Source organism: Muscardinus avellanarius, assembly GCF_963383645.1.
Source record: "Muscardinus avellanarius genome assembly, chromosome: 8".
Classification (NCBI taxonomy): Eukaryota; Metazoa; Chordata; class Mammalia; order Rodentia; family Gliridae; genus Muscardinus; species Muscardinus avellanarius.
In genome coordinates, this window is record NC_137794.1 from 2349379 (window position 1) to 2418430 (window position 69052).

The window sequence follows — 69052 nt, forward strand, 5'->3', positions numbered from 1 at the left end:
CCCACCTTGCCTTGCGGAGCATGGATGGAGGTCCGGCTCAAGGACAAGCACGAGCCCCTGCTGGGGTGATCCGAGCCGTAAGCTCCAGGCTGGAGACCTCCGGCTTGCTTCCCAGGACGTCCCCAACACCCAGCGTTTGCAGGGACGGCGCAAAAGGTGCGAGACAAGCTCACGAAGTGTCAGTCATACCTCCAGGGAGCCCAGGTGAGAGCCCGCAGCACCTGCAGGGAGGCCGGGGGCCGCTCCCCGGGTCCCCAGGGCACGGGGTGGGGCAGAAGGCAGGGCTTGTCAGAGAAAACTGCCTGGCATGGGATGGGCAACACGCGGCTCTCCCGGCCCCACCAACTGGGGGGTCCTGAGACCCTGGCAACCTGCCCAGCATCTCTCCTTCCCAGACCCATCGGCCCCCTCCTCTTCTCCAGCCCAGCCAGGAGGAGAGCAGAGGCTGCTTCACCAGTGCAGCGGCCAACGCCGCGCTGCGGATCGGTTCTGGGATCGAGTGCCCGGAGCCTTCCCTCCGACCACGGCCGGGACCGCTCGGACTCCGGAGCCTGGAGCCCCCCCGCCCGCGCGCCCGGGGCTGCCCCCTGTGGACCGGGGCACCGGGTGGCCACGGCGATGCCGGCGCCCAGGCAGCGCGGCCACCTCCCCGACGACCCCGGAGGCTGGCGATCGCCACCTCCGCCCGCACCACCGGACCCGAGGGCGCGACCCCGCCCTGAGCCCACCTGGGGTCTCCGGCCTGGGCTGGGGCGACCCCAGGGAGGGCGCCCAGGTCTCGGCCCCACCTACCTGGGCAGGCAGCCCCGCCGCGCCGCGGACGCTCGCTGGGCCGGGGAGGCGCCCTCCCTCCCTCCATCCCGGGCCGGTGCCCGTGCCCGTGCCCGCCGCGTCGACCGAGCCCCAGCGGGGCAGGAAGTGGGCGGGGGGCGGAGGCGGGCGGGCGCCCTCCCCAGGAACTGAACCCAGGAACATTCTGCCTCCGAGCTATACTCTCAGCCCTACTACTACTACTTATTATTATTATTATTATTATTATTATTATTATTATTACTTAGGGTCCAGCTAAGTTGCAGAGGCCTCACTAAGCAGCTGAGGCTGGCTGCGGATCTGCGATCCTCCTGTCTCAGCCTCCCAAGTACTGGATTACACGCGTGCGCCACCGCGCTCGGCTTCTTTCTTTCTTTCACTGGGTCCCGCTAGGTTGCTGCGTCTCCCTCTGCTGCTTTGGCTGGCCTCGAACCTGCCATCCTCGGTCTCGGCCTCTCAAGTCCTGAGACTGCGTGTTTCTTTTAAATCCGTAAATCCGAGAGCACGCTTCCCCGGCCTATTCGCAAGCACACGGCAGGCCCCAAGAACGCCTGGCTCATAAAGGGTCCTCTGCGGCCCGCGACCCCAAGTCTACCGCCCGGTGCAATCCCTGGGGCGCGCGCAGCCCCGCCCCGCCCCGCCCCGGGACTACAAGTCCCATCGCGCCCCGCGCTGACGCACGTGACGCAGAGCAAGATGGCCGACACGGCGGCCGCGGCCGGGGCCGGCGGCTCCGGAACGGTAAGGGCGGGCGCCTCGGGGCGAAGCCCAGAGCGTTTGGGTATTCTGTAGCGTCCCCCTGCCCTGGGCAGCACGCTCACGCCCAGACACCCGCCCGCCGTGAGCTCCGAGCGAGGGAGGCCTCCCAGGCCTTCCGCGCCCCCCTCTTCCGCACTTGGCGACGGTCCCCTAAGTTGGTGGAGCTGTGTTCTGATTGGCTCGTTTACCGTCGAGGGGTGGGAACCCGGAACAGCTTCTGATTGGTCCGAAGAGGCAATTTTCACTTGGTTATTGGCCCGCTGAAGTTGGGAGGGATTCCCGTTTGAAAACAATTTCCCTTACGTTTCCGTGCGGTTATCCCCGTTCCTCCTCCGCATCACGCGTTATTGTTTTCATTTTCTTTGTTAATGAAATGTAGTTGGTGAATGGTTAATGAGATGGGAGGAACAAGAGAGAGGTTCTTTTTTTTTTTTACAGGAAGACTTATTCAACGCATTGTATGTTTCATATAGATAGATAATCTGCTAAAGCAGAATGTAAAAAAAAAAACAACTACTTTATCCTGTTAGAACGTTTTAGGTCTTTAGGTGAGCAGAAAGGTCGTCTGTGTATATTTATAGCACCCTGGGTGCTCAACTATACTCGCTTAGACAAGATCTTTAAGTCTGAACCCTAAGAATCATAAAGAAGTTCTGCGGGGCGCGGTGGCGCACGCGTGTAATCCCAGTACTTGGGAGGCTGAGACTGGAGGATCACGCAGCTTCGAAGTCAGCCTCAGCTACTTGGGCTCTCAGCAACTTAGACCCTGTTTCCAAATGAAATATAAAATAGGTCTGGGAGTGTAGCACAGAGGTAGAAGGCCCCTGGATTTCACTCCCAGCACCACACACACACACACACACACACACACACACACACACACAAAGAAGTACTTTAGCAAAACTACCTTGGCCTGCTATTGAGGATTTTTTTTTTTTTTCGGTACTGGGGATGGAACCCAGGGGGATTCTACCTCCGAACTATACCCCTACCCCTGTTTTTTATTCTTTATTTTGAAACAGGGTCTCACTGAGTTGCAAAGGGCCTCGGTAAGTAGCTGAGGCTGTCTGCAAACCGTGATCCTCCTGGCTCAGCCTCCCGAATCCTTGGTGACAAGTGTGCGCCTCTATGCCTGGTTCATTGAGGACGTTTGAACTGTGATGCGTGTAACGTCTGTGCTTTCTCCCCCTCCCGACCCCCTGCTGATCACAGCGAGCAGGAAGTAAGCAGTCCACTAACCCTGCGGATAACTACCACCTGGCGCGGAGGAGAACCCTGCAAGTGGTCGTGAGCTCCTTGCTTACAGAGGCAGGGTTTGAGAGTGCAGAGAAGGCGTCTGTGGAGACCCTGACGGAGATGCTGCAGAGCTGTGAGTACCAGGAAGCCCCAGGCATCTAGCTAGCCCAGCGTCAGTTCTGTGCCCTGCCTTTTGTGTTTTGTTTTGGGGGCTAGCAATTGAACCCAGGGGCATTCTACCTCTGAGCCACACCCCCAGACCTGTTTGATTTTGTATTTGGAGACAGGGTCTCGCTAAGTTGCGGAGTGTCTCACTAAGCTGCTGAGGCTGGCTTCAAACCCGCGATCCTCCTGTCTCCGCCTCCCGAGTACTGGGAATTAGAGGCGTGCGCCTCCGCGCCCAGCTAGTGCCCCGCATTTTGGTGATGTTAGAATTCAGGGGGAAATGCAGGCGCTTCGGTTTCCTCTCTGGTCAGTGGAGTCATCTGCACTTCACGGAGTCTCGAGGATGAATGAGCTGTATGTGTAAATACTCAGGTAGAAAGACTGTCAGTTCTTCAAGGTCTTGTTTTCTTTAGCTCTTTATTCTTTTGTTTGTTTTTGTTTGACTTTCTTTCTTTCTTTCTTTTGCGGTGCTGGGGATGGAACCCAGGGGCATTCTACCTCTGAGCTACACCCCCAGCCCTGTTTTTTTTAATTTATTTTGAAACAGGGTCTCACTGAGTTACAAAGGGCCTCACTAAGAAGCTGAGGCTGTCCGTGAACTGCGATCCTCCCGTCTCAGCCTCCCGAATGTGCGCCACCATGTCCAGCTCATGTTTAACTTTTTGAGAAGTGAAAATAAGAACCCAGTGCCCAATATTCCCTCCTAGACATCTCAGAGATCGGGAGGAGTGCCAAGTCGTATTGCGAGCACACAGCCAGGACCCAGCCCACGCTGTCGGATCTTGTGGTCACGCTGGTGGAGATGGGTGAGCATACTCCCCCGTTTCTGCGTCCTCCGTGCAGCGGAGCGAGGAGTCCCCGGAGCCGCGGCTCCGCTCAGTGTCCTTGGATGCCTCTGGCTTCTCCTGCTAGGCTTCAAGCGGGACAGCTATCGGGAGGGGCTCCTGAACCGCTCCGAGAGGCTCCCCTGCTGGGGATGCTGTTGGGGGCAGACAGGGTTGACTTGGGAGTCTCCTCCCGCCGGTGTCCGTGTCCAGTGGTCTGGGCAGTGATTTGCTTTGTCTCTCAGGTTTCAACGTGGACACTCTTCCTGCTTATGCGAAGCGGTCGCAGAGGATGGTCATCACTGCCCGTAAGTGACTTTGGACTGGGAGGCCCAGTAAGTGCTCAGCCGAGGCTTGTGGATGGAGGAGCCGTTGGCTAGGGCAGGGGTCAGACTGGTAGCTGTTTCCTTCTTCTGGTCTTTGGGGCCACCTACAATCTGATCTTTATCTGGGTGAGCAGGGTCAGGGTGCAGCACTCCCTCACCAGCACAAAAGCCTTCTCTGAGCTTAGCCGTGGCCCTTAGAACAGCACATGGGACTGCCTGAAAAACAGGAAGGCCCCCATACTTCCCCAAGGGTCGGTAAGCGGTCACCCAGGCGCCAAATGCCTGGCTTTGTAAATAAAGTTTAGAACACGGCTGTATTTTATTTATTTATTGATTGATTGATTGATTGGTATTGAGGATTGAATTCAGGGGTATTCTACCTCCAAGCTATACCTTCAGCCCTTTTTTATTTTATTTTAGTACTAGGGATTGAACCCAGGGGCACTCTACCTCTTAGATACACCCCCAGCCTTGTTTGTTTGTTTTTTTATTTTATTTTTTTATTTTTTTATTTTTTTGGTGGTACTGGGGATGGAACCCAGGGGCCTTCTACCTCTGGGCTACACTCCCAGACCTGTTTTATATTTTATTTGGAAACAGGGTCTCTTAAGCCAGCTGAAGCTGGCTTCGAACCTGCGAAATCCTCCTGTCTCAGCCTCCCAAGTGCGGGGATTACAAGCGTGCGCCACCACGCCCAGCTCTTATTTGTTTTTTTTTGTTTGTTTGTTTGTTTTGTCTTGTTTTTGCAGGTCTGGGGATGGAACCCAGGGGCATTTGACCTCCAAGCTACACCCCCTGCCCTATTTTTCTTTATTTTGAAACCAGGTCTCACTGAGTTGCAGAGGGCCTCACTAAGTAGCTGAGGCTGTCCGCGAACCACGATCCTCAGGTCTCAGCCTCTGGAATGCTGGGATTATGGGATTACAAGCGTGCGCCACCAAGCCTGGCTTGTTTGTTTTTTGAAACAGTGTCTCACTAGGTTGCTCCCTACATTGCTGAGGCTGTTCTTAAACTTGGATCCTCCTGTCTCAGTCTCCCAAGTACTGGCATTACAGCCATGTACCACCATGCCTGGCTGGCCCCATTTTATTTTGTATTTTGAAATAGGGTCTCTTAAATTGCTGGAGGGCTCACTAAGCTGCTGAGGCTGGCCTCAAACCTGTGATCCTCCTGACTCAGCCTCCCAAGTACTGGGATTCCAGGTGTGCAGCACCACTACCAGCAATGTTTGCTTGTTACCTGTGAGTATTTGGGTGGTATAATGGCTGAGTTTAGTTGTAACAGAAACCGTATGACCTGCAAAATCCAAAATGTTTACTGTGTGTCAGGCGTAGTCAGGCATACCTGTAATCCTAGTACTCCGTAGGCTGAGGCAGGAGGATTGCAAGTTCAAGACCAGCCATTTCCAGTCCCCTCTTGTACTTGTTAATTCCACAGGTACTTCCCAAAGCTCAGTGTATACCTTTGTTGTCAAGGACTCAGTGATGTCCGTGTGTGCGTGCTAGGATTGAACCCAAACTCCTGCTTGCTCAGCACATTCCTACCACTGAGCTATCCCACCAGCCCGTCTGGGTTCTGTGGAAAAAGCATTAGCAGCCCCTCTGACCACTTCCTGCTTCAGCGGGCTCTTCCGGCCAGCGCCTGGGTCCAGCCAGAGGCTGTGCGCAGGTGCTCACAGAAGGGAGGGCGGCCAGCAGGGCCGAGGGAGCGCTGGGGCTGGCCTTGCAAGGTCCCGAGGCCATCACAGGCCGCTTCCTGACGGGGGTGCAGAGTGCCTGCCAGCCAGAAGACGAGTCCAGTGAGAAAGGGAGGCTTTGGACAGAGACCATAATCTTTAGCAACCATGACCGTGGTGCGGAGTAACTAGTTCTGGTTCTGTTGCAGCTCCGGTGACCAATCAGCCAGTGACCCCTAAGGCCCTGACTGCGGGGCAGAACCGCCCCCACCCGCCGCACATCCCCAGCCATTTTCCTGAGTTCCCCGATCCTCACACCTACATCAAAACTCCGGTGAGTGAAGGAGGCGCCTAATTTTTATTTATTTAATTTTTTTTGCTGGTACTGGGGTTCCCAGAAACCCTTCTACCTCCGGGCTACACTCCCAGTACCTATTTTTATACTTTTTTGTTTGGAAACAGGGTCTCTTAAGCCAGCGCGGCTGGCTTCGAACCTGTGTGATCCTCCTGTCTCCGCCACCATGCCCGGCGGCTGAGGGTATATTTTTAAGGTGGAATGTCCCTGGATTCAGCCTCCGGTACCAGAAGGGGAAAAAAAAAAAAAAAAAGATTTCCCCTTCATTTAAAGCCCAGGAAGCTTGTAACTATTGGTGGAAACCTGTGGGTGCCTCCTCTTATGTTTTAAATTTGCTTTACTTCCTGGTGGAATAATCAGAGGCCTGGTTCAAGGAGCAGTCTGAGTACTCACAGCCTGCCGGGTGGAGAGGCCCCTCTAGAGATGTGCAGCGCCCTTCCCGTCATCACAGAACTCACGTTTTCACTCTCATTTGTCAGTTATTCAAAGAATTTTGCCAAAAACTTTTTTATTTAATTTCTGACTTTACTTTGCATCAGGATATCACTAAAAAAAAAAATCTTGCCAGGCGTGGTGGCGCACGCTTGTAATCCCAGCATTCGGGAGGCTGAGACAGGAGCATCATGGTTCAAAGACAGCCTCAGCTACTTAGTGAGGCCCTCTGCAACTCAGTGAGACCTGGTTTCAAAATAAAAAGAATAAAAACTAGGGCTGGGGGTGTAGCTCGGAGGTCAAATGCCCCTGGGCTCCATCCCCAGACCCGCAAAAATAAATAAATAAATAAACAAACAAACAAACGCGGCACTGACTTCACGTTCTGCTTAGATCTCGGTCATTTCTCACTCCATTACCAGCGAGCTCTTAACCAGGAGCAGAACGGCCCCGTTCCTATCATTTCGTTGGCAGCACTTAGGGAACGTCGTAAGCCTGTGTTCCTATTTGTGGTGCTCTGGTTGGACCCAGGCTGTTCCACCGCCAGCTGCACCCCGCCCTGTTTTATTTTGCGTCAGGATCTCACTGGGTTGCAGAAGCTGGCCGTGAGCCTGCGATCCTCCTGTCTCAGCCTCCCAGGTACTGGGATTCCAGATGCGCACCACCCCACCCGGCAGGCTGTATTTCTTGAGAGAATGTCTTGGGTCAGTGTGTCCTTGTGAGAGGGTTGATGTAGAGAGCAGGAGACCTACACATTCACCCTGGCAGCCTCCGGTACTGCAGGGTGTCATACCGACGAGCCGGCGGTGCCCTGGGGACTCCTACACTTCTATTCAGGATGTATCGCTTACCTCCAGACCAACTGTCATGGGAGGGGAACCAGGTCCGGGTCGGCTCGGTTGGAAATATTTGCAGTTTTCTAATGTTTAAGATTAAAAGGAAGGGGCTGGGCATGGTGGCGCACACTTGTAATCCTGGCGCTTGGGAGGCTGAGACAGGAGGATCGCACAGGTTCGAAACCAGCCTCAGCTACTGAGTGAGACCCAGTTTCCAAATAAAATATAAAATAGGTCTGGGAGTATAGTCTGGAGGTAGAAAGCCTCTGGGTTCCATCCCCAGTACCACCAAAAAAAAACTAAAAGGAAGCATCTGTGTGGTCACATCAGCCTCTCCCTACCTTTCACTGTGCCCAACACATCTGCTGGAAGTGAGGCTCACCGTGGGGCACCAGGGGCCGTCGGGTGCGGGAGCGACGCTGGCTCACCCTGGGGCCTTCGCGCTTCTCTCTAGACCTACCGGGAACCTGTGTCGGACTACCAGGTCCTGCGGGAGAAAGCCGCGTCCCAGAGGCGCGACGTGGAGCGCGCGCTCACCCGCTTCATGGCCAAGACCGGCGAGACCCAGAGTCTTTTCAAAGATGACGTCAGCACGTTCCCGCGTGAGCACTGCCCTCCCTGCCCGCCTGCTTTGCCCTCTGACATAGCCACACTCGCCTTCCTCTGGCCGGGTGGGAGTGAGTGAGGGTCTGTGGTCCCCTCAGAGGCAGCTGCGTCTGCGGACTGTTGGCTCCTTTCTCCACGTCCTAAGACCTGCCCCTAATTGATGAGTCCCAAACAGAGATGGCCTCCGCGGGGCTGTGCGAGGCACACTGAGCAGCCTCGAGGTACCAGAGAGGCCAATAGGGAGCGATGGCGCCCCAAGTAGGAGGAGCGCCGGAAGCCATGTGTGGTTGCGCATGCTTGTAATCCCAGTACTTGGGAGGCTGAGACAGGAGGGTCCCGGTTTGCGGCCACCTGCCACGACTTAGTGAGGGCCTCCGCAACTTAGTGAGGTGCTGCTTCAAAATAAAGAATAAGCTGGGCGTGATGGCACAGGCTGGTAAGCCCCACGCTTGGGAGGCTGAGACAGGAGGATCGCACAGGTTCAAAGCCGGCCTCAGTTACTAAAGGCTCTCAGAAACTTAGTGAGACCCTGTTCTAAATAAAATATAAAAGAGGTTTGGAATATAGCCTGGAGGTAGAAAGCCCCTGGGTTCCCCCCCCCCAGTACCACCAAAAAATAAAAAATTAAAAAAAATAAAGAATAAAAAATAGGGCTAGGGTGTAGCTCAGAAGATGCCAGCCGGGCGTGGTGGCGCACGCTTGTCATCCCCGCGCTTGGGAGGCTGAGACAGGAGGATCGCACAGGTTTGAAGCCAGCCTCAGCTACTTAGTGAGGCTCTCATCAACTTAGTGAGACCCTGTTTCCAAATAAAATATAAAATAGGTCTGGGAGTATAGCCCGGAGGTAGAAAGCCTTTGGGTTCCACCCCCAGTACCACCAAAAAAAAAAGAAAGAAAAAAATTTATTGTGTGTGTGTGTGTGTGTGTGTGTGTGTGTGTGTGTGTGTGTAATAGGTAGATACTGGTGATTGAACCCAGAAGGTCTCACTCGCTTCACTAAACTGCTGAGGCTGTCCTTGAACCTGTGATCCTCCAGTCTCAGCCTTTCAAGTGCTAGAATTACGAGTGTGTGCCACCACACCTGGCTTTAATTAATTATTATTATTTTTAAATTAAAAATTTTCCTTTATTCTTAATGCTTTTTGGGAGAACTGAAACTAGTCTTATGTACCAGATCTATTATAGTTCTTGTTGTTTTTTTTAGTGTGTGTGTGTGTGTGTGTGTGTGTGTGTGTGTGTGTGTGTGTGTGTTACTGGGGACGGAACCCAGGGGCATTATACCTCTGAGCTACATCCCCAGCCTGATTTTTTATTCATTATTTTGAAACAGGGTCTCACTGAGTTGCAGAGGGCCTCGCTAAGTAGCTGAGGCTGACTGTGAACTTGGATCCTCCTGTTTCAGCCTCCCGAGTACTGGGATTATAAGTGTGTGCCACTACTCAGCTCAGACATGCAAAGCTCCCAAATTTAGCCTTTGGACTTAAGTCCTTCTGGCTGGAAAGCGCAGTGCCCGCTGCAGCAGCGAGGCTGCAGAGGGCTTACTGGCCTTGGGCATGAGGTCATCAGGTAGTGCTCGTTGGCATTCTCTCTGGCTCCCACGCTCTGATCTAGTTGCACGTGCTGAAAATGGGCTCTGAAGTCTAACGGCTTCGAAGACCACCCTGCCATTTCCTGTGGGCTTGAGGAGGTCACTCGGCCTCTGTTAGCCTCAGGCTCCTCGCCTGTCGCGGGGACGATGCTGGTGCCTATCTGCAGGATGGCACAGGATTAGAGGTGGCACGGGCAAGGCCCGTCGGACACTGGCTGCCGGCTGCTCAGTGCTCGCGCGCGTGCGCCAGCGTTGTTTTCGGGTGCCGCTCGCTGGTTGGCAGCGAGGCTCTGGGGCGCTCAGGGACTCCTGACGGTGGACCTGCCTCTCTTCCAATTCCGCAGTGATTGCTGCCAGGCCTTTCACCATCCCCTACCTGACCGCTCTCCTCCCGTCGGAGCTGGAGGTGCAGCAGATGGAGGAGACGGACTCCTCGGAGCAGGACGAGCAGACGGACACAGAGAACCTCGCTCTCCACCTCAGCGCGGTGGGTCCCCCCCCCCCGCCACGCCCTTTGCCCCGGGAACTGGGCACGACCCGGCCCGCGCTCTGGATGTATGCTAGGGCCTTTCGTGATGGTCCAGGTGTGCCCGGATGTCCGGCTTGAGAGCCGCGTCTGTGTCCTGGGCTTCACTCATTCACCCAGCGGATACTGGGTGAGCACCTCCAGGGCGGACGGGACGCCAGTGGGGAGACGGGAAGCGGGGAGGGGTGGCGTGCGGCCCCGAAAGCGGCAGTCATGACCGGAGGGGCAGGTGGGGTGTCAGGGGAGGTGTGCGGGGGGAGCGCACAGGCGGGGCTGCCCTCAGCCCCAGGGAGGCCTGCGGTGGGACGGCGTGGGCCGTCAGGGTGCAGGTGGATTCGTGTTAAGGACACAGGCGGTGATGTCGGGTGGAGACTTGGGGCCACAGTTGGGTTTGAGGAGCGTTTGAGGAGGCGTCAGCGTGTGGGTGGTGTTTAAACCCTGACAGTGATGAGCTCTTTCCAGATGGGAGTGAGGATTAAAAAGAGGACAGGTGGTACTTGGGAGGCTGCGACAGGAGGATCGCGGGTTCAAGGCCAGCTCAGCAACTTGGCGACACCCTCAGCAAGTTGCAGACCTTGTTTCAAAGTAAAAAGGTTTGGGAAGCCGGGCGTGGTGGCGCACGCTTGTAATCCCAGTGCTTGAGAGGCTGAGACAGGAGGATCGCGCAGGTTCGAAGCCAGCCTCAGCTACGTAGGCTCTCAGCAACTTAGACCATTTCCAAATAAAATATAAAATAGGTCTGGGAGTGTAGCCTGGAGGTAGAAAGCCCCTGGGTTCAGTGTAGGGCCAGAGAGAGAGGAGACACGCACCCGTCAAGCCGTGGGGCTCTCCTGCTCACAGGTGAACGGGAGCAAAGGAAGCAGCCAGGAGGCCGAGAAGGCTCAGCCAGAGGTGGGAGGAGAGCGGGGAGCCCAAGGGGAGAGGGCTTCAAGGAGAGAGTCGCCGTCGCCGCAGGCCTGCGGGTCTGACCACCCGGCCGGCAGCACAGATGTGCTCCCTGGCTTGGTAGGAGTCCTCTCCATCGTGGTGAGAGCAGAGCCTCGTTGAGTCCCCGAGAATGGGAGGAGAGCTGGAGTGAGCGTTACAGGCTTTACTGTCCACTCTAGTAGCCACTGGCCACGTGTGGCCCTTCAGTTAGGTGAAATGAAGCCAAAACCCGTATCTTTTTTTTTTTTTTTTTTTTTTTTTTGGTGGAACTGGGGTTGGGACCCAGGGACACTCTACCTCGTACTATACCTCCAGCCCTGTTTTTATTTTTTTATTTTTTGGGGGTCTGGGGATGGAACCCAGGGGCATTCGACCTCCGAGCTACACCCCTTGTTCTATTTTTTATTCTTTATCTTGAAACAGGGTCTCACTGAGTTGCAGAGGGCCTCACTAAGTAGCTGAGGCTGGCTGTGAACCGTGATCCTCAAGTCTCAGCCTCCGGTCTCAGCCTCCTGAATGCTGGGATTACAAGCGTGAGCCACCACGCCCAGCTGTATTTTTATTTTTTTGAAACGGTCTCACTAGATTGCAAAGAGCCTCACTAAATTGCTGGCTGTGAACCTGCAATCCTGTGTCTCCGCTTCCCGAGTACGGGGATTACAAGCATGTGCCACCACACCCAGCTGCTTCTCACCCATTTGCACCAGCTGCCTCCTGCAGGCAATCCACACGTCCAGCTGAACGCTGCCTCTTTTGTGAAGACTGTCCTAGCTTCTCTCAGGAAATATTTGCAGTGCACCTAATACGTGCCAGGTGCTCGTCCAGCTGCTCGGGACCGAGCAGTGAGCCAAGCAGCACTTGCCCCCCAGGAGCCTTGCCTGGCAGTGTGAGCCCAAAAACACACACGGAGGTGAGCGGGCGTCGCACAGCATGTCCAGACGACAGTGCCACAGCAGGAGCCTCCAGGGCGGGGCGTCCGCCTCAAGTGGGCTGCTCAGGCGGGCCCCCGAAGGCCGGAGGGCGGGCTGCGGGCCGGCCTCGGCAGCTTCAGGAAGAGCTGCGTGAGGTGGTAGTCAGGAAGCTGTGGGGCAGAGGAGGCTGTTTCTCAACTTCTTTGTGGCACTGGAGATTGAACCCAGGGGCATTCTACCTCCAAGCTACATCCCCAGCCCTTTTTTTTTTCTTTTTTTTAATGGAAACAGGATCTCGCTAGATTGGTGAAAGTTTCACTATTTGCTGAGACTGTCCTCAAACCTCTGATCCTCCTGTCTCAGCCTCCCAAGCACTGGGATTATAAGTCTGTGCCGCTATGCCCGGCTCCATTTCTCAACTTCTAAAAGTGTCAGTCTGGTTGCCATGGTGGAGTGGACAGGAGAGGGGTTACTAGGAAGCTGCTGGGTGGCCCAGGTGGCAGGCAGCGGTACATCCCACCGGGTGGCCGCAGCAGAGGTGGGTGTGGGAAGGATGTCCTGTCTTAGCATACTGTATGTGGACTTCTGAGAAAGAAACAGGTCTGCAGTGTCCCCGGCTTGGACCGCTGGAAGGATGGTGTCGCCATCAGCTGCAGAGGACCAGGAAGAGCAGCGGGGCTCAGGGAAGGCGGGCGAGCTGGACGGGCCATGGGACTGGTGCTGTCACCCAGAGCGGGCGGCTTCGTTAGCGCTTGGGCCCAGGCTCAGTCTGGCCTTTGCAGGCTCAAGGAGCTCCTGCCAGAACCTTCTTTGAGAAGTCTCTGGGTCGATCCCCAGCCCCATGTCAAGGAGGCCTGTCCCTGAAGGAGACAGTGGCGATTCCACAAGCTCTGGCAGGGGGAGAAGCCGTGGCCCTGCTCCTGTGGGACCTGGGGACTGAATGGCGGGCCCTTCATCACCCAGCCTGATCCCAGGGCCTGCCCTCAGACCTCTGCCGGTCACCTCCACACCAAGGCACGCCTGGGCTTAGGGTGCCTGTCCGCCAGCTTGTCTATGGGCACTGGGATGGACCAGGGGAATATACTCCAGAGACAACCAGCCCTTTTTCCTTGCTTGCTTGCTCCTTACCCGAGGCCAGCTGTCGCCTGCTAGTTTTGTGCCCTGCCGTCTGCATTGACAGCGCCTCTTCTGGTGGGTCAGGCCTCTTGCCTCCAGTTGGAGTGCCAGTGACCTCCCCGCCTGGCCGCACCCTTGGTGTCGGCAGGGGGCGCCACCCGCCCAGCTCTGGCCACAGGCCTGAGCTTCCAGATGAAGGTTTCTGTGCCTCCTTCACTTGTAGCCTCTGCTCACGTTTAAGATTATGCAGAACACATGGGCGTGGTGGCACGTGCCTGTCCCCCCAGTACTTTGGAGGCTGAGATAGGAGGATCACAGATTTGTGGCCAGCCTCAGCAACTTGGTGAGACCCTGTTTCAAAATAAAAGGATAAGATTAGGCTGGAGGTGTGTGTATCTCTGAGGTAGAATGCCCCCTGGGTTCCTCCCCAGTACCACCCCCCAGTTTGTTTGTTTTTTATGTTAGCTGGGCATGGTAGTGCATATCTGTAATCCTAGTACATTGGAAGTGGAGACAGGAGGATTGTAGGTTCGAGGACAGTCTAAGCAATATAGGGAGACTCAGCACCCTAGTAAGACCCTACTTCAAAGCAAAAAATAAAATAGCACTTGGGGGTGTAGATTAGGGGTAGAATGGTCCTGAGTTCAATTTTCAGTACCACCAAAAAAATAATAATAATAATTTAATGTATTGCCTTTTTTTTTTTCGTGCGCAGTTACTATTTTTGAAAACATTTGATTGGTAACATACTGAATATATATTAACTGAACATTTCTTCAAAATCACATTTTCCGAGCCAGGCGTGGTTGCGCACACTTGTAATCCTAGCATTTGTGATACTGAGACAGGAGGATCACAGTTCAAAGACAGCCTCAGCTCCTACTTAGTGAGGCCCTTTGGAACTCAGTGAGACCCTGTTTCAAAATAAAGAATAAAAAAACAGTGCTGGAGGTGTAGCTTGGAGGTAGAATGCCCCGGGTTCCATCCCCAATACCGCCAAAAAAAAAAAAAAAATCACATTTTCCAGCCAGGTATGGTGGCACGTGCTTATAATCCTAGTACTGGGCAGGCTGAGACAGGAGGATTACAGGCTCAAGGACAGCCTCAGCAAGTAGTGAGACTCTTATCAACCAAGCAAAATCCTACTTCAAGCTGGGCGTGGTGGCACACGCTTGTAATCGCATTCAGGAGGCTGAGACCAGAGGATCGCGGTTCGCGGACAGCCTCAGCTACTTAGTGAGGCCCTCTGCAACTCAGTGAGACCCTGTTTCAAAGTAAAGAATAAAATAGGGCAGGGAGTGTAGCTCAGAGATCGAATGCCCCTGGGTTCCACCCCCAGTACCACAAAAAATCAAAATAGGACTGGGAGGATGGAACTTGGAGGTAGAATGCCCCTGAGCTGTTTCTAGTACCACAAAAGAAAGCAAATGTGGCCCTATCTCCCTGCCCCTGCGGGCCCCCACCGCTCCGCACGCGGTCCCCACGGTCTCGCGTGGCTCAGGACCTGCCGTGTGCTCTGGTGTCCGAGCAGACGGCCTCCTGCCCAGCGTCCGGCGCAGAGCTAAGAGCTCGGAAGCCGGTGGCTCTCGGGCCTCTGGTTTCCCGGCGAGAGCGCCGCCAGTGGCATCTGCCATCACGGGCACAGTCTCTTTCCTTACACTCTCGGTGTTGTGCTTTATTCTGGCTCCTGCTCAAAGGAGGACTCTGGCGCTGAGAAGGAGAACACGTCTGTCCTGCAGCAGAACCCCTCCCTGTCGGGCAGCCGCAACGGGGAGGAGAGCGTCATCGACAACCCCTACCTGCGGCCCGTCAAGAAACCCAAGATCCGCAGGAAGAAGTGAGTGGGAGCCGTGCGGAGAGCCGCTCGGCCGCGGATCTGGTTCTGCTCCTGGGCGGGGAGGAGGCTCCCGGTGGGTTTGGAAGAGCGATTAGGTCCCTTGCGGTTCCGCAGAGCCTGAGAGCCAGGGAGGCCCCCCCAGGAGCAGTCCGCGCCCCGCCAGGCGCTCCATGGCTCTCCTCCTTCCCAGGTCCCTCTCGTGAGCTGAGAAAGAAGCCCGGTGTGTGCAGGGACGCGGATCCCACCCTCCTGGCCGGGGCCACGCTGGAGGGAAGGAGGAGGGTGACCGCTGTGGCTGAGCTGTGCTGCAGGGTGTGGTCGTCACGATTTTAGTTGCAACCATGTATTAAGTTTACCTCTTTTCCCTGGATGCTTAAGGAAGGAATGGCGGTGATAAGGAGGCCTTTGTCCCCGGCTGCGCCTTGTGTGGGGTGTGGCCGCCGCTGCTGACGTCACTTAGTGTCCCAGGACTTGATTCTTTTGAAACCTGGAGCACCAGGGAGGACGGCAGGAAAGGAAGGGTCCTTGGCCGCTTCGCGCGTTGCCTGGTGTGTACTGCAGGATCTGCGCCCCTCGTACTGATTCGCAAGCCGTTAGGGCACCGGTTTTTCTTTCCCTCCTCGCCTGGGCTGCCAGCGCTCCGTGGGCTGCGGAAGGTAACTGTACCTCCTCGCCAAGGGATGGCAGGGGCCAGGGCCCGGAGCAGAGTTAACGTGGAGAGGGGCAGGTCAGGGCGGCTCTGATTCTCTGGCCAGCGTTTGATTAAAGCTTCCCAAAGCCGGGCCCTCCTGAGACATCTGTCACCCATCACCCCTCTGTCCAATGTATGCCTGGAAACGAAGAGCCCCACACCTTCTGGAAAGAAGGACCTCCCCTGACGGGAGCCCAGAACATCTGAGAAGCCTTAGGTTTAAACACTAGCAAAGGGTTTAGCGGGTCTGGGTAGGGTTTAGCGGGCTAGGCGTGGCCTTGGGTTTTGAAAGCTGAGGTTTGTCTGCTGGAAGGCTGGCTGGTTAGAAAGGAGGCCACGGTCCGCCCAGTGGCAGAGGCAGCCGGAGGCCAGGTGAGCGGAGCAGCTCTCCAAGAAGCAGGTCCGCGTCTGGTCAGCTTGTTGCCTTCTGGAAGAGGCTTCCTCCTTGATGCGCCCTACGAACCAAAAAGCACGCTTTTAAGGAAGACGCTACGCCATCTGAAAGTATTCTGCTGGTCTTGGAAAGAAGAGGCTTTAAAACCAAAGCCGAGCCGGGCGTGGTGGTGACAGCTGTAATCCCAGGGCTTGGGAGGCGGAGACAGGAAGATGGCAGGTTCATAGCCAGCCTCTGCAACTTAGTGAGGCCCTCTGCAACTTAGTGAGACCCTGCTTCAAACTGAAGTAGGGCTGGCTGGAAGTGTAGCTTGGAGATAGAATTCCCCTGGGTTCAATCCCCAGTACTACCAACCAAAAAAAAAAAAAATTAAGGAAGAAAAATAGCATTAACACCTGACAGTATCGGGGACAAGTTGCTCCCTGGGTTAGAATTCAAAAGCCTGTAGTTAGCTTAACCCCCACTCATTTCCACAGACATTTTTTTCCTTTTTTTTTTCCTTTTTTTGAGGTGTTGGGTGGAGCCCAGGCCTCGAGCGTTCTAGGCAGGTACCCTAAGACCGAGCCCCTCGCAGCCCAGTCAGCTCACCGCTCCGCTGGTGGACCTGGAAGCCCCTGCCCCTGGGCAGTGTGGCTGAGGCTGTGGTGCCTCCGGCCTCCTGTGGCCTCGCTGTTCTCCGGGGCGTTCGGCCCCTTTACCTGGAAGGAGAAAGCCGCTTGTCGGGAGCTGAAGAGAAAGCGGCAGGGAGAACATGGCGCCCTGGCTGGACCTTGTAGGAGCACTTCAGGTCTGTAGCCACCTGAAACTCCGCGGCCAGAAGCGGACAGGACTTCCGGGGACCCCGGGGCTTGTGACCACGCGTGGCAGCTCTTGGCCCGGTGTGTTGAAATGCAGCCCGCGGCCCAGGCTCGGCCTGGCGCCCGCCTGCCACCCGCCCTTGTGCTGATGTGGGGTGCGGGCTGCAGAAGGGGCGCTGCTGCCGTGCTGTGGTTCTGTTCTGGACGAGACCCTGGGAAACGAGCAGACAGCCGGAGGCATGTCCCCGCTGCCGCTGCTGAGTAGAGGCCGCGTCATTCTCAATGTATACTTAAAGATTTCTATTTTTTTTTTATAATTTGGAGGGTCTTAGAGGGTAAAAGTAGCAAACAGAGCCTGATGAAAATTGTGATATATGAAAGGCCCACAATAAAGATTCCTAATAAAGACTTTGTAAATACAGAACTATAAGCTTTGGGATTTCTTTATGTGTTCAGAAATTATAACTGTGTAAAGCTGTCTACAGATAAGTAGGCTTGCCCCTTCTTTTTTTTTTTTTTTTTGTGTGTGTGTGTGTGGTACTGGGGTTCCTGGAAGCCCTTCTACCTCCAGGCTACAATCCCAGACCTATTTTATATACTTTTTTTTATTTTTGGAAACAGGGTCTCTTAAGCCAGCGTGGCTGGCTTCGAACCTGCGCGATCCTCCTGTCTCCGCCTCCCAAGCGCGGGGATGACAAGCGTGCGCCACCACGCCCGGCTAGGCTTGCCCCTTCTGTTGGACCCAGTGCCTTGAGGACGTTTATATTGACGGGGAGTATGTGAGCCCTCCGTGCCCCTCACCTCTTCCACACTGCCGGTTTTATCTACTCCCCCCACTCCTTTTCCTCACTCTTTGTTCCTGGGGTGGCTGGTTGGGTGGTTGGTGGTTGGCGGTGCTGGGGATTAACACCAAGGCTCATGCAAACGGTGCGCGGACCCTGTGGCTGGCGAATTCCTAGCCAGGCGTGGAGACGCACGCCTGTGATCCCAGGACTTGGAGGCTGAGGCCGGGGGATCGCAGACTGGAAGACAACCTCAGCAAGAAGCGTGGCTCTGACCAACCTAGGAGACCCTGTTTCAGAATAAAAACCAAACGGGAGTGGGAGCAGCGCAGGGTAGAATGTCCCGGGTCCAGTCCTCGGCACCACAAAGGAGAAGGAAAAGCGGGTTCCAGATGTGTCGTTGAGTCTGAAAGTGCGTCAGTATGCATCTCTGATAGATTTTTTTATTTTCACTTTGAAATAATTACAGATTCACAGGATATTACAGGGAAATCTACAGAGAGGTCCTGTACACCAGTCACCCAGGTTCTCCCAGCAGTAGTAGCTCATATAACTAGTGCTGAATCAAGCCAGGACCTTGCCTTGGTACCATCCACAGAGCTCATTCAGACTCCAGTGTTGTGTGTGGTTATGTGTTTGTAATTCTGTGCCCAGATTTTTGTAACCACCACAAAACACAGAATAATTATATCACCACAATTTATCTCTCCCTCTCTCCCTCCCTTCTTCCCTCCCTCCCTCCCTTCCTTCCTTCTTTTCTTTTCTTTTTTTTTTTTTTTTTTTTTGTGGTACTGGGGATGGAACCCGGGGGCATTCTACTTCAGAACTACATCCCCAGCCCTACTTTTTATTCTTTATTTTAACCCAGGGGCATTTGACCTCTGAGCTACACCTCCTGCCCTACTTTTTATTCTTTTTTTATTTTTTGAAACAGGGTCTCACTAAGTTGCGGAGGGCCTCATTAAATAGCTGAGGCTATCCTAGAACCGCGATCCTCCTGTCTCAGCCTCCCGAATGCTGGGATTACAAGCGTGCGCCACCACGCCTGGCTTTTATTCTTTATTTTGAAATAGGGTCTTACTGAGTTGCAGAGGGCCTCACTAAGTAACTGAGGCTGGCTTTGAACCTGAGATCCTCCTGTCTCAGCCTCCCAAATGTTAGGATTACAAGTATGCGTTACCATGCCTGGCTTATTTTTTTATTTTGAAACAGGGTCTCACAAAACTGCAGAGAGCCTAAGTTCCTGAGGCTAGCCATGAACCTGCAATCCTCCTGTCTTAGCCTTCCAAGTACTGGGATTGAGCCACCATACCTGGCTTATCTCCCTCATCATAGCCACATTCCTCTCTCTCCCCCATCCTTAACTCCTAGCAATGTCTACTCTGTTGTCCATCTCTGTAATTTTATTTAAAGAATGTTGTATAGCCCAGGTGTGGTGGTACATGTTTGTAATCCCAGTACTTGGGAGGCTGAGACAGGAAGATAGCAGGTTTACGGCCTGCCTTAGATACTTAGGGCCCTCCACAATTGTTTCAAAAATAAAGAATAAGAAATAGGGCTGGGAGTGTAGCTTGGAGGTAGAATGCCCCTGGGTTCAATTTTCCAGTACTTCAAAATAACAATAATAAGCCGGGCGTGGTGGCACACGCTTGTAATCCCCGTGCTTGGGAGGCTGAGACAGGAGGATTGTGCAGGTTCGAAGCCAGCCTCAGCTACTTAGTGAGCTCTCAGCAACTTAGTGAGACCCTGTTTCCAAATAAAATATAAAAATATGTCTGGGAGTATAGCCCAGAGGTAGAAAGCTTCTGGTTTCCACCCCAAGTACCACAAAAAAAATAACAATAATAGTAATAGTAATGTTTCATAAGGGTAGGTGTGACGGGGACGCTCCTGTAATCCCAGCACTCGGGAGGCTGAGACAGGAGGATCATGGTTCATGAGCAGCTTCAGCAACTGAGGCCCTTCACAACTTATTAAGATCATGTTTCAAAATAAAGAATAAAAGCCGGGTGTGGTGGCGCACACTTGTAATCCCAGCATTTGGGAGGCTGAGACAGGAGGATCCAGGTTCCTGGACAGCCTCAGCTACTTAGTGAGGCCCTCTGCAACTTAGTGAGACCCTGTTTCAAAATAAAGAATAAAAAGTAGGGCTGGAAGTGTAGCTTGGAGGTTGAATGCCCCTGGGTTCCATCTCCAGTACCACAAAAATAAATAAATAGTAAAAAATAGTGCTGGGGTATAACTTGGAGGTAGAATGCCCCGGGTTCCATCCCCAGTACCAAAGAAGCCTAAGGATTGAGAGGTGCATGAAACCACAGCGCCTCATCAGGGAAAAGCCAGTGGCTTCTCTGACCCTGGGGCTCCTGGCAGAGCTGGGCTGAGCGATTGCTGGACTACCTGGAAGTGCCTTCCTGCTGGATTACACGATGTGTCCCGAGTCGGGCGGCACAGAGCGGCTTGGGTCAGGAGTGCGCCCTCTGTGAGAGGGCAGGCTGGCTGGGTGGCATGATGGTATCGAGGCTCCTTCTGCCCTCTGTGAGAGGGCAGGCTGGCTGGGTGGCATGATGGTATCGAGGCTCCTTCTGCCCTCTGTGAGAGGGCAGGCTGGCTGGGTGGCATGATGGTATCGAGGCTCCTTCTGCCTCTTGAATCCTCCGTCACCTGGGGCTGCTCGCATCTACAGAATGGAATGTGGAAGCCACCGTCTGCCACGACATTCTAGTCATGGAAAAAGGGAGACACAGTGTGTGTAAAGGAGAATTCACCTCCTTCCTAAGAGCAAGACCCAAGCCAGGTGTGGTGGCACACTCTTGTAATCCCAGGCTTGAACGGCTGAGACCAGAGGATTGCGGTTCATGGCCAGCCTCAGCTACTTAGGCCCTCCACAACTCAGTGAGACCCTTGTTTCAAAATAAAGAATAAAAAATAGGACTGGCGGGTAGCTCGGAGGTAGAATGCCCCTGGGTTCCATCTCCACTCAGTACCGCAAAACAAAACAAAAAACAGATGCTCTCCCAGTCTGGTCACAAGGCCCCACTAGCTGCAAGGGAAGCAGGAAAGCAGGTCTTTAGCCCAGTGGCTCTGTATCTGGGTAGAATTTGAGAGCTTTGCCACCACGAAAGGAGAAAGGATGGACTTGTGGGGCGATTGGCAATCTGCCATACATGGGGCTTGGTGTGTGTGCCCAGGAAGGCCTGACTGGGACAGGCAGCAAGCCCTTCATGAACGCAGCTCACCTGACTTGGCACCGGCGGCTCTGGCAGCCGGTCCATGGGGCTGTCCGCAGTCAGCTGTTCACCAGGATGGGCGCCCTCTGTGAGGCTGGGCCAGCTCCTGTCTCCCTCCAGCAGTGCCGCTCCTTCTTCAGGGGGGTTAGTTGCCTTTGCTTCTGTGCATGCCCACCTTTCCCTGTCACTCTCCCTCTCGGCCTTGGCTTTGCAGCCTTTTCCCTCCAGCCTGCCCAACAGTGGCGAGTCCCCCAAGGAGCTGGCCCCTCTGCTCCTCCGGCTCTGGCCCTCACCTCCCGGAGGCCCTCAGCGGCCAGAGCGGCTCTGCGAGCTGTCTGGTCACTTTCTTCATCGCCGGGTCAGATGAGATCGCGCCCAAGCTCGGCCTCAGCCTCCCCACCCCGCAGCTTTCCTGCCTGACAGCAGCCTGCCGGGCGCCAGGCCCGCGGCCCCGCGGCCCCCAGCAGCACAGTGTCTTCTCGGCTCTCGGGCTGAGTCATCTTACCCCTCTCTATCCAGAGCCACCACGTTCTGGCCCTCTTCCCCCTCCCCGGCCGGACACAGCCTCCCCTCCATGGCTGGCAATAGAGAGGACCTGCGGGGCCTCAGCAGTGCCTCCTGCCGGCCTCCTCTTCCGACAAGCCCTCAGTTTTTGGCTGTCTCCCTGCGCTGGGACCCGCTGCAAATCCAAACCCCCGGCCCAGCTGGGGAAGTCCTGTGCCAACCCACTGTTTCCTTTGGATAACTCACTTTCCTCTCACTCAACAGCCAGGGATCTAGTGCCCTCTGTGTGTGCCAGGCACCATGCCAACCCATAGGAGACCGCAGTGAACCAGACAGACACGGTGCTCGCCTCCAAGGAGCTCATTCCAGGGGGAGACATACAACGGAAACAAAGTCAGGACGGGTTGTGGGGAACGCTGAGCAGGTGGTGAGCTCCCCAGCCCGAGAGCCCGGCCTCCCGCGCTGCCAGCCCGCAGCCTCTGCAGCTTCCTGCAGCTTCCGCGATCCAGCCGCTTGTTCGGCGCGCCTGGGCGCTCTGTGCGGTGCTGATGGAGTCGGGGCTCCTGCCTCCTCCAAGCTTCCAGTCTCATGGGGACAGCAGCGCACACAGATTTGTTGCAGTTTTTGTTGTTGTTTTTTTGTTTTTGTTTTTGTTTTTGTTTTGCGGTACTGGGGTTAGAACCCAGGGGCATTCTACCTCTGAGCTACACTGGAGCCCTATTTTTTTTTTTATTTTTTTTTTTTGCGGGTCTGTCTGGGAATGGAACCCAGGGGCATTTGACCTCCGAGCTACACCACCTGCCCTATTTTTTATTCTTTATTTTGAAACGGGGTCTCACTGAGTTGCAAAGAGCCTCATTAAGTAGTTGAGGCTGTCCGTGAACCACAATCTTGCAGTCTCAGCCTCCCAAATGCTGGGATTACAAGCATGCACCACCATGCCAGGCTCCTGGCCCTATTTTTTTTTGTTTGTGTGTGTGTGTGTGTGTGTGTGTGTGTGTGTGTGTGTGTGTGGTGCTGGGGTTCCCGGAAACCCTTCTACCTCCGGGCTACACTCCCAGACCTATTTTTAATATTTTATTTGGAAACAGGGTCTCTTAAGCCAGCGAGGCTGGCTTCAAACCTGCGCGATCCTCCTGTGTCCGCCTCCCAAGCACGGGGATTACAAGCGTGCGCCACCACGCCTGGCCCACCCCTATTTTTGATTCTTTATTTTGAAAGGGTTTCACTGAGTTGCAGAGGGCCTCACTAAGTAGTTGAGGCTGTCCACAAATTGTGATCCTCCTGTCTCAGCCTCCCAAATGCTGGGATTACAAGCGTGCGCCACCACGCCCGGCTGACTTTAGTATCTTGAGAGGATGGCTCCTATACCTGGCTCAGGCAATTTGAGGAAGGTTTAATAAAGTAATTGCCCCCAAAGGCAAGGACAAGGTGCAGGAGAACCACAGGGGTCAGTGCGAAACCAGAGCTAGTGGAGAGAAGTTACTAGGACTCCCAGAGTTTCCTGGGAGAACCTCTGCCCAGAGCCGAGACAGGCCCAAGAGCTCAGGGACTGTGCTGCCAGCCGGTGGGGAGGGAGAGCCCTCCCCTCCCCTCAGCACCTCCTGTCCTCCCGCCAGCACCCTGAAGCTCTGTTCCAGGCCGTGCACTACTTTCTATTCTTTATTTGGAAACAGGGTCTCACTGAGTTGCAAGGGGCCTCACTAAGTAGCTGAGGCTGGCCGGGAACCGCGATCCTCCTGTCTCAGCCTCCCAAGCACTGGGATTCCAGGCATGCACCCCTCCACCTGGCTTAGGGGTTGCGGCTTTTAGGAAGGGTCGAGCAGAGCATAGGATGCTGGGTGGGAGACCGTGCCAGGAGAGGGACAGCAGGTGCGCTTGCTCTGAGGCCGGACCCTTCACCTACCTGGACAGAGCGAGGCCATGTGCCTGGAACAGGAGGGGGTGTGGGAAAGCCCGCGGGAGCGGGCGCCACCACCTGAAGTGGCCAGGCCTCAGGCAGGCTTCGGATGGTATTCAGAAGGAGACCAGTCACAAGACAGTAACCAAGGGGCCCGTGGGATCATCAGACTGGAGGGAGTATGGACACTGCGGTTTCCAGCCACCCTGCTCCCTGCAGGAGCCCTGGCCCTAGGGAGAGGGAGGGACACAGCCAGGGCTACCTGGAGGGCTCCCTTCCCCTGGGTGTGAGCGCTGTAGTCAGGGAGACAGACAAACACCAGCAACTGGTTTGACTCAGCTGGCAAGACAAAGGAGGACAGCTGTCAACAGCGGCTGGGACCCAAACGGAATGGAGCTGGGGAGCCCGCCAGGCAGGTGAGTTGGAAGAGGAGGCGGAGGGCGGAGCCGCCTGGGCCCAGAGCTCCTGAGACGCCCGCCCCGCTGTGTCCCTCTTGTGGAATCTCTTTTGGGGCAGTCTGGTGGCAGCTGGAACCAGCCATCTCCTTTGTAAGGCTGAGAGAGCGCCCCCAGAGGGACAGCCCTCGACTGCGCCCCAGCTAGGCGGGTTGGGTGGTAGGCGGGGTGGGGAGCTTCTGCCAGCTCCAAAGCAGGGTGCCCAGGAATCAAGGTGCCAGGACAGGGGTTGCCGCTGGAGCCGCCAGGTCTTCTTGTGCCTTTACTGGCTGGTCCCTCCTGTGGAGTTCACCTGGGTGCAGGGTTGGAGTGTGCGTGCGTGCGTGTGCGTGCACACACACACACACACACACACACACTTTTTGTTTTTTGGTACTAGGAGTTGAACCCAGGGGAATTTTACCTCCACCTCCAGCCCTTTTAAAATTTTGTTTTGAAATAGTCTCCTTAGCTTGCTAAAAGTCTCACTAAGCTGCGGAGGCTGGCCTCAATCCAGCGACCCTTCTGTCTCAGGCTCCCAAGTACTGAGATTACAGGCATGTGCCACTTCACTTAACTATTCATTGTTTTGTTCTTTTTGAGGTACTGGGGATGGATCCCAGGGGTATTGCACCTCCATTTGGGAGACTGAAACTGGAGGATCACGGTTCGCGGCCAGCCTCAGCTACGTAGTGAGGTCCTCCGCAACTCAGTGAGACTCTGTTTCGAAATAAAGAATAAAAAATCAGGCTGGAGGTGTAGCTCTGAGATTGGATGCCCCTGGGTTCCATCCCTAGCACCACAAAAAAAGAAAAAGGAGCAGCAAAAGAACAAAAAGTCTTGCAGAGCCAGGTGTGACAGCCTGCCCCTGTCACATGACTGCTTTGCGCACAGACCATGAACCCACTACCTTCCTGTCTCAACCGTGTGTGTGTGTGTGTGTGTGTGTTGCTGGGGGTGGAACCCAGGGGCTTTCTACCTCCGGGCTACAGCGCCAGACCTATTTTTTTATATATATTTTATTTGGAAACAGGGTCTCACTAGGTTGCTGAGAACCTCACTACGTAGCTGAGGCTGGCTGGGAACCACAGTCCTGTCTCAGCCTCCTTCCAGATGCTGAAATCACAAGTGAGCATCACCATGCCCGGCCCCAGCCCTATTTTTTATTCTTTATTTTCTTTCTTTCTTTCTTTCTTTCTTTCTTTCTTTCTTTCTTTCTTTCTTTTTCTTTCTTTCTTTCTTCTTTATTACATATTTTGCGGTACTTAGGAGGGAACCCAGGGGCATTCTACCTCCGAGCTACACCCCCCAGCCCTATTTTTATTCTTTATTTTGAAACAGGGTCTCACTGAGTTGCAGAGGGCCTCACTAAGTAGCTAAGGCTGTCTGCAAACCGTGATCCTCCAGTCCCAGCCTCCTGAATACTGGGATTACAAGCATGCACCACCACACCCAGTTTATTCCTTATTTTGAAACAGGGTCTCACTGAGTTTGCAAAGGGCCTCACTAAGTAGCTGAGGCTGTCCGCGAACCACAATCTTCCTGTCTCTGTCTCTGAATGCTGGGATTACAAGTGTGCATCACCATGCCTGGCTTGGTTTCAAATATTTTCTTTTCTTTTCTTTTTTTGTGGTATTGGGGAATGAACCCAGGGCATTCTACCTCTAAGCTACACCCCAGCCCTATTTTATTTTCTATTTGGAACAGGGTCTCTCTAAATTGTGGAGGAGGGCCTCACCCAGTAGCTGAGGCTGGCCACGAAGCTGTGATCCTCCTGTCTCAGCCTCCCGAGTGCTGGGATTCCAAGGGTGTGCCACCGTGCCCGGCTCTTTTAAACTTTATTATGCATTAATTCACTCAGGGCTCTTCCTCAGCCACTAGCAGTGAGTTTTTCCCTCTTCTGCTGAACTCAGGATCGAACTGGAACAAGTATTTAAGTCGCTGAACCTCACTGACGGCGCCCAGCCGCCAGCGGAGGCAGCTGGCCTGAAGGCTAAGATCCACCCTGGACCCTCGCGCCCCTGGAAGACGCAAGGTACTTCTCTCGATGCTTAGCGCTGCCCTTGCCTCCATCTTATTGCTGGATTTCCTTATTAAGAGGTTATCTTATTTAATCTTTATAGGTAATATATATACAATGTTAAAACTGAACAAATATCTAAGTGGTCACCAAGCCCCGCCCTCTCCCCGCTGCCCAGAGCCCCGTGCCAGGGAACTCAAGGCTCCTCAGTTTTCTCTTTGTTCATGGTAGATACTCTGTCTTCTTCTTGCCCACCCCACGCTCCGTCTATCATTTACGTGGATAATAAAGAGCGCCTGTTTCACGCTGGGACGCTGGGCTGGCTTATTTATCAGTCCCTGGCGAGGCCCCTGTGGGGGCTCAGCCTTCTGCTGCCCTGGCTGGAGCGAGCAACCCGTGTCCTCTGCCCTACGCGCCCACTGATGGGGCCAGGCGTCTCTGATCGGTGATTCCCACTCTGGCGGCGCACCCGCTTCCTGGCCGCCTCTGCGCCCCAGCTGCCAACTCTGCCAGCCTGAGATGTAGGGAGGTCTTCCTGTGGTTTCAGGAGTGGCGCCGAGGCCCTTTCTGAAGTGAAATGATGGGGGTTTGTGCTGTCCCTGGGTGGAACTAATGCTGAAAAGCTGTGGGCTGAGCCGGGCGTGGTGGTGCACGCTTGTCATCCCCGCGCTTGGGAGGCACAGACAGGAGGATCGCGCAGGTTCGAAGCCAGCCTCGCTGGCTTAAGAGACCCTGTTTCCAAATAAAATATAAAATAGGTCTGGGAGTGTAGCCCGGAGGTGGAAGGGTTCCATCCCCAGTGCCACCAAAAAGAAAGAAAAACAAAAGTTGTGGGCTGAAAGGCAGAAAAACGACACATGAGGTTGGGGGGGAGAGAGAGAAAGAGAGATGAAGAGGGAGAGAGATGGAGAGAGAGCGATGGAGAGAGAGATGGAGAGAGAGCGATGGAGAGAGAGATGGAGAGAGAGTGATGGAGAGAGAGATGGAGAGAGAGCGATGGACGGCCTCGGCTACTTAGTGGGGCCCTCTGCAACTCAGTGAGACCCTGTTTCAGAATAAAGAATAAAAAATAGGGCTGGGGGTGGAGCTTGGAGGTAGACCGCCCCTGGGCTCCATCCCCAGAACCGCACGCGCGCGCGCACACACACACACACACACACACACACACACACACACACAAAAGCGCAGCAGGCACAGGTCCCGTGTCCTGGGACTGCAGGCACGAGCCACTCTTCCAGGCTCTGGCCCACATCTGACAGGAACTTTTCTCTGGGTCCCTGTAGCATAGCAGAGCTGGGCCAGGGAGATGAAGGGTGGCCAGGAGTAGCACGGAGGGCACATCTAGGTTTGCTGCACCGCCAGCCCAGGTGCCCAGGTGCTGGCTCACTCCAGGTGCAAAGGACTTGTCTTCTGAGGCGGGCAAAATCTCCATGCGCAAGCCCCCTTTTTTTTGGTGGTGCTGGGGATGGAAACCAGGGACATTTTACTTCTGAACTACCTCCCCAGCCCTATTTTTTTTTTTTTTTTGGTGGTACTGGGGGTGGAACCCAGAGGCTTTCTACTTCCAGGCTACACTCCCAGACCCATTTTATATTCTATTTAGAAACAGGGTCTCACTAAGTTGCTGAGAGCCTCACTAAGTAGCTGAGGCTGGCTTTGAACCTGCACGATCTTCCTGTCTCAGCCTCCCAAGCGCGGGGATTACAAGCAGGAGCCACCATGCCCAGCTCCCAGCCCTATTTTTAATTCTTTTTATTTTGTTTTTTGTTTTTTTTGGTGGTGGTACTGGGGTTCCTGGAAGCCCTTCTACCTCCGGGCTACACTCCCAGACCTCTTTTTACATTTTATATTTGGAAACAGGGTCTCCTAAGCCAGCGCGTGGGGCTGGCTTCGAACCTGCGCGATCCTCCTGTCTCTGCCTCCCAAGCGCGGGGATTACAAGCATGCGCCACCACGCCCGGCTCCCAGCCCTATTTTTAATTCTTTATTTTGAAACAGGGCCTCACTAAGTTGTGGAGGGCCTCACCTAAGTAGCTGAGGCTGTCTGCAAACCGCGATCCTGTCTCAGCCTCCCAAGCACTGGGATGACAAGTGTGTGTGTGTGCCAGCACACCCACCCGCTGCACCAGAGCTTTCCAGCTCTCGTCCCAGCCAGCCCCGCTGGCAGAAGCCCTGACACCAAGACACTTTACAGTTCAACCTTAGAGACCCGCCCCTACAGCAGCACCTCCTGTCCACCTCTGAACCGCAGTGTTAGATGAGGTCACGCACATCTAAAAACTGAACAGAGCCAGTTTACCAGTTCACGAAGACATGGGCTTCGCTCTTAAGAACTCCCATCGTTTCTGGACAGTATTTGACTAAGTACTAACCTGTATTCATTCAATAAAGACAGGAAGTCTTTGAGTCGTGGCGCTGAGTGTCTGAGAGAGAGGAGGAGAGCGAGGGGCGTCAAGTTTGGGGGGCCCTTAGCAGGAGCCGGTGGCCCACAGAGGAGGGGTCTGCAGGAAGCCCTGGCGGCTAGGGTGGGCCGGCGGGGCAGGGGTGTCTGGGGGGCCAGGCACCTGCAGAGCTCTGACCCATAGGTGGAGGGGCCTGGGGGAGAGGCTGTGGGTTGGGTGGTCTGGTCTCAGTTGTGGGAGGCGGTGAGGCACGATTGGGTGGATGGCCGGGCATCCTGTGGACGGGCCAGGAAGCGCTTCCAGGGGCTCCTGATGTGGGGGTGGAGGAGAGAGCCTCCTCCGTAGAAGCTCAGAGAGATTTCTCAGGGACGGGAAGGAGTGATTCATCTTCGCCAAAGATGAAGGAAACTTCTAGAGCTTTGTGACTCTGGCGGGGGAGTACAGGCCACCACGAGGGGGCTTTGTAACACACCGCCTTGGGCCCCGCCCTCCCGCAGAAGAGCCCAGAGGTCCCCAGCAGGTCTCCGGGGCCCAGGCTGCCTGCCCCGTTCCCTGGCCACCCCTTCCGGACACTAATGATGGGACGCTGGCACCGCCTTTGAGCTCCGCAGGTGAAAGGGGCCACAGCAGAGACCTGGCGGGTCGGGCAGCCTGCCCCAGCGCTCCGCTCCAGAGTAACCTGACCCTGCAACTGTGCACGGGGCCCACAAGATGGCTCGTCTCTGGTCTTCAGCGCGGGAGGCCCCGGAGAAGCTGAGCTTGGCCTTTGGGGAGGACAGCCCCTTGCACGTGGCTGACGCTAGACCCAGGCCCGGGACCTGCCGTGGTGCTGCTTTGGGCCAGCTGGCCTCCCTGAGAGGTGGGGTTCTGGCCACTGGGCTTAGGCCACGGCCGGGGAGCAGAGAGGACACTGGAGAGACGAGGTGTGGCCACCATGCCCCCTGCGCACCCACACCATCACCCCCCACCCCGCGGGCACTGCAGGGAGCTGGCCCAGCCCCGTGCTGGGAGGGAGGACAGGGTGGTGGAAACCTCCCTGGAAGGAGGAGGCCTGGCTGAGCGAGGGTGGGAAGTGCATCCAGGCAGGGGTCAGGAGCAGCTGGCTGCCCTTCGCCAGCTGTTTCTTCGTCCAGGGAGGCAGTCGGGGACAGTAGAGACCCGTGGTTTCAGAGGACTGTCGAAGGTGGAGCTTAAGTGCGGCTGCTGCTGTCACAGTGTGACACACTTGGGGGCCCTGCAATCACGTGTACAGACACGCCTGTGGGGCTCTTTCTGGTGCACAGTTGTCGCCAGCTCTCAGAGTGTAAGACGGACACGCAGCCCGCATCCTTCAGATGAGCTAGAGGAGACTCGAGGTCACCAGCCTGCTAGAGCCAGGAGGTGGGGTCTTGGTCCCCCACCTCAGCTAAGCGCCCTGTCGTGTCGCGCATCCCGGCCAGGGAGGGGGCAGTAGACTTTGTAGGAGCTAGGAGGGGAGGGGCCAGGTGCAGAGCGGTCCTTACTCCTTACTCCAGGGCCCCAGGGCCAGGCGTCAGCGAGGAGGTGGGGAGAGGTGAGACGGGGAAGCGGGAGGGAGGTGGGGTTTGTTGCACTGAAGGCAACTTTAGGCAGGCGCTGGAAGCTTAGCCCAGTCGGCACGCAAATCGCCAGTGCTGGAGGCCTCCGCTGCCTGCTCTCCCTCCCTGCTGCCTGCTCTCCCTCCCTGCCTCAGTTCCCGCTGAGTGCTGGCTCCTGGGAGTGCCAGGCGTCTCCGTGTTTTCTCCCGCACGCTGTAATCTCACTGGGACCCGCGTCAGCGTGCACGCCACACAGTGCGGGCCTCTAGCAGCTACCCAGATACTTGTTCAATGAAATCGCGACTGTCCTAATCTTGCTGAATAGGTGTGGCTATCACAGCCTGAAGAAGAAAGAGGCTGCGAGTCAGAGCCTGGCTCAGGCCCCTCGCCTGCTGTTACCAGGCTCCGGCTCCGCTCCTTCCCCTGGAGGGATTCGGAGAACAGGAAGACAGAAAGGAGAAGCTGGCCCGGCAGAGTGGCCAGTTCTGCTCCTCCTTCCCAAGGGCTCGCCACACCCGAGGGCGTCACCAATCCGCTGCCTCGAGGGCCGGAGGCCAGTCCAAACTGACCTGTTTCTTTCCCAAACCATGTGAGCCCGAGCCTCCTCCAGTCCCCCAGAGCAGCTATCTAGAGCTGGGAGTCCCCACCCCTCTCCGCAAGCCTTAACACAGCCCATACATTAGTGAATTAATGGACTCTTACAAAACACTGCACTGCGGAAATGAACAACATATTCATAGAGCCAATGGTGGCGCGGGGCGGGACTCCTCTTGCACAGGGAACCAGAATTTTCTTTCTTTTTTTTTTTTTTTTTGGTGGTACTGGGGTTCCTGGAAGCCCTTCTTCCTCCGGGCTACACTCCCAGACCTATTTTATATTTTTGAAACAGGGTCTCTTACGCCAGCGCGGCTGGCTTCAAACCTGCGCGATCCTCCTGTCTCCGCCTCCCAAGCGCGGGGATGACAAGCGTGCGCCACCACGCCCGGCTAACCAGAACTTTCCCAGCAGGATGGCCGGCCCAGCCACCGGCACCCACTGTACCCTTTCCTTCCCTGAGTGTTTCTTGCTGTCCCCGCAACCCGGTACCTTAGCTGGTGCTCCAGAGAGCTGCTTCTGGCTGCCCCCCTTCAGCCCGTCCCTGGACATGGGCCATGTCCCTGCTTTTTCTTGCAGCCTGGGCCTGTCCCCAGGAGTTTGGCCATCCTCAACCTGAGGTCAAGGGAGGGAGAATTCTACCTCTGAGCTTCTCCCCTGCCCTGTTTTTTTATTCTTTATTTTGAAACAGGGTCTCACTGAATCCCAAAGGGCCTCACTAAGTAGCATCTGAGGGCTGTCCTTGAACTGCGATCCTCCTCTCTCGGCCTCCCAAATGCTGGGATTACAAGTGTGCGCCACCAGGCCTTGCTCAGGAGTTAACATACTTGACAAGTCCATATTCAAACCAGGATTTTATATATACAAATGTCCAACTCGGTGGGAAACAGGCATAAACCTGGACTGCCCAGGCAAAGGGCAAATGGCCACCAGGCCGATGGCGTCCCCTGCTCTCACCCGCCCAGTCCCACCGCTCAGACTTTCTAGAACACATTTCCCCACTAACAGCCAACTTCTTCTGGGCCTGTATTCTCTGCTGCCCCCCCATCCCAAGGCCTTCCAGCATCTTGGCTACATGTTTTAAGGCCTCATTATTACTAGTGCTTTGTAGTCCTGGGGTTAGGAGTGACACCCCCTCCTCCAAATCCCAGCTGAGACTGTGTGGTCAAGGCCCAGACGCCATGGCTCCATGGACCCAACCCCTAGTCAGGGCTGCGCAGAAGCAAGCCTCGTCCTGCCCTGCACACCCAGTGTCCCCGGCCAGGCCTCCTTAGCTGAGGCCAGGGCTCCACTCCAGCACCGTCTCCTCAGGTTAGCAGGCTTCTTGGCTCACCACAGTGGCTAGGAGCCCCAGGGGTCACCGCGGTCGCACAGGTGGGGCTGAAGAGATCTATCTGCAGTGCCCCGCTCAGACCGGCTGTGAGGACCTGTGGCTTCCAGTCAGAGTCAGCGCCGCCCCCGGCTCCTACAGCCTGCGCCGAAGGCCGCCCTGGGAAAACTGCTTTAACCAAAGCTTGCAAAGCAGATGGCACCAGATAACGGAAACTCAGGAGCCAGGCCCTGAACGGTCCCTCCTCGCCCCTTCCTGCCCTCCTCCCACAAGCCCACAGCTGCTCTGGCCTCAGGGGCCTGGGAGCCTCCTGGGGTCCCTCAGGCCCCGCCCTCACTTGTCCATCTGTCTTCAGAGTCCAGGTCGGGCTACCTAACACCTCCTGAGACCCTCCCCACACACAAAACAAGCGCTGGGCCCGCCCCAGGGTAGAGCTGGGGGACCCCTGGGCTCAGGACGCGGCTTTCCGCTGGGCTCCCGGGTAGGCATAGGAGATGGGATGGCGGGTCCCGGGTCTCACGGTGAACGTATTGATGGGGCTTCCATAGTGGGGGACGCCGAGAGGAGACCTGGGGGAGAGACAGCAAGAGAGCAGTGAGGTTCACATCTTCCCCTGGCTCGGCACCCCCACCCCCGCAAGAGGACAGTGGTTCAGCACTGGGCCTAGTCCCCGGGAGGAACCGCAGTCCACAGGCCCAGGGTTCCCTGTCCCGGGAGCGGCCCAGGACACGCCCCTGCTCCTAAGGCCCCTTCCTGGCCTGGGTCCCCACCCATCTCCACCCGCCCCTGGCCTGCAGCCCTGGGCCTGCGGGGACTGGAGAGGTGCCGAGCCCCCTCCCCTTCCTTTGGGCCAGCAGGGCCTCCGGGCTCCGGCTGCTCACCTGCCCGCCGCTGGGCCGAAGCCACCGTCGTCCAGCGACAGCCTCCGCGCACTTCGGCCCGCCGAGCCCACCCTGCGAGCGTCGGGGCCCGCGGGTGGCCCCAGGCGGGGCGGCGCGGGGCTGCGGCGGGGCTCCCCGACGTACAGGCGCCTCTTGATGAGCGAGCGGCCCCGGCCCACCTGGCCGGCCGGGGGGTCGTTGCTGAACTCTGGTGGCGGCGGGATGAGCTCCAGGCCGAGCCCCTCCGGAGCGCCGGGGGAGGGGGCCGCGGGCGGGGGCGCCCTGGGCACCACGGTGAAGGAGTTGGGCCGGCCACCATAGAAGACGCTGTCGGGGCCCGCCTCGGGCCGGCCACGGAGGCTCCCGGGCAGGGAGCGGCGTCCCCGACGCCCCTCCTGCGCCCGCCTTCGCGCGGCCAGCAGCAGTGCCATCGGGGAGCCCTGTTCCACCACCTCCCCGGTCACCGGGTGCCTGAGGAGCGGGTCCGCAGGCTGGGCCCGGGCAGGGGGCATCACCACTGCCGCCTCGGGGCCTGGGCTGTGCGGCCGGCCATGGGGCTTGTAGAGAACCGGCCCCTCTGCTGTGCCCAGGGGCGTCTTTGGTGGGAGGGCTGGAGGTGCGAGGGCTCCCCGCGAGGGCAGCCTGGGGGCCGCTGATGGGGGCCCTGGCGCCCCTGGCTGGCAGGACACTGTGCCATCTTGGGATTCTGGCTTCTCCGGCGGCCCTGCAGGGACAAGGGCCTTCTCTGCTATCAGATGGGGTGATGTGGGGGACAGAGTTGTGGCCGCGGATGACAAGGCTGGCCCAGGTGCGGCCTTGGGTGGGGTGGAAGGCACCGGTGTGGCTTTGGGTGGTGTGGCTGGCATCGGCGTGCTCTTGGGTGGAGTGGCTGGCCCAGATGTGGCCTTGGTTGGCATGGCGTGCCCGGATGTGGCCTTGGGCTGTAGTGGCATGACTGACAGCGGCGTGGTGGGTAGGGGTGATGGGTTCTTGGCCACAGGTTTAGAGAGCCCGCCATCATCTGTCCCGTTTTCAACGATCCTGCCCCCTTCCAGCAGAGGTTTGGGTGGCAGAGGCCCCGGCCTGGCTTCCTTCTCTGCTGAGAGCCGGGCCTCCAGCTCGCTCCGGATCTGTCGCACGCTGGGAGCTGGCAAGTCCTGGGGGGCATAGTCCACGGGGGGCAGGGGCAGGGGCAGGCTGCTGCTGCAGGGACTCTTCCCAGCAGCGGGCGGGTGCATCTGCTCCTGCGGCGGGCTCTCCTCTGCTGCCTCCTCTGGCTGACTGGGGCCCTTCTGGGCCTTGGTGTCCTGGGAGGCCACGGTGGGGCCTGGCCTGTGGCTGAGGGGCCGGTCCTCCTTCCTGGAGCCACAGAGGTAGGCGGCCAGCTCGCTTCGCAGCTTCTCCATCTGGCTGGGGTCCCGCCAGTCCACGGGCTCTGAGGACGCCGTGTCCTCCGGGCTGGGGGGTGTGGGCTTGGGTTTGAGGGCAGGTGAGCTGGGCTTGGGGCTCTTGGTTAACCTGGCAACGGGAGGGGCTACCTGCTCAGCAGAAGGTAAAGGAGGGGCAGCTGGGGGTAGAGGGGGTGCAGGGGGAGGGAGCGGGGGTGCCGGTGGGGGCAAGGGTGGGGCTGGGGGTGGAGTCTCCGCCCGGTCCTTGGCTGGGGGCTCTGAACGGCTGGGCCGAGGGCTGTCTGGCTCTGGGGCCCTGTCTGGGTAGACCTGGGAGGCTGGGCGGACGTGGAAGCTGGGGGGCAGGGGGAGGCGGCTGGGGGCCTTCCTGGTGTCCCCCTTCTCTGAGGGAGCCTCTTGTGCCTCCTGAACTGGGATGGAGGAGGTCCTGACCGGGGTTGGGGGAGGCACCTTGAAGGACCGGGGGAAGGTGAGATGGGGCTCAGGGCTGGGTCCCAGGGTGCCCTTTAGCTCAGCGGGGCTCTTGGGGGGGCTGGTTCTTGGCGCCTCCGGCTGCCTGCCATTCAGTGCCACCTCTGATTTCCACTTGGTGACACCCCCAGGGGAAAAGAGCTGAGTCCCCTTCCTGCGAGGAGACTCTGGAGATGGGGGTGCTGGGGCGGGCAAATAGGGCGGTGGGGGGGCTGGGAAAGCCAGGGGAGGGGCAGGGGGGATGAAGTCGGGCGGGGTGGGTGTGGATGGCGGGGACAGTGTGTCCAGTGCTGGGGGCGGGGGTGGGGGCATGCTGGGAGGGGGTGGTGGCGGGGGCTCCAGCAGCAGGGCAGGCGTGGGCGGTGCTGTGGAAGGTGGAGGCTCCGGGATGTCCTGGGGTGGCCCCGGGGCGGGGCCTGGGGGCGGTGGGGGGATGAGTGGATCCAGGCCATAGTGCCCAGGCCTCAGGTCACCCACGGAGCTGTACAGGCGGAGGTTGCCATTGACCAGTGAGCCGGATCCTGGAAGAAAGCAGGGCAGGATGAGGAGGGGGCGCCTTGCCCATCTGGGTGCCCTGGCACCGGATGGGGCCTCCAGGGAGCAGCAGGCCCATTTCAGGCCTTCCCTCTCAAGCATCAAGGGAGGAAGAGTACTGTCTCTAGGGTTCCGCATGTGGCTCCATTCTTCCAGCCCCTCTTCCCCCAGGGGTCCTCAGCCAGCCACGGCACCCTCCCACCCCACCCGGAGCGAGAGGCCGAGGACAGGGAGATGACTTTGTCTGTCAGCTCGGGAGATGCTTGGCCTTTGAGTTCCGGGCCCAAGGAGGAGGGAAGCCCAAGCCCAAGCCACTCACCTGTCCCGTCCTTATCTGCAAAGTCCTCGGGGACGGAAGGGGTGGGCACGGCCAGCCCCTGGCTCTCCTGAGCATTCTGAAAGGACCAGAGAAAGGTCAGGACGACTAACTCTCAAGTCACTGCCCGCGAGGCCATTCCACTGCAGGAAAACCCACGGCAACGGCGTGCAGTGCCTTCACACCCATATTAGAGTGCAGAAGGGAGTGTGGCGCACGCGTGTCATCCTAGTACTTGGGAGGCTGAGACAGGAGGATCGCACAGGTTCGAAGCCAGCCTCAGCTACTTAGTGAGGCCCTCTGCAACTCAGTGAGACCCTGTTTCCAAATAAAAATGTAAAATAGGTCTGGGAGTGTAGCCTGGAGGTAGAAGGCCTCTGAGTTCCATTCCAGTGCCACAAAATAAATAAATAATAAAAAGTGAATCTGAAAGCCAGGCATGGTGGCCTGCACTTGTAATCCCAGCATTCGGGAGGCTGAGACTGGAGGATCATGGTTCGCAGACAGCCTCAGCTACTTAGTGAGGCCCTCTGCAACTTAATGAGACCGTGTTTCAAAATCAAGAGTAAAAAATAGGGCTGGGGGTATAGCTCAGAAGTAGAATGCCCCTGGGTCCATCCCCAGTACTGAAAAAAAAAAAAAAAAAAAAAAAAAGCAAGGGCTGGGAGGTGGCTCAGTAATCCAGCACTTGCCCAGCACTGGAAGCCCTGGGTTCGATCCCCAGAACTGCCAACAAAAGCGTCTGCAGTGGCCCCCATGAATAGACAGGTAGGCGCTGAGCGGGGCCTGGCCTCCCGGCTATTGTCATTAGTTATTTACAGAAACAGAAAGGAAACCGCAGAGACCTGGGGCCTTCCCCACGCGACGGGCGCCCTCTGCTCTCCGGGCTTCACTCACCGTAACCTGTGTACACAGCTGGAAGTTTGCACTATTTTGCATTCTGTTCCCTGTCCAAACATGAATTTCCCTGTGTCAATGAAGTCCACACACCTGTCGTTTGGAAGCGCCGCAGAGCATTTTATGGTGGCTCTCAAGCTTCCCCACCAACTTCTCTCTCCCACTCACCCATGGCACCCTCTCAGTCTCGCCTCGCTGCTCCCTCTGGCACCCTCCCACGCCGCACCCAGGCAGCACGCCCACCGTGCCAGCCTCAGGCTCCCGTCTCCTGCCCGTTTCTTCGTTTCCTGCATTGGAGATCGAACCCAGGGGCATTCTACCTCTGAGTCACACCCCTAGACACCCCACCTTTTGCGGTACTGGGGTTGGATCCCAGGGGGCATTCTACCTCTGAGCTACACCCCCTGCCCTACTTTTCATTCTTTTATTTTGAAACAGCGTCTCACTGAGTTGCAGAGGGCCTCACTAGGTAGCTGAGGCTGGCCGTGAACCGCGATCCTCCCAGATGCTGGGTTACAAGCGTGCGCCATCACGCCCGGTTAACCCTTCCCCTTTTTTTGAAGCAGAATCTCACTTGTAATCTCAGCATTCGGGAGGCTGAGGCAGGAGGATCACAGTTCGTTGGGCAGCCTCAGCTACTTAGCGAAGCCCTTTGCAACTCAGTGAGACCATTTCAAAATAAAGAATAAAAGCCGGGCGTGGTGGCGCACGCTTGTAATCCCCGCGCTTGGGAGGCTGAGACAGGAGGATGGCGCTGGTTCGGAGCCAGCCTCGCTGGCTTAAGAGACCCTGTTTCCACATAAAGTTAAAAAATAGGTCTGGGAGTGTAGCCCGTGGGAGTGTAGCCCGGAGGTAGAAGGGCTTCCAGGAACCCCAGTACCACCAAAAAAAAATAAATAAATAAATAAAAAATAATAAATACAAAATAAAGAATAAAAAATAGGGCCGGGCGTGGTGGCGCACGCTTGTAATTCCCGCGCTTGGGAGGCAGAGACAGGAGGATCGCGCAGGTTCGAAGCCAGCCGCGTGCGCTGGCTTAGGAGACCCTGTTTCCAAATAAAAATGTAAAAATAGGTCTGGGAGTGTAGCCCGGAGGTAGAAGGGCTTCCAGGAACCCCAGTACCACCAAAAAAAAAAAAAATAGGGCTGGGGGGTGTAGCTCGGAGGTAGAATGCCCCTGGTTTCCATCCCCAGTACCCCCCCCCAAAAAAAAAAAGAGGAAGAAAGAAAGAAACCTCATTTCTCAAGGCTAGCTCAGCCCCTCCAGGGTGCTGTGCAGACGCAGGGCTGGACCCCGCTGCCTGGATTTGAGGCTCAGCTCTGCCACCTACTGGCTGTAGACTGCACTGCCCCAGGCTCCTGCACTGTCTCCTCGTCACTACCTAGCAGTGCCGGCACCGTCCACACTCACCTCCCTGCACAGGTCCTGCCTGCTCTTACTGTTCTCCAGTTCCTCCTCTCAGATCTGGGAACTTCCTGGAGCCCTGGGATCTACCAGGCTTGACCGACCCACCAAGCTTGACAGTCAGTACATTGTTAGCCCAGTTCCTACCCCCGATGAGCTGATGGCTTTATGACTTGATATACAAGAAGGGGGTTCAAGGGAGATGTTACAGACCTATCCACGAGACCGCACTGCCAAAGGCTGTCTCAGAATTACTCTTTGGTGCTGGACGTGGTGGTGCACGCTTGTAATCCCAGTACTTGATAGGCTGAGACAGGAGGATCCCAGGTTTGAGGCCAGTTACTTGGGTCCTCCAAAACTTAATGAGATCCTGTTTCAAAATAAAGACTAAAAAATAGGGCTGGGGGTAGAGCTCGGAGGCAGAATGCCCCTGAGTTCAATCCCCAGTACGCAAAAGAAAAAAAGGAAGGAAGAAGACAGGCAGACGTGGGGACTCCACATCAAGCCATCACGCAGGAATGGCCTGACCTTGGGTGAGCGTGGAGATGAGGGGCCAGCCCTCATTTATTCTGCCAGCACTTTACAAAACCTTCAGCTGTGGCATCTCAAACCCTTGATGGAGCCAGGGTGCAAATTAGCCTTCTCCTTGGGAGGCTGAGAAAGGAGGATCGCAGGTTCAAAGCCAGCCTCAGCAACTTGGTGAGGCTGTCGGCAACTTCGTGAGACCCCGTTTCCAAATAATAAAATAAAAAAGGGCCGGGGGTGTAGCTCCGAGGTAGAATGCCTCTGGGTTCAATCCCCAGTACCCAAAAAAAAAAAAAAAAAAAAAAAAAAAAAAAGGAGATAGGGTTTCTTACCTTTGCAGGGTATTATGAAGACCACAGGAGATAATATACCTACAGTTAAGAATTACATCTCTCAATCCTTCCTGAACAAATGTGAAAAACTGCGATCACAGCCTAGCTCCCTGGAACCTTGAAGCACCTTCGGGCTCGCCCCGGGTGTTTAGTTTAGTTATGCGTGGGTGAGGGAGAGGGTAGGACCGCGCAGGTCAGAGGTTCTGCCCGCAGCACCTTTTGGTGTTTGTTTGTGTTTATGTAGTGCTGGGGATGGAACCCAGGGCCTCTCCCATCCTAACCAGGGGCCCCACTCCTACAGCCTCGGCCCCTCCTTTTGATCCTAAAGCCCTCTGCCAAAGGGGGGCTTCCCAGACTCCAGGAGCGGGTGTGCAGCAGCTCAGGCGGTTTCTGAGTCTGTCCACACTCACAGGGGGTCTCTGGTCACGCCCGCCCCTCACTGCAGCCTCAGTCGGCCAACCCTGGGAAGGTCCTGAAGTCCAGCCTCCTTCCTCCCTGAGCACCCAGGGCGAGCAGGCTTAGCATCCCCGAGCCCTGGCTGGCTGGGGGGTGGGGGGTCCACAGGTGTGTGTCCCCACAGGCAAATACACTCATTTGAATCTGAGTCCCAGGAAAACAGACCAGGAAGGTAACTTCCCCCCACATCCACCGCAGGGGCCTCAGCAGCCAGCACTGAACACGCCGGCCTGGGCAGTGACATCTGGGGACACAGCGGGCCGGGTGGGCTGTGCTGATTGCTGTGGATGCCCGATTTCCTATTTTCCTCCAGCTCCAAGCAATGAGGCAAAGTATCATTAAGGAGAGGGTTTGGGCTGGGCGTGCTGGTGCATGCCTGCAATCCTACTATTTAGGAGGGTCACGGGGTTGAGGCCAGCCTCTGTTTGAGGCTGAGACAGAAGGACTGCAGTTCGTGGCCAGCCTCAGCTACTTAGTGAGGCCCTCTGCAACTCAGTGAGACCCAGTTTCAAAATAAAGAATTAAAAATAGGGCAGGGGGTGTAGCTCGGAGGCCGAATGCCCCTGGGTTCCATCGCCAGACCCGCAAAGAAAAAAAAAAAAAAAAGAATAGTTAAAAAGAAAAAATTATTGCTAGGTGTAGTGGTGGACCTTTGTAGTCTCAGTACTTGGGGGGCTGAGACAGGAGAATCCCAGGTTCAAGGACAGCCTCAGCAAGTAATGAGACTCTTAGCAACCTGATGAGACCCTATCTCAAAAAAAAAAAAAAAAAAAAAAGGACTGGAGATGTAGCTTGAGGGCAATGTCCCCAGGTTCAATCCCTAGTCCAAATACAAATAAAATACAATAGTGGAACCCAGGAGGAATTGAGAGAACCCTCCACTTTGTGAGACCCTGTTTCAAAATAAACAATAAAAAATAGGGCTGGGAGGCCAGGCGTGGTGGCGCACGCTTGTAATCCCGGCTTTTGGGAGGCTGAGACAGGAGGGTCGCGGCTCGCGGCCAGTGTAGCTACTTGGTGGCGCCCTGTCCAGGTCTCCAGTCCGCTGCCCAGCCAGGCCCGCTGAGGGCAGCTGATGGCCGGCTCGCTGTAAGTGCTGGGCCTGGACTGGACGATTCAACCACTGTTTGTTGAGGGAACAAACTCCCGGGTCAGTGAATGAATGGTAGAAAAACACAGGCCAGAGAGACAGAAAACATAATCCAAGGTCAGCTCTCCACCAACCAGCTCCGAGTTCTCCCTCTCTCCGTCTCTGTCTCTGTCTCTGTCTCTCTCTCTCTCTCTCTCTCTCTCGTCCTCAGTTTCCAGCTCTTCTGTGAACGTGCTGCCAGGATGGCTCAGCCCCGGCGCTCCGTGGGCCCTGCCTCTCCCGTGACTCACCCACCAGTGCAGCGTGGGCAGTGACCTGGATGCTCGGGGTCACTCCGCAACCGCAGGGTGTCCTGACAGTGCTCCCCATGGCCTCTGGGTAGTCATCCAACTCCACGCAGGAGAAGGGGGAAGGGAGCGAGCAAGGGAGGCCAGGCGCGGGGCCGGGCTGGGGCGCGCTCACGGTCAGCAGGGAGCTGCCCGTGCCCACCCTGCCCCGCCCACCTTCCCCACTCCTGCCTGAGAGAATCACAAACCTGGTGCCCCAGTGCTGCCCACATCAAGAAAGCGCCTCAGGATGGGGTGACAGCCCACATCAAGAAAGGTTAGAGCCAGCTGGGCGTGGTGGCGCCCGCTTGTCATCCCAGCATTCGGGAGGCTGAGACAGGAGGATCGCGGTTCGCGGACAGCCTCAGCTACTTAGTGAGGCCCTCTGCAACTCTGTGAGACCCCGTTTCAAAATAAAGAATAAAAAATAGGGCTGGAGGCCAGGCGTGGTGACGCACGCTTGTAATCCCCTTGCTTGGAAGGCGGAGACAAGGGGATAGCGCAGGTTTGAAACCAGCTGCGCTGGCTTAAGAGACCCTGTTTCCAAATAAAAATATAAAAATCACTCTGGGAGTGTAGCCCGGAGGTAGAAGGGTTTCCAGGAATCCCAGTACCACAAAAATAATTAATAATAATAATAATAATAATAAAAAGTAGAGCTGGGCATGGTGGCACACGCTTACAATCCCAGCATTTGGGAGGCTGAGACAAGGAGGATTATGGATCACAGCCAGCCTTAGCTACTTAGTGAGGCCCTTTGAAACTCAGTGAGACCCTGTTTCAAAAATAAAGAATAAAAATAGGGCTGCAGGTGTAGCTCATATGTAGAATGCCCCTGAATTACACCCCCAGTATCACAAAAATAAATAAACAAATATAATAATTTAATATAACATAAAAGGGGTTGGAAGCCGGGCGTGGTGGCGCACACTTGTAATCCCAGCATTTGGGAGGCTGAGACCAGAGGATCACAGTTTGTGGACAGCCTCAGCTACTTAGTGAGGCCCTCCGCAACTTAGTGAGACCCAGTTTCAAAATAAAGAATAAAAATAGTGCAGGGGGTGTAGCTTGGAGGTCTAATGTTCCTAGGTTCCATCCCGAGTACCGAAAAAAAAAAAAAAAAAAAAAACGGGGGGTTGGAGTATATCTCGAAGGTGGAATGCCACTGGGTTCCAGTCCCAGTACTGCAAAAAAGAGAAAGAAAGAAAGAAAGAAAGAAAGAAAGAAAGAAAGAAAGAAAGAAAAGGGAAAGAAGAAAGAAAGGGTAGATCTGGGTGTGGTGGTACATAGTTGTAATTTAGTACTTGGGAGGCTGAGACAGGAAGGTTGCAGGTTAGAGGCCAGCCTCAGAATTTAGCCAGAGTCAGCAACCTAGCAAGACCTTGTTTCAAAACAAAAAATAAAAAAGGCAGCAGGGGGTGTAACTTGGAGGAACACCACCCCTGAGGTCAATCTCCAATCCAGAGAAAGAGAGAACCAAGCGGCGGCTGCCATCCCGGGCTAGCCCGGGCAGCCACGGCCACTCCCGCTGCCTGCCAGCCCTGCTCCACGCCTGGGGCAGAGTTCAGCCCTGCCCTGCCAGACGGGAACTTCATGAAACTGGGCCTCAGCACGTCCCGTCCCCACACCCAGCCAACACCCAGGAGCTGAGGCTAGCGCCTTCTCATCCGGTTGGTTGCAGAGGTGCCCAAGCCAGGGACCCCACACAGCCGAAGATGAGGCCCACGACCTTAACGCTCCCGGGCAGGGACTGATTACTCAGGAGGAAGTGAGGGCCGAGGGGGCAGCATCCAAGAATATTTATGTTTATTTTCTTCCTTGAACTCAACTCTTCTTCTCTCTCTCTCTCTCTCTCTCTCTCTCTCTCTCTCTCTCTCAGTACTGAGGATGGAACCCAGGGGCATTCTATCTCTAAGCTACACCCCCTGCCCTATTTTTTATTCTTTATTTTGAAACAGGGTCTCACTGAGTTGCAGAGGGCCTCACTAAGTAGCTGAGGCTGGCCGTGAACTGCCATCCTCCAGTCTCAGCCTCCCGAATGCTGGGATGACAAGTGTGTGCTACTGCGCCCAGCTGATTTTTTATTCTTTATTTTGAAACCAGATCTCACTGAGTTGCAGAGGGCCTCACTAAGTAGCTGAGGCTGGTTTTGAACCTTGATCCTCCTGTCTCAGCCTCCCAAATGCTGGGATTACAAGCATATGCCACCATGCCTGACTTTTTTTTTTTTTTTTAAATAAACCTGGATACCCCCAACTCTTTTATTTTTTTTATTTTGTTTTAGGTTTATTTATTTATTTTGGTACTGAAGAATGAGTCCAAGGGTGTTCTCCCCCCAAGCCACACTCCTAGCCCTATTGTGTGTGTGTGTGTGTGTGTGTGTGTGGTACTGGGGATGGATAGCAGATTCGTGGCCAACCTCAGCTGCTTAGTGAGGCCCTCCACAACTTAGTGAGACCCTGTTTCAAAATAAAGGAATATAATAGGGGTAGGGGTATAGCTTGGAGGTAGAATGTCCCTGGGTTCCATCCCCAGTAACACACACACACACACAAAATAAATAATAATAATAATAATAATAATAATAATAATAATAGGAAGAAGAAGAAGAAAGAGAAGGAGAAGGAGAAATGAAAGCCAGCGCCTGGCGCGGTCAGTGCCCACGCGTGCCCTTCTCCTGCCTTCTAAGGCTTAGTTTTCTCACCTACAAATGGGGAGGCTCCACCTGCCTCGGCCAGGCTGAGCGGCCACTGCACCAGGAGGTCCCGCACAGCACTTCCAGAGAAAGGCTGTTTCCCTGGGCTCTTGTCCTTTAAGCTCTAACCAGGGCCCAGCGTCAGGAGTGACCTGCGTCCTCAGACGCTGGCCCTGGGGACAGACCCCAGGGAAGGTCTGCGTGGCTGGGCTGCAGAGGCGGGCACTTGCTCATGGCCGAGGACAAGTCACTAGGGACCCCTACTGTCCTCTGGATCGCTACCACTTCCCAGCTGAAGCGAAGGGGGCAGGAAGAAAAGCAGGAGATGCTGGCAGAGGAGGCGGATAGTCTCCCTTCTGCCATTTTGGGGTTCGCGCCTGCTGGGCCCCTGGGAGCTCAGGAGGGCAGGGCTCGCCCTGCGGTGGCCTCTGTTTGCCCTCAGACACACACATCCTCATGCCTGGGATTCCCCAGGGGCCAGCCGGGCCCAGGGGCTGGGCCAGTGGGCAACGCGTGGCCGGCCCTGGGTACTTGCCAGCGCTGAGGCTTAGTCTTAGCTGCAACCATGGAATGCAAGCCTCCCTGCCAGCTTCCTTCCAGAGACTCGGCCCAGCCCCTTAGGCGGGCGTGGCACTGCAGCAGGGCCAGGGGGACCCCAGCCAGTCCCAGGCAGCGTGGCGGGGGCACCCTGATGTGGGGTGGGGACGTGGCCCCTCCACAGTGAGCCCCACCCAGGGCCCCTCCAGCCCCCCAAGGCACTGGGCTGCCTCGAGCCTGGCTTGTTGCTTGGGGGAGTGTGCAGGCAGAGGTGCGGCGGGGGCCAGGGCTGGAGGAGGGGGTGTGCACGGAGCAGCTGCTTCTCCACCTCCTCTCCTGTGGCCGAGAGGGTCCCCAAAAGGCCATCCCTCCCTGGACTCACCCGCACCCCACAGCTGCCCTCTGCCCTGGTCCTGTGCTATGGAGGGCCCTCTGGTTCTTCCTCCAGGGCAAGAAGCCAGAACAGTCTAGGTGGCCATTCTGGGGCCCCAGGCAGCACCTGGTAGGCCTTAACCTGAGTCTCCTGCTTCCGTAGCCCTGGGTGCACTTTCCTTCCTTCCTTCCTTCCTTCCTTCCTTCTTTCCTTTCTTCTTTTCTTTTCTTTTCTTTTTTTCTTGCGGTGCTGGGGATGGAACCCAGGGGCATTCTACCTCTAAGCTACACTCCAGCCCTATTTTTTATTCTTTATTTTGAAACAGGGTGTCATTAGGTTGCAAAGGGTCTCACCAAGTAGCTGAGGCTGGCTGTGAACCCACAATTCTCGAGGCTGCTCCAAGTGCCGGGATGACAAGCCTGCCCACCATGCCGGCTGAGCGTGCACTTCTTTTTTTAATTTTCTGGACTCACGTCTGGGCCTCTTTCCCTGTCGCTCCTCCTGAGAGCAGCCTGAGCTGGGATGCTCGTCCAGGAGCCCATGGGGTGCCATGGGGCAGCTGTGTGGGCCAGGAGGGGGGGGGGCTTGGAGGGTCAGGCTGAGGCCAGGCTGGGGTGGAGGGGCGGGACTCCACGGCTCCTGGGAGTGCGGACAACCTTCCCGTCCAGCCATACATTCTGGAATTGGTCACCTGGCTAGGCCAAGGAGGTCCAATCCCACCCCACAGGGAGCAAACTTGGGATTAGCCAGGAGCTCCTGCAGCTGGTGGGTGGGGTAAGCGGGAGGGTGAGGCAGACTCCAGCTGTTTCTGTGCGCTCCCAGGCAGCAGGGAAATGGAGGGAGGGGTCCAGAACCAGCCAGCTTCACCTGGAGTCCAGGAATCCCCCCTCGCAGAGCCAAGCCTGCGTGACTCACAGGGCGGGTTCCCTGGAGACCTGTCCAGCCAGTTTTCCCAAATTTGCCACATGGGCATTTAGGTTTTAATTCTGAGCATGCATCATGCTGGGGGGAGGCTGGATTCCAGTGGGGGAGGGCACGAGGGAGCCCCAGAGGGAAGTGCGATCCTCCACCCAGTGGCTGGGCTGTGCTCCTGCTCAGCTGCTGAGAAGCACCCGCCCTGCTTCTCCTCGAAGTAGAGAAAAAGGATCGTTCCTGCCCCAGCCCAGGCCCACAGTGGACAGGCCTGGCCTGGGGAGATGGCCCCGCTCATGTCTCTGCTCCCCCATCTTTATTTTTGGTCCTGGGGTTGAACCCATGGGTCTTCCACCTCTTGGCTATACCCAGCCCTATTTCATTTTTATTTTAAAACAGGGTCTAGGTTGAGGAGAGTCTCGTTACTTGCTGAGGCCGTCCTCCCATCCCAGCCTTCCAAGTACAAGAATTACAGATGTGGGTACCACCATGCCTGGCTGAGTACTTTAATATTTTAACAGGTACAGCTGTGTTAGCTGTGGACCCACACCTCTGGAATACCAGCAGGTGGGGGAGATAATGTGTTTCACCTCCAGAAATAAAGTATGTCAGAATTGTGTCATCTGCCTGGCATGGTGGCACACACCTGTAATCCTGGTACTGGGGAGGCTGAGATAGGAGGATTGCAGGATGGAGGACCGCCTTAGCAAGTACTGAGACTCTCATCAACCCAGGGAGACCCTGTTTTTTTAAAAAAAAAAAAATAGGGCTGAGGGTGTAGCTCAGAGGTAGAATGAATGCCCCTGGGTACCAAAAAAAAAAGAAGAAGGAGGAGGAGGAGGAGGAGGAGGAGGGGAGGAGGAAGAGGAGGGGAGGAGGAGGAGGAGAAGATTTTATCCACAGTTATGGCACAGTGACCCCGGGGCAGCTCACATATCTTTGGAAACGGGCGGAGGCTCCCTTCAGACTCGGTGAATGTTGCGTTGTCTGGTGGACAGTGTAGAATGTCTCAGAAAACCCTAGAATTCTCATCACAGTAAACAGGACCAGCCTTTAAGGAGCCGTTTTGAGTCTCTAGCCCTCATCAAAGAACAAAAGCCCAACCCTGGGCTCCAGAGGGGAATTTCTCATTTTCTATAGTCTTTTTATTTTATTGTTTTTTATTTTTTTGTGGCACTCGGGGTGGAACCCAGGGGCTTTCTACCTCCGGGCTATGTTCCCAGACCTATTTTAAATTTTAGTTGGAAACAGGGTCTCACTAAGTTGCTGAGAGCCTCACTAAGTAGCTGAGGCTGGCTTCAAACTTGTGTGAAACTTCTGTCTCAGCCTCCCACGCGTGGGAATTACAAGTGTGCACCACCACGCCCGGGTATCTATAGTCTATTTATTTATTTATTTATTTATTTATTTTTGAGGTACTGGAGATTGAACCTGGGGCTTTCTACCTCTAATCTACAGCCCCAGCCCTATTTTTAATTCTTTAGTTTAAAACAGGTCTCACTAAGTTGCAAAGGGCCTCACTAAGTAGCTGAGGCTGGCCACGAACCTGCAGTCCTCCTGTGTCAGCCTCCCAAGTATTGGGATTACAAGCGTACACCCGGCTTCCAATCCTGTAGTCTTGGGCCCACAGACAAATCCATCTCAGACGTCCACCCAGCGTGGCCTTTCCCAGGAAGCCCTCCTGCCGGCCCTCTGGGGTTGGCTGCCCGTGTCTGTGGCTCAGACCCCGCCATGCCAGCGCCTAACTCAGGGCTGGCGAAGGGGGCCCTGCTACGCAGGGGTATCCATGGCACCTCTCCTTGGGTTTTGTCCCTGACGAGCTAATGCCCCCCAGCCTTCCTGCCCTGAGCCTCAGCCATGCCCCCTGCGGTAGCCACCACCCAGAGTTGACGCTCAGACCCGGGCACAGCCACACTTACCAGCGGGAGGAAGGTGAGCAGGGGCCTGACCCTCGGGCGTGCTTTCAGTGTGGCCGTTCCGGACTCGCTCACCGTGTGGAACCGACTGTCGCCGTAACAGATCCCATCTAGAGGACAAGTGAGGGCAGACAGTGAGCGGGGGGCCTGGAGAGTCTGGGCTGAACTGGGCCCACCTCGCGGTGCCCGCTGCTGACTCAGCCAAGTCCCTGAACCTCAGGAGCGGCCGGAGGGCTGTGTGCTAGCGGGCCCCTAGGCAGCTTTGTGGGAGGCCTGGGGTGCGCTGTTTCTGGGGGCTCCTCCAGTGTCCCCGGGGCTTGCAGCCCCTGACCTACCGCCACCCACTCACGGGCTTCTCAGCTGCCAGGAATGGCACCTCCTGTTGGGCCCTGCCAGCCTGCCCAGGGCGACAACCCAGCTTATCTCAGAGAGGGAGGAAAACAAGCTGGTTTTTCTCTAAGTGTTTGAATTTCTAATCGGGAACATGCAGAGTACCAGAGGCCCCAGCACCCACGCCCCAGCTCCTGGAGCCTTCTAGCCCAAGCCTTTGCTAGCCCCCAGCTGTCGATGGTGCATGCCCGGCTTCCTCTGATGTACTCCAGAGAGCGGGGCTGTCGCGGTGACCGGGTTGCCTGCGGGTTGTCCAGCCTCTCTGGGCCCCTTGGTTTTCCCATCTGGACAATGGGCAAGGCCATAGATAGTGCGAGCCTGATAGGCCCGTCGGGAAGGAGCGAGTGCGACCAGCGCGTACAAGGGTCCAGCGAGCCCAGTGGAGGTGGACGTCTGTAATCCGGTGCCTGGAAGGCTGAGGCAGGAGGATCCCAGGTTCAAGGACAGTAACCTAGTGAGATCCCGCTTTAAAACAAAAAATAAGCCAGGCATGATGGCGCAAGCTTGTAATCCCAGTACTTGGGAGACTGAGACAGGAGGATCACAGGTTCACAACCAGCCTCAGCTGCTTTGTAAGGCCCTCTGTAACTTAGTGAGACCTTGTTTCAAAATAAAGAATAAAAAATAAGGCTGGAGGTGTACCTCAGAGGTAGAATGTCCCTTGGTTCAATCTCCAGTACCACAAAAATAATAATATAACAAAAGGAGCCAGGCGTGGCGGCGCACGCTTGTCATCCCAGCATTCGGGAGGCTGAGACAAGAGGATCTAGGCTCATGGACAGCCTCAGCTTCTTAGTGAGGCCCTCTGCAATTTAGTGAAACCCTGCTTCAAAAAAACAAATAAATAAAAATAAAAAAGGGCAGAAGGTGTAGCTTAGAGGTAGAATGCCTCTGGGCTCCATCCTCAGTACTGCAAATTAAATAAATAAATAAATAAATAAATAAATAAATAAATAATAAAAGCCAGGCGTGGTGGTGCACGCTTGTGATCCCAGCGTTCAGGAAGCTGATACAGGAGGATCGTGGTTTGTGGCCAGCCTCAGCTACTTAGTGAGGCCCTCTGCAACTCAGTGAGACCCTGTTTCAAAATATAGAATAAAAAATAGGGCTAAGGGCGTAGCTTAAAGGTAGAATACCCTTGGGTTTCATCCCCAGTACCACAAAAATAAATAAATAAATAAATAATAACATAACAAAAGGCCTGGGGCTGTAGCTCAGAGGTAGAATGCTCCTGAGTTCAATTCCCAGTCCAAAAGAAAAAGTATTTAACAAACCCAGAGCCTCCCTGCAAGGAGCCTGTGCAGAGCACCCCCACCCCAGGTCCTGGGCCTGCTCTGGGCTGTGTCCCCAGCTGTGGGAGGTGTGAGGAGCCATGCCCGCTTTCTTAACCTGGACACTCAGCGATGAACATTCAGCCCCTCCCTGGTCACATGGTCCAGGCGGATGGCTGAGGGCCTCCGCTGTGGGTCACCAGCAAGGAGGCCTTGCCATCAGAGGCTCTGCGGAGCTCCCCCTCTGCTCGGAGAGGAAAGAGAGGAGAGGTCGAAAGCCCAGCTGGCCAGAATCCTGCCACCCAGAACGCTGAACTGGGACTTGTTTTCTCCTTGTGCACAACTTTAGGAGGAGACTGTAAGAAAGACAGTTTATGAGAGATATGGACTTGGCTGGGAGGTCCTGGGATCAGAACGCACCCATCCCCAAGCCCTACCCTGGGCCCCTCCCTCGCAAGAACAGAGGTTCCAGATGTGCTAGCTGGACAGAAAGCCCCCTGCCCAGTGATGGGCAGTGGAGCCCTTGAAGCGCTGGCTGGCCAAGGCAGACGCTGGCCTGGGCACTCCAGATCGGCCGTCTCTCCACAGGGAACCAAGCGTCCAGTTCCCTGTGTGCGCCACCCGTTCCGGGAAACCCCAGTTCCCTGGGCACCCCGGGCAAACAGATTCCCCAGTCAGGGCTGCCAGCCTTGTGCCCCAGGCTGCGGACTGGATTGGACGGGGCACAGGAAGCCGAGCTGTAGGGGTGCAGAGTGAGCCCGGCTGGACACAAGCAAGCAGGGGCAGCCCGCACACCCGGCCTCCACCGAAGCCCACCAGACAGTCTGCGTGTGGGCGCCAGCCCTCGGTGGGGAGATGCCACGTCCAGAACGGAATGAGGTGGCCCTTGACAGGCCTGGGGAGGACGGCCTCTCTCCCAGGTAGCCCTCCAGTGACCTGCATCCGGGCACTAATGTTGGGGTCTAGGGAGTGCCTTTCTGCCGCCGGGTTAGGGTCCTACGGTCATATTAATCGCCACATCGGTGTGAGCCTGGGCACTTCGCAACGTTCCACCCAAGAGACCTTGGCAAAGTAGGCACTCTCAGAGGAAGAGGGAAAGCGTGCTGAGGGCCTGGCTACTGTTCAAAGCTGCTTCCTCACCCTTCGCAAAGGGCCCGCGAGTTGTTCCCCAGATGAGTCAATGCCTGAGGGGCCCCAAGGGAAGAATAAAACCCACCACTGCAGGCGGATGGGAGGGTGTGGGCCGAAGGGCAGGGTGCTGGGGGGTAAGGAAGGCCGCTCCGGCCACCAGCAGAGGTGTGGCAGAGTGTGGCAGAGGTGGGGCAGCTTGCACCAAGCCAAGCAGGGGTCAGGACAGAGCCTTGGCCTTCTGACCCAAGGAGCTGCTGGGCCTTCTAATCACCTCAAGACTCCATGACTCAGCCGACTCTGCAGGACTGCTGCCTCGGTTGGTCTGTGGTTGTCTGGAGCAAGGGCAGTCCTTTCTTTTTCCTTTCTTTCTTTCTTTCTTTCTTTCTTTCTTTCTTCTTCTTTTTTTTTTTTTTTACGATACTGAGGATGGAACCCAGGGGCATCCTACCTCTGAGCTACATACACCCCCAGACCTATTTTTCATTCTTTATTTTGAAACGGGGTCTCACTGCGTTGCGGAGGGCCTCACTAAGTAGCTGAGGGTGGCCGCGAACCCTGATCCTCCTGTCTCAGCCTCCCGAGTGCTGGGGTGACAAGTGCGTGCCACCGGGCCCAGCAAGGGGACTCCTCTCCAGGAATACAGTTGTTCTCCATGAATCACACCGAAGGGCATGGCTGCAGTGGGGGCCACCTGAGCCCCAGGAGGCTGGCCAGTCTGCACAACCTCTGGAAAATTCTATTTGCTTTCTCAGTTCTCAGAGGTGTGGCGGGGAGAGAGGAGGGAGTCGGGGAGGGCCTGTGAGGGCCAGAGCAGAGTCAAGAGTGACGCTGCTGACATGCGCCCACACCTGCGCGCCCGCGCCGGGGAGGCCCAGAGGACGGGAGGGTCACAGCGAGACTCTTCGCGACCTAGCGAGGCCCTGTTTCAAAACCATAAAAAGGGCTGGGGTGTAGCTGGGATGTGGAATGCCCCTGGCTACACACACACGCGCGCGCACACACACACACACACACACACACACACACACACACACACACGAGGGAGGGAGGGAGGGAGGGAGAGAGAGAGAGAGAGAGAGAGAGAGAGAGGGAGAGAGAGAACAGTTCTCCCACGCCTTTACAGGAGCTTTGAGTTGAATCAGTTCGCGTCACTTGCAAATTATGGTGAACAGCAGTGCCCTGGTGAGAGCCATCCCCAGGCAGACGCTCTGTGCTTTTGCGTCCCTGGGACCCTTAGGACTAGTCCCAGCTGCTCTCTAGGTCCAAAGAGGCTGAGGCCCAGAGTGAGGGTGGTGGACAGAAATCACAAAGCAAGCTGGGCCTGCTGGGGCTTGCTTGTAATCCTAGAACCTGGGAGGCTGAAACAGGAGGATGGCAGGCTGGAGGACAGCCTCAGCAAGTAATGAGTCTCTCGTTAACCTAGTGAAGTAAAAATAGAACGGGGCTGGGGTATAGCTCAGAGGTAGAATGTCCCTGGGTTTCTAGGGCCCCCAGCTCTCAGAGCCAGACTCCAGCCCAAGCAACAGCGGCTCACCAGGAGCAGCCCGGGCCTGCTGCTCCCCAACAGGCGGCCTGCCCGCTGACTCGGGGCCGTGCGTGTCAATGAGGGACGCTCTGTGAAGGCTGAGGGCTGGGCGCAAGATGCTGGGGGACTCTGAGCCCTTCTTCCCCGCCCTTTGTCCCCAGAGGAACCTCACTGAGCCTTCCTGGTAACATGGTCTCCCTTCCCCAGCCCAAGAGCTGCCCAGAGATGTCCATGGAGGTTGAGGTCCGAAGATTCTGGGACAGGCAGACATGGTGGCGCACGCTTTGTAATCCCAGTACTTGGGAGGCCGAGATGGGAGGATCACGGGTTCATGGCCAGCCTGGGCAATGTAGCAAGGCCCTCTGCAACTTAATAAGATCCTGTTTCCAAATAAGAAACAAAATTGGGCTCAGGGTATAACTTGGAGCTAGAATGCCTCTGGGTTCCATTCTCAATATGAAAAGAAAGAAAGAAAGAAAGAAAGAAAGAAAGAAAGAAAGAAAGAAAGATTGATTCTGGGACAGTTACCTAGCTCTTTCCCCAAGTCCCGTATCAGTCCAAACTAGAGGGAAAATTGGTAACATACTTAAGTATGTTAATGTATGTGGTGTAGGCTTTTTCTGTTTTCTTTTCCTTCTTCCCCTCCTCTGTGCAGGGCCGGGGAGAGAGCCCAGAGCCACACGCAGGCTAGGCAAGCGCCCTGAGCTTACACTGAGCTCCATCCCCAGGCTTCACACTCCTCGAGCCCTCAGGACCTGCAGGGCTTAGGGACCCTGCCCTTATCACGCCCAATTTACAGGTGAGGAAACTGAGACTAAGGGTAGGTCAGTTGCCCCAAGTCCCTCAGCTGGCGAATGAGTGAGAGGAGTAGGATTGAAGCCCAGTAACCTGCTGTAGAATTCTCTCTGGTCAGAACCAGGACGCAGGGGACAGCAGAGGGATCCGGCACCCTCTCCCCGCAGTCTCTGCCTGTAGTGGGTAATTAGTGTACTTTGCAGATGGCTAGCAGGGGTAGGAGGCGGCTGGAGGGACGGCACAGAGCCCCAAGTTGCCACAACCCCCCAGGCCTCAGGAGCGCTGGCCGCAGGTCTAATCAGGTTTGTTCGGGGGCTTGGGAGGGCGGGGCTGTGACTTGGGGAGTCCGCTGCCTCAACCCAGAGTAACCCAGAACCCGGAATAGACCTCGCCCCATTTCTCCCACTGTAGGTGCACCATGGATAGCCCTGTGCGAGGAGGCGGGCATCCAGTCTCCCGCCACTGGGGGAGCCCGGCCTTTCAGGAAGCAGCAGAGGAGGCCCCATGTGAACGTAACCCACAAGTGCGGCTAATGAGACCCTTCCTGGCTAATTGGAGGCTCCGTGGGAAAGGCGGCTGAAAAGCCCAGTTTGTCTCAGCAAGCCCCTGCAGGCCGACTGAGAGCGGCCTTTGTCAAGGCCAGAGCTACCAGGCAAGAGGCCTTTGTCCAAGGGCAGAGGGACACTGGAGGCTGGGCAGGGCTGGGGCGGGGCGCAGGAGCCACAGAAAGAGGAGGGCACGGATGGGAGAAGGAGCCCTGGGAAGGACCCCCAGCGCAGGGGCCGAAACCCTCAGCACAGCCAGCGGGGCCTTCCGCCAGCTAGCTAGTACTGGCTACTCGGCGTCCAGACCAGCCGGGCAGCTTTGCCTGGAACTTGCTAGAAGTCTACAGTCCCGGCCCCAACCCCACCACCAGATCAGAATGTGATCCCGGCAAATCCCAGGGTATCGGCTGAGCTCTCCCGCCCCAGCCGTCCTCAGAGCAAGGGCTCTCGGGGCCACGGTCAGAGCTTTCGGTGTCTGGTCCCCACCCTCATATTGTTAGTAATTGATTGGCTGGGAGAGAAAGGAAACCCCGGAGCTGGTGTTCAGGTCAAGGGAGGGCCTGCTATGGGAGTCCAGCACCGCCCCGCAAGGTGCTTATGTAACAAACAGGGCAGTGCGGGCCAACCTGCCTCGAACCGTGCGCACCTCCAGCGGCGGCGAGAGTAAACAGTCCTGCCCCCTGGAAGGTACAGCTCAGCTGCCCGGCAGCTGGTGCCAGCTTGTCACTACCTAGAAATGGTGCTCAGCTCTGGGGAGTTCTAAGCTTCCTACCCTCTGGCCTGGCCTGAGACCGAGGGTCAGGGGACCCAGAACCAGCCGCCACCTGGGTTTTCTGGATTAGGGGCCAACCACATTCGCTATAGTTGCTGCTGCTGCTGCTGTTGTTTATTATTATTATTATTATTATTATTATTATTATTATTTTGTAGTGCTGGGGATGAAACCCAGAGGCTTTCTACCTCGGGGCTATACTCCCAGACCTATTTTATATTTTATTTGGAAACAGGATTTCACTAAGTTGCTGAGAGCCTCACTAAGTAGCTGAGGCTGGCCTTGAACCCGGATCCTCCTGTCTCAGCCTCCCAAATGCTCCCAAGTACTGGGATCACAAGCGTGCGCCACCACGCCTGGCGAGTCTTTATTTTGAAACAAGTTGCAGAAGGTCTCACTAGGTAGCTGAGGCTGGCCACGAACCACACTCCTGTATCAACCTCCCAAATGCTGGGATCACAAGCGTGCGCCGCCACGCCCGGCTTCTCTACAGTTATTTTTAACCTACTGCACATGCTGCTGGGAGTGGTAAAGGGAAAGAGAAAAGCCCGTTCCCATATGGGAAGAGAAACTGCAGTGGTCTTAGATCTTCCTACGCAGAAACAGCCCCTGGAAGCAGGCTGAACACCCAGCGCCTGGACCTGCTCCGCATTCTGTCCTGTGCAACCCCAGGAATGTGCATTTATTTACTTTTTTGGGGGGCTGATCTGGGGGTGGAACCCAGGGGTATTCTGCTTCCGAGCTATACCCCCTGCCCTGTTTTTTTTTTTTTTTTGAAACAGGGTCTCACTAAGTGGCAGAGGGCCTCACTAAGTAGCTGAGGCTGTCTGCGAACCAGGATCCTCCTGTCTCAGCCTCCCAAACGCTGGGATTACAAGCGTGCGCCACCACGTCCGGCAGGAATGTGCATTTTAAACAGGTGTCCTAAGCGGCTGTGACCAAGGTGCAGGAGGAACCAGGCATCAGAGTCCCCAGCAAAGCAGGGTATCCCATCTATGCTTAATTAATCAGCCGGGCAGGGAGGAGTGCAGTCTCTTATCAGGGCTTTGCAAAGATTCACATCTGTTTTCTCAGGCACTTAAATGACAATTGTGGGGCCTATTAAGGTCCTTATTGGGGCTGGGGAAGGGCAGAAGGCTTAATTAGGATTGCAGTTGGGATCAGTGAAGTCCTAATTACTGGAATACAGCTCAGGAAGACGCCTCCGAGGAAAAACTCAGCACCAGTCTGTGCTTAAAGCCGCACCGCCCACCTGTGCAAATACTCGGTTACGCGGTGGTGCGGCCACGGAGCCAGCAGCTACCCTGGATTCCCTTACCTCTGCCTCGGCATCCCCTCTCTGTCCACTGCCCACTTCCCAAGGACTGGATACCACCAGGTCCCAGGAAAATGTCCCAGACTCGGATACCCGTGGAACTCAAATCCTTGCCCCTCGGAGACCTGACAATGGCCCCCTCTGCCCGTTTCCTCTGGCGCCACAAAGGACGTTAGAGCTGGCAGGGCTGAGAGGGGAATCAAGCTTAGGAGCAGGCTGGCCACAGTGCTCGTCAAGCTTTGCCAGGTCCGGGGCCTCAAGCAGCCTCCTCTCGGGGGTCTGGGCAGCACCCCCATCGGACAGAAGCAGAAAACAGAGGCCCAGAGGGCAGCTAAGCCCTCATTATTGACAGAGCTCCCCTTGCGGCAGATCTATACCTCTAGCCCATTCCAGAATCCCCAATACCAGTCCCTTCCCTCCCCAACCCTGGGCACAGCAAGGAGGATGCCCCTGCCACTCCCAGTGGCAGCCAGGGAGCACCCCGCAACCTGCCAAGCTCCCCGCTTTCCACCCGCCATGTGCAGGCCACAGGCTGAGTCAGCTGGAGGTCCGGCCCTGCCCTGGGGACAGGGAGGAGCTGCCTGGGCTCCTGCCCTACCCGGATCTGAATGCCCACTTGGCTGGTGGTGGAGGGAACCATGTTCCTCTTCTCTCTCTGGAGGGACTGATCCCGGCCTCCTCAGCCTGGGCAAAAGGCGAAGTGCTAGAGAGGTTTCCCTTTGGGCAAGGAAGTGTGTGTGTGTGTGTGTGTGTGTGTGTGTGTGTGTGTGAAGGTGTGGTCTCTACCTGGTTTAGCTCATGGTTTTGCCTCTTGGGGGCGTTCTGGAGGTAATGGAAGTGTGTTCTGGAACTGGGTTGATAGTTACATAACTCTAAGGCTACTAAAAGTCAACGGATGGTATCTGGGGAAGAGCCTGGCCCACCGCTGAGAGCTGTGTGACCCAGCTCAGTGGACAGCCTCTCTGTGTCCAGCCTCCTCTGTCACAGGAATGCTAATAATGGTTCTCTAGATGAAGAGCCCATTATCAACGCACAAAGACCTTGCAATGGGACCTGGCACCTGGGCAGAGATAGACTACGACGCCGTTCGCTATGCAATGTCTTCACTGCGGTTGGGAAGGGCGAAGGCCTCCAGTGGGCCCGATTCCGGAGGACCGAGTGCCGTAGGGGCCAGCGAGGGGTGATATCTGGTTTCCCCTCTCCCGTCTACCGTGCCTTGTATCTTGATCATGGTAAACTGGGTGCTAAGTTGAATCCACAGAAGGGGCCACGCTGTAAGACCCTTTGTGGGCCCCGCGCAGTGGCCATGAGGTCAGGGGAGACAGTACAAGGGTGAAGACAGGCGTGCTGAGGGCTGATGCTGAGCCACCTTCCCTGGGCCAGAACCGCAGGCCATGCACGAGAAAGGAATTCTCGTCCCCAACCCCGGGGAGGGTGCGAACTGCATAAAGATTCTGGATAAGCTGGATAAGCGCCCACACCCAGGGCTGGCCAGGTGCTCTGAGATTCCTGCAGAGCACTATCACCCGCTTCAGGGACCCGCGAGGCTGGGGTCAGGGAGGGCTAGTGGCCTCCACTGTCCACCTCCCTCTTCAGTCAGAGCCCGCACACGCCCGGGTCTCGGGTTGACCCCAGTAAGTGACTCGCTGTCACAACAGGCTGGTCACCAGCTCGGAGGGCCAGTGTTGATCTGCCCAGGCCTCGCCTAGACAGAGCCACAGGTGCGGGCTCCCCAAGCAGAAAGCCGGAGCCCTAGATCCCGGCCCTTGTGACTCAGAGGCAGGAGGAAGGAAGGCTGGCGGGGGCGGGGGCGGGGAAGCCTTTTTGGCAACCAGAGCCCAAACAGAGAGGCTCCCAGGCCAGAGGCACCTCCGGGAGGCTTCCCCTTCCCAGCCCCTCTCCCGGGCCCCTTCCTGGACTGGGCGGCTCCTCCTGGCCAGGGCACAGGTCTCGAGCGTCCAGCACCGGGCAGGGCGGGGGCCACTTACCGAAGTCCCTGGCCCCCTCCTCCGCGGCCTCCTGGGTGAAAATCCATGGTGGGTTAGTGGCGTAGAGAGAGGTGTTGGCTGCGCCGGTGTGCTTCTTCCCGAAGAGTTTGCTGAAGGTGCCCTGCACCGTCTGGTTCTTTTTCATGCTGCCGCAGGCCGCGGGGCGCCAGGGAAGGACCTTTCCCTCCTGGCCCTGCCCCGGCCCGGACCCAGCTGCACACTACCTCCCCGGGGACCCTACGAGGCCATGCCCCGGCCCCCGCACGGACGACAGGTGCTGCGGGCGCCGCCGCTCGCCGCGAAATGCGAGCTACCTGGACAGGTAAGAGGCTGCCAGCGGCCAGGGCGCCGGCCCCGCCCTCCGCCAACTCCCCGGGCCACATTCCTCCCGCCTTCCACAACAGGCTGCCTTTGTTGGCAGGGCGGTGGGCTGCTGACCTCGCCCGGCACACGCCCTGCCCCTGCCCCTGCCTGGGCCTAGAGCGGCCCCTGCCCCAGGTCCCCTCCCCGGGCCAGGGAAGGAGGTGGCAGCTCAGGACTGGTCAGAATGCGCACTTTGATTTTGTTTTGTTTACAGTACTGAGGATGGCCCTTTTTTTTCTTTTTTCTTTTGAAACATGGTCTCACTGAGTTACAAAGGTCCTCACTAAGTAGTAGCTGGAGCTGTCTGTGAACCTCGATCCTCCTGTCTCGGCCTCCCAAATGCTGGGATTACAAGCATGCCCACCACGCCCCACCAGAATGTGCACTTTGGAAAAAGCTCTTGTGTCTACCTGGCGAGACTTGCCTGGCCAAAGCCGGGCAGTCCAGGCCTCCTCTAGGCCCTCAACTGGGGCCTGGCTTTCAGGGTCCTGGGACATGCCCCTAAGAAGAAACCCAGCCCCGGAAAGCCATAAACTAGTGACCCGGGACACTGATGTAGTGACAGCCATGGGAAAGATTCTCACTGACAGGCTCCAAAGGGAACGCAGGATGACTAACTCGGCATTTTATGGCTATCAAATTCTTTTTTTTTTTTTTTCTGGTACTTGGGATAGAGCCCAGAGGCATTCTACCTCTGAGCTACACCCCCTGACTTACTTTTTATTCTTTATTTGGAAACAGGGTCTCACTGAGTGCAGAGGGCCTCACTAGGTAGCTGAGGCTGGCCGCGAACCGTGATCCTCCGGTCTCAGCCTCCGGAATGCTGGGATTACGCGTGTGCCACCACACCCGGCTCGTCAAATTCTCTTTTTTCTCCCCTATGGAGTTTAGGGGATATAATTGCTAAAACCAGAGATGGGCTGGGCCTGGGGTGCATCCCGTAACCCCGTACTTGGGAGGCTGAGACAGGAGGGTTGCAGGTTTGAGGACTGCCTCAGCGACGCAGTAAGACTCAGTAACCCTGTGTGAGCCTGCTTCAAAACAAATACAAAGGGCTGAGGCTGCAGTTCAGAGACAGAATGCCCCTGGGCTCAATCCCTGGCGCCACACACACACAAAATATCTATCTATCCATCTATCTATCTATCTATCTAATCTCACAGATAAGACCCATTTAGGGTTTTGTTCACCCTTCAGGAAGACAAGCGCTGGGGTGTCTGTAACCTTGGCTAAGCCAGGGGTGGCTGGCCACTGGCGAAGGTCCCATCAAGTGAGGCCGGGGCCCTGTGTGGAAGGTGCTCCTGGGAGCAGGCGGAGGGCTTCGCTCGCGATCCCTGCGCGGGGACAGGGTGGGGGGTGACCAAGTCTCTGACCATTACAGCTCCAGCTTCTTCTCTTTTCTCCAGATACTGGACAGTTCCCGTGTGTGTGTGTGTGTGTGTGTGTGTGTGTGTGTGTGTGTGTGTAAGAGATCCTGGGGATTGAGCCCAGGAGTACTCTGAGCCACACCCCAGCCCTATTGTTTGCTTTGGTTTTTATTTTGCAACAGGGTCTCTCTAAGCGGAGAGAGGCTGTCCTCCATGCTCCGTCTCAGCCTCCCACGTGCCGGTGTTACAGGCACGCGCCACCACACCTGGCTTCTTGTACTTTTCTTTTTGAAAAATTCCTCTCCCTCCAGGTGGGGTGGTGCATACTTGTAATCCCTGTACTTGGGAGGCTGGGGCAGGAGGATCACAGGCTTGAGGCCAGCCTTTATGACTTAGCTAGACCATGTTTCAAAATAAAAAGTAAAAAAAAAAGGGCTGGGGGCCGGGCGTGGTGGCGCACGCTTGTAATCCCCGCGCTTGGGAGGCGGAGACGGGAGACGGGAGGATCGCGCAGGTTTGAAGCCAGCTGCGTGCGCTGGCTTAGGAGACCCTGTTTCCAAATAAAATATATAAAAATAGGTCTGGGAGTGTAGCCCGAAGGTAGAAGGGCTTCCAGGAACCCCAGTACCACCAAAAAAAAAGGGGGCTAGGGGTGTAGCTCAGAGGTAGATTGCCCCTAGGTTCAATCCTTAGTGCCAAAAAAAAAAAAAAAAATAGAGCTGGGCGTAGTGGCGCACGCTTGTAATCTCAGTATTCAGGAGGCTGAGACAGGAGGATCGCAGGTTCACGGCCAGCCTCAGCTACTTAGTGAGGCCCTCTGCAACTCAGTGAGACCCTGTTTCAAAATAAAGAATAAAGCCGGGCGTGGTGGCGCACGCTGGTAATCCCCGCGCTTGGGAGGCTGAGACAGGAGGATCGCACAGGTTCGAAGCCAGCCTCAGCTAGTCAGTGAGGCTCTCAGCAACTTAGTGAGATCTTGTTTCCAAATAATATATAAAAAAGGTATGAGAGTATAGCCCGGAGGTAGAAAGCCTCTGGGTTCCACCCCCAGTACCACCAAAAATAAATAAATAAATAAATAAACAAAATAAAGAATGAAAAATAGGGCTGGGGTGTAGGTTGAGGTAGAATGCCCCTGGGTTTCATCCCTAGTACCGAAAAAAAAAAATTAATGCTAATACACTGTTCCCACATAATATTAGCTTCATATTAATAACGCCCTCACTTTGACTCCAGAAGCCATTGTGGTCTTTGCTTTCTTTTCCAGTCACAATGCAGTCGAGAGTCACTTTGCTTGTCCTGTAGACCTCATCTCCGTGCCCAGTCCTTTGTTTGTTTTTTCCGCAGGGTGACATTTCTGAGAAGTCCACTTACTTCACCGGCTTCAGCCTCAAGGACAGAGGCGTGGCTGGGCCTCACTGTTCACAGGTTCTAGGCGGGAGGGCCTAGGGAGCCATAACATGCCCTAGGAAGCAAAGGCTCCGTCCCTGAAGGCTTAGCCCCAAAGCAGCAGCGTCCAGAGGCGGGCATTGGGAAGGTCGCGGGTTCTAGCCTCATCAGGGGAACGACCCATTGATAGCTTTTTTTTTTTTTTTTTTTTTTTTTGCGGTGATGGGATGGAACCCAGGGGACATTCTACCTCTGAGCTGCACCCTGAGAGCCCTCTTTATTTATTTATTTATTTATTTATTTATTTATTTATTTACTTTTGCAGGTCTGGGGATAGAACCCAGAGGCATTCGACCTCCAAGCTACACCCTTTACCCTGTTTTATATTCTTTATTTTGAAACAGGGTCTCAGTAAGTTGCAGAGGGCCTCACTAAATAGCTGAGGCTGTCCGCAAACGGTGATCCTCCTGTCTCGGCCTCCCAAATGCTGGGATTACAAGTGTGCGCCACCACGCCCGGCTTCATTGATAGATTTTTAATTTAAATGGACTCTTTTTTAACCATAAAAAATGGACTCTTTTTTATTTAAATGGGCTGAAGCGTGGTAAAGGTAGGAGGTGGGCTCTCTGGAAGGAAGTGGGTCTGTGGAGACCTGCGTGGGGACCATATCTTATCCCTGAGCGCTCCCTCTCATTCTCTCTCCTGACATCCAAGACCTGAGCTGCCCGCCCCGCTGTCACTATGCTAGGCTTTGCCTCACCATGGCCGATCACAGTGGAGCCTGGAGAACGGGAGCAAGCTTTCCTCCTTTCAGTGCTTTCCTCAGGCATTTTGTCACAGCAAGGAAAAGCTGACTAGCACACCTGTGAGTCCAGATGTTTGTTTTGTGTGGTACTGGGGGTGGAACCCAGGGGCTTTCTACCTCCGGGCTACACTCCCAGACCTATTTTATACTTTATTTGGAAACAGGGTCTCACTAAGTTGCCGAGAGCCTCACTAAGTAGCTGAGGCTGGCTTCGAACCCGTGCGATCCTCCTGTCTCAGCCTCCCAAGCGCGGGGATTACATGCGTGCGCCAGCACTCTCAGCTCAGATAATGGTATAAACCAGGCCGGGGATGTAGCCCAAAGGAACCGTGCTCACTTTGCACATGTGCCGTCGAGTTCGGTCCCCAGCAGCAGCCAGCGCCTGGCACACGGCCGACCGCCTGTGACCGTCATTCCGTGAGCTGGTCGCCTTGCTGTCGGGGGCGTCTTGCTGAATGAGGGCCATGAGCACCAGGGTGACCCTTGAAGGTGGAGGGCTCTAAGTCTGACTGGCGGGCCATTCCGTGCCCATTTGACACAGATTCTCCCCTGCTGTGTTCCCATTTGACAAGGGCCTGGAGTCTCCGGGGCGTGGAGGCCTTAATTGGGGTGGACAGCCCCAACCCCTCCGGTTTCATTTTGCTGCCTGCAAGCCGGTGAGGCCAGGTTCCGGGGCAGAGTCAGGCCCTGGCTGTCTGTCCAGCTCAGCTCCCTGTGCTGAGACTGCTAGCCTGACTCGGTCACCTAATGACCTGTAATGACACCTGCCGCTAATGACAGGCTCCCTGGGCCGGCCGGAGCCCGGCACTGCCATTACACCTCTGCTCAGCACTGACTCAGGAACCGCCAAGCCATGAGGCGGCCGCCCTGGGCGCTCCTGGAATGTGGGGTGGGATGGGCCCCGAAGCTGCCCAGTTAGGGCTTTGTCAGGTGCAGGAGGGTGGATGCTGAGTGGGGAGGGCCAGACGCAGCCCCCTCCCCAAGAGCCGCCCTCACCCCCACCCTGGTGTTCTGCAGCTAATTCCAGGGGCAAGACCAGACCTCTCATCCTCCCAGCACCCAGGCGACACTGAGCCGCGGGCCATCGTGCTGATGGCCTGTCCCTGGTAGGAGACACCCAGACCTGCTCCTGGACAGTAGCTAGGTCAGCAAGAAGGGGTGGGGGCTCCTCCTGCCTATGGCAGCTTCCCTCTGACCTGGGTGGGGACTCCTAGCCTCCTGAGGGTGTGGGCCTCTAAGGTCTACCCGGCTGGAGAGTGGTATATTTTGGGGTCCTGGGAAGAGACACATTTTTTCTGATTTATTATTTATTTACTTATTTATTTATTATTTTGTGGTACTAGGGATGGAACCCAGGGGCATTCTATCTTCGTGTTACACCCCTAGCTTTATTTTTTATTCTTTATTCTTTATTCTTTATTTCGAAATAGGGTCTCACTGAGTTGCAAAGGGCCTCACTAAGTAGTAGCTGAGGCTGTCCTCGAATGGCGATCCTCCTGTCTCAGCCTCCCAATGCTGGGATGACAAGTGTAAGTCACCACACCTGGCCCTATTTTTTTTTTAAATCAAGGTCTCGCTAGGTTGATGAGAGTCTAACTACTTGCTCAGTCTGTCCTCAAACCTGCGATCCTCCTGTCTCAGCCTCCCAAGTACTGGGATTACAGGAGTGTGCCACTACACCCGGCTAAGACCCGTAATTCTGACCAAGGGGTGTGGCTCGGTGGCAGGGCTCTCACCTGGCATGTGGGAAGCCCTGGGTTTAACCCTTACCACCAGGAAAGAAAGAAGATGCCGGGCTCAAGCCCAGCACTGTGACAAGCACCTGTGTCACGGCCTCTTGCAAGAGCGGCTCAAGGCCGGCCTGAGCAGCACAGGGAGCCAGATCTCAGCAAACAGGGACAAGCGGTGTCTGCCAGGAGGGAGTTCCAGCACCTGGGGCCCACCCCGGGGAGCCGAGAGGTAAGGTGTGGACGCTGCAAAGATCTAAGGGTCACCCGGCAAGAGGGACGGGCCGAGTGTCAGAACAGCAGGGACGGATACGATCTTCAGATCTTCAGAACGGCAGCGCGATAAGAGTGAAGAACAGAACAAGCTCCTGCACACACAGCGCCACTGAGGAACACGCCCCGCACACAAAACAACAATATGTGTTTTGTAAGAACACACGGGCAAGAAGATGGTCATTAAGCAGGTTGACCCATGGTCGCCTCTGGCTGGGGTGGGCGGGGAATACAGGTGGAAAGTAGAGATTAAAAGGGGGGAAACAGCGGGCGTGGTGGCGGACGCTTTCAATCCCAGTACTTGGAAGGCTGAGATGGAGGATCACAGGTTTGTGGCCAGCTCAGATACTTAGTGAGGTCCTTTGCAACTCAGTGAAACTATGTTTTAAAATAAAAAGTAGCTGGGCGTGGTGGGACAGGTTTGTAATCCTAGTACTTGGGAGGCTGAGACAGGAGGATGAGGTTCGCAGGCAGCCTGAGCTACTTGGTGAGGTCCTTTGCAGCTCAGTGAGACTTTGCTTCAAAATAAAGAATAAAAGCCGGGCGTGGCGGCGCACACTTCTAATTCGAGCATTTGGGAGGCTGAGACTGAAGATCATGGTCCATGGACAGCCTCAGCTACTTAGTGAGGCCCTTTGCAAATCAGTGAGACCCTGTTTCAAACTAAAGAATAGAGCTGGACGTGATGGCGCACGCTTGTAATCCCAGCGCTTGGGAGGCTGAGACAGGAGGATCGCACAGGTTCGAAGCCAGCCTCAGCTACTTAGTGAGGCTCTCAGCAACGTAGTGAGACCCTGTTTCCAAATAAAGTAGAAAATAGGTCTGAGAATATAGCTTGGAGGTAGAAAAGCCCCTGGGTTCCACCCCCAGAATCACAAAAAAAAATTTTTTAAAAGAATAAAAAATAGGGCTGGGGGGTGTAGCTCAGAGGTAGAATATCCCTGGGTTCCATCTCCAGTACTGCAAAAAGAAAAAAAGATAAATGAAGTAAAATAAAAGTAAAATAGCTGCTGGGCGTGGCGGTGCACGCTTGTCATCCCTGCGCTTGGGAGGCGGAGACAGGAGGATCGCACAGGTTCGAAGCCAGCCGCGCTGGGTTGAGACCCTGTTTCCAAATAAAAAGTATAAAATAGGTCTGGGAGTGTAGCCCAGAGGTAGAAGGGCTTCCAGGAACCCCAATACCACCAAAATAAATAAATAAAAATAAAACAAGTAAAATAGGGTTGGGGTGTAGCTCAGAGGTAGAATGCCCCGGGGGTCAATCCCAGTACCTCCAAAAAGGAGAGGAATTGCTTCACACCCCAGAGCAAGGAGGGAGAGTAGCCCGGGCCTCCACTCAAGGTCCAGTAAAGAGAACACCGTCAGGATCAGAGCGTTTAAGCATTTGTCCGAGTCACACAGCAAGCACACATGGGTGGAGGAAATGCCCGATGAAGCAGATCTCCTAGAGCCGGGCGTTGGCAGGACACTGGCGGCCCCAGGGAAGCGGGTGGCGGGAGGGAGGCGCCTGCGGGCGGCATGGGGGTGCGGAGCCGCCCTGGGCGCTGGGTCAGCCCCAGCCCTACACCTGCTGAGCAGCGTGCGGGGCACAGCCCTTACCTGCCAAGAACGCAGATGACCAGCAAATGAGGTCACGCCCTGGGGGCGCCGGGGTCTCCAGGAGGCTCAGCACTGTCTGAGGCTGAGGGAATGCTACAGTATCTCAGCGCCTGCCTTCCGTGGCCAGCCCCGCGCTGAGTACTTGCCACAAGCCCCAAAGAAAGCCTGTTATCATCTCTGCTTTGCGATGGAAACGGAGGCCCAGAGAGGTTAAGTGAGCTGTGCAAGTCGCCCCTGAGAAGCCCTGGGGTCCAGAGGGCTGGGTGGGTCCAGAGGGCCAGCATGGGCCAGGCAGGTGCTCGCCCCGAGTCACCGCCCAGAGGTCGCGATCACAGCCAGGGGCAACCTGTAAGTGAAATAGGACTCGTGGCTTGTCTGCCCAGGCCTCCTTAGGAGACTCAGCCATTGGCGGGCGTCCTCTCTCTCTCTCTCTGGATCCTGGGAATTGAACCCAGAGGAATCCTACCTCAAAGTACACCCCTAGCCTTTTGTATTTTTTTACTTTGAAACAGGGTCTCACGAAGTTGCAGAGGGTCTCACTAAGGAGCTGAGGCTGACCTTGAACCTGCGATCCTCCTGTCTTGGCTTCCCGTGTGCTGGGATCACAGGCGTGTGTCAGTACAGCTGGCCACGGTCCTCGCTTGGGGTTCTCACAGTGAGGCAGCATGACCTTGGCTGGAGACACTGCCGAAGGGCGGGGTCCTGTGGTCAGAGGGGGTCCTTGCCTGAGGGCCTCAGCATGTGACTCAGTTTACCCACCATCAGAAGTCTAAGGCCAGCCAGGCATGGGGGCGCACGCTTGTAATCAGCTGAGACTGGAGGATCACTGTTTGAGGATAGCCTCAGCTACTTAGTGAGGCCCTCTGCAACTCAGTGAGACCCTGTTTCAAAATAAAGAATAAAAGAGTAGGGCTGGGGGTGTAGCTCGGAGGTCGAATGCCCCTGGGTTCCATCCCAGACCCGCAAAAAAAAAAAAAAAAAAAAAAGCCCAAGGCAGAGGAAGGGGCCCAACATCTTCACTGCGCACACAGACCCCGGGCCCAGAGGAGGACAGGCCTGCCTCGGGACACCAGGCCTCCTGGTGCCAGCCGCCCCTCCCTGACTGCTGCGGCTAAGCATGGCGTATATTAAGTTCTGGTTTCTTTTCTTTTTTGTGCTACTGGTGATGGAATCCGGGGCATTCTGCTTCCAAGCTCCACCCCCTACCCTACTTTTAAAATTTTTTATTTTGAAACAGGGCCTCACTGAGTTGCCGAGGCTGTCCTTGAACCTGCGATCCTCCTGTCTCAGCCTCCCATGTACTGAGGTTACAGGTGTGTGTCACCTCGCCCAGTTCTAAGTTCTGGCTTTTGTTTCCCCAAAACGTGCCGTCCTTCTGGGTCCTTTCAGGCCCAGGGCTGGGAGCCAGGCCGTCTTCCCCTGAGCCCGAGCAGGCGGCTCCTCTGCTCAAAAGCCCACGTTTCCAATCCTTTCTTTACAAAGAACACCCCACTGGCAACCCAGTGCTCAGAGATCCCTGACCACCTGCCGGAAGGAAGTCCTGAGTCCTGGGGCCTGCTCCTGCTCCGCCCGCCCAGACTCCTCGGAAATTAGGGGTCATTACCATCAGGGTGTGAGCTCTAGGCCCGGCCCACAGCCAGCAACACCCCGACTTCCAAGCTGCCGTGGGCCTCAAAGTCCACCCTGTCACCGACATCAGTGCTGACACAGGACCAGGAAGGGAGCAAAGCCAGGCCGGGCCTGATCCTGCGGGGCAGAGAGCAGGGTGGCACCGGCTCGCTCCGCCTCCCTCCCCTGCCCGGCCTGCCTGGGACTCCGGAGCGAAGCCCAGGCTCCTGTGGGGACGATTCCTGATGCTCCGGGTGTCGGGGAGCCAGGACCTGCAGGTAGGGAGCCTGGGTTTTGAGGATGGGGACCGGGCAGTCCCAGCAGCCAGCCACCTGTCAGCCTCATTACACACCCACGCAGGATGATAGCTAATATTTATGGAGCGCTGACTCTGGGCCAGGCACCGCCTCGGTGCCCTGCCCAGCCTGCTCAGGTCATGACGTCCAGCTCGCCCTTACACAGAGGAGGAGAGGTCACGTCCCTTGCTCAGAGTTACACACTAGCAGAAGAGTAGGGCCAGGATTCAGGTTCAAGGCTAACTCCTGGGCCTACAAACTGTGCTGTACCACATCCCACCTCTGTCTGGCCGCCTGCTGACCACCCAGCCAGCTGTCGGTCTACCTGTCCGTCCAACACTTATCTCCTGACTCCTGTTTAGAGCAGGCCAAGAAGGCCGGGCGTGGGGGCGCACGCTTGTAATCCCAGCGCTTGGGAGGCGGAGACAGGAGGATTGCGCAGGTTTGTGGCCAGCCTCAGCTACTTAGTGAGGCTCTCAGCAACTTAGTGAGGCCCTGTTTCAAAATAGTCTTTAAGAACAGAGAACAGCATGTTGAAGAGATGTGCTACTTGCTTCGAGCCTGGTGTGGTGGTGCACGCCTATAATCCTAGTACTTGGGAGGCTGAGACAGGAGAATGGCAGGTTCCTGGCCAGCCCAGCTGCTTAGTGAGGCCTTCAGTTCCTCAGCAACTTAGGGAGACTGTTTCAAAATAAAAAATAAAATAGAACTGGAGGTGAGCCGGGGGTGGTGGCGCACGCTTGTAATCCCAGCATTTGGGAGGCTGAGACTGAAAGATCACGGTTCGCGGACAGCCTCAGCTACTTAGTGAGGCCCTCCGCAATTCAGTGAGACCCGGTTTCAAAATAAAGAATAAAAAAAATAGGGCTGGGGGTGTAGCTTGGGGGTTGAATGCCCTGGATTCCATCCCTAGCACCGCAAAAAACAAACAAATAAACAAAAAAGAACTGGAGGTGTAGCTTGGAGGTAGAATGCCCCTAGGTTCAATCAGCAGAGAGAGAGAGAGAGAGAGAGAGGAAAGAAGGAAGAGGAGGAGGAGGAGGAGGAGGAGGAGGAGGAAGAAGAAGAAGAAGAAGAAGAAGAAGAAGAAGAGGAGGAGGAGGAGGAGGAGGAGGAGGAGGAGGAGGAGGAGGACGGGAGAAGAGAAGAGAAAGTTGTTGGCAGGGTACATTTCCTCTCTGCCAGTGATCTCCTACAGTGTGCTGTGAACTTGGGGGACACAGGACTTCTGGAGGCACCTGAGTACCAGGATGACGTATCACAGACTGGGCCACTGTCAAGGCTGAGAGACCCTTCCAGGCCTGAAACTCAGTCCCCAGCCAGGACCCCAGGTCTCCTTGGGACAGATGGGATTGTGCTGTAAAAAGATGTCACAATGTCCTCAGCCCAGCCCAAGCCCCCGGGCCTTGGCACTGCCAGCACCTTCCCAAGAGTCCCTGGGAGCCCCGGAGCCCTACCACCAGGAGCTCCATTTTACCACCAAGGCAGGCTCTGGTCAAGAATGTTCAAGGTGAGATGGCGTCACAGGGCTGGGACTGGACAGCCCAAGGTCACAGGGAATCTGGGGCAGGAAGAGGATCCTGTGTGACTGAGAGCAGGTGCCAGCGACCCCGGCCTAAAGCCGACACCCCCCCACTGTCTCCCTGAGGCCACTGCGCCCCCTCCTCCCTTCTGCTTTTCTTTCTTTCTTTCTTTCTTTCTTTCTTTCTTTCTTTCTTTCTTTTTTTCCTTCTTTTTCGGTACTGGGGATAGAGCCCAAGAGCATTCTACATTCGAGCTGCACCCCCTGCCCTATTTTTTATTCTTTATTATGAAACAGGGTCTCACTGAATCGCAGAGGGCCTCACTAAGTAGCTGAGGCTGTCCGTGAACCGCGATCCTCCTGTCTCAGCCTCCCGGATGCTGGGATGACAAGTGTGTGCCGCCACGCCCGGCTTTCTCCTTTATTTCTCTGACAGGCTCTGCAGTCACATTACCCAGTCTCCCAGGAAAAATCACCACAAAGATAACGAGAGCTGAGGTTTAGCCAGGCGTGGTGGTGCACACCTGTGATCACACCTGTGATCCCAGCCAGGCGTGGTGGTGCACACCTGTGATCCTGAGACAGGAGGATCTTGGTTCATGGCCGGCCTCAGCTACTTAGTGAGGCCCTTTGCATCTCAGTGAGACCCTGTTTCAAAATAAAGAATAAAAACTAGGACTGGGGGTATAGCTGGGAAGTAGAATGCCCCTGGGTTCCATCCCTAGTACCACAAAAAAAAAAAAAAAGAGCTGGGTGGGCAGCTCGGGTAGAGTGCTTGCTTAACATGCGCAAGGCCCTGGGTTCAACCTCTAATGCTGCGCCCCCAAAAGGAAAAAGTGCTTAGTGAGTACATAAGAAGGCTGTGTACCAGTGTCGTGACTCTGTACCTGTAAACCCAGTACTTAGGAGGATTGCAGGTTCAAGGCCAGCCTCAGCAACATAGCAGGACTCTCAGCAACCTAGTAAGACCCTGTTTCAAAATAAAAAATAAGCCAGGCGTGGTGACGCACACCTGTAATCCTAGTACTTGGGAGGTGGAGACAGGAGGATCGCAGGTTCAAGGACAGCCTTAGCAAGTAGTGAAACTCAGCAACATACAGAGACCTTGTTTCAAAATCAAAATAAAAAAAATGGGTTGGGGGGTTGTATCTTGGAAGTTGAATGCCCCTGGGTTTAATCCCCACTACTATACACACACACACACACACACACACACACACACACACACACACACAGTTCAGATGAACAGAGCCTGGTGGGGCGGCTACAGTGACTGCCCTGTTCCTGCGATTCCCCCGCCCATCCTGCCTGGGCCAGCTGCTGTAGTAACCAGCCTAGTCACCCCCATTTTGTAGATGAAGCCGCTCAACTCAAAGAGGTTGGGCAACCTGCCCCAGTTAGGGCCAGAGCTCAAGCCTGCAAGCTACAAAGCCCAGGCACCTCCTGCAGCCCGGGGGGCCCTGGGAGGCGCCAGCAGGGTGCTGGCCTAGAAAGCCTGTGGGCTGTCGTGGTGGCACCCTCTTGTAACCCAGCATTTGGGAGGCTGAGACAGGAGGATCACATTTCAAGGCCAGCCTCAGTTACTTAGGCCCTTTGCAACTCAGTGAGACCCTGTTTCAAAATAAAGAATAAAAAATAGGGCTTGGATTGTAGCTCAGAGGTAGAATGCCCCTGGGTTCCATCCCCAGTACCAAACAAACAAAAAAGCAAGCCTGTGGAACTGACGGCCCTCCAGC

At 55.9% G+C, this 69052-nt stretch overlaps 2 protein-coding genes across 3 annotated transcripts; one reads left to right on the forward strand and one right to left on the reverse strand.

Annotated features, from left to right (window-relative positions):
* Positions 1-1506: 1506 nt before the first annotated feature.
* Positions 1507-14933, forward strand: TAF8 (TATA-box binding protein associated factor 8; the record flags this gene model as incomplete). 2 transcript variants are annotated; one of them, XM_080700650.1, is made up of 8 exons in its annotated part: positions 1507-1551; positions 2782-2938; positions 3678-3776; positions 4040-4102; positions 6005-6129; positions 7873-8020; positions 9957-10099; positions 14790-14933. In XM_080700650.1, 8 exons carry the CDS (start codon positions 1507-1509, stop codon positions 14931-14933), a joined length of 924 nt encoding a protein of 307 aa, XP_080556776.1. The 2 variants fall into 2 exon arrangements, with proteins under 2 accessions (XP_080556776.1, XP_080556777.1); XM_080700651.1 differs by having other exon boundaries at positions 2794-2938.
* A 17078-nt stretch (positions 14934-32011) lies between these two features.
* Positions 32012-56512, reverse strand: LOC308266387 (uncharacterized protein C6orf132; the record flags this gene model as incomplete). The annotated part of the gene is made up of 5 exons (XM_080700578.1): positions 32012-32129; positions 32442-34842; positions 35175-35250; positions 46639-46745; positions 56368-56512. 5 exons carry the CDS (start codon positions 56510-56512, stop codon positions 32012-32014), a joined length of 2847 nt encoding a protein of 948 aa, XP_080556704.1.
* Positions 56513-69052: the final 12540 nt, after the last annotated feature.